At 34.9% G+C, this 72,089-nt stretch overlaps 2 protein-coding genes across 3 annotated transcripts; one reads left to right on the forward strand and one right to left on the reverse strand.

The window, feature by feature from the left end:
* Positions 1-1,424: 1,424 nt before the first annotated feature.
* Positions 1,425-10,706, reverse strand: LOC141720877 (uncharacterized). Of its 2 annotated transcripts, none has more exons than XM_074523528.1 (21): positions 10,482-10,705; positions 10,322-10,395; positions 10,144-10,221; positions 9,732-9,860; positions 9,116-9,166; positions 8,869-9,012; positions 8,647-8,769; positions 8,273-8,350; positions 6,519-6,611; positions 6,322-6,444; positions 5,762-5,845; positions 5,173-5,271; positions 4,879-5,097; positions 4,570-4,642; positions 3,933-4,036; positions 3,584-3,843; positions 3,411-3,497; positions 2,979-3,206; positions 2,236-2,314; positions 2,067-2,130; positions 1,425-1,852 (listed from the first exon to the last, which is right to left on the reverse strand). In XM_074523528.1, the coding sequence occupies exons 1-21, from the start codon at positions 10,573-10,575 to the stop codon at positions 1,740-1,742; spliced, it is 2,397 nt and encodes a 798-aa protein (XP_074379629.1). In that variant the 5' UTR covers positions 10,576-10,705; the 3' UTR covers positions 1,425-1,739. The 2 variants fall into 2 exon arrangements, with proteins under 2 accessions (XP_074379629.1, XP_074379630.1); XM_074523529.1 differs by having other exon boundaries at positions 1,730-1,866; positions 10,482-10,706.
* A 27,066-nt stretch (positions 10,707-37,772) lies between these two features.
* Positions 37,773-38,782, forward strand: LOC141717115 (uncharacterized). Its single transcript, XM_074519227.1, has 2 exons — positions 37,773-37,986; positions 38,085-38,782. Exons 1-2 carry the CDS (start codon positions 37,857-37,859, stop codon positions 38,582-38,584), a joined length of 630 nt encoding a protein of 209 aa, XP_074375328.1. The 5' UTR covers positions 37,773-37,856; the 3' UTR covers positions 38,585-38,782.
* Positions 38,783-72,089: the final 33,307 nt, after the last annotated feature.

Below are 72,089 nucleotides of genomic sequence, written 5' to 3' on the forward strand. Positions count from 1 at the left end.
AATAAATTCTAAATTATATATAATTATATATTTATATAATTTAAATATCATATATGTATTTAGTTTCGGATTCGAATACCCCGAATTCGGATACGGATAATATCCGCTTTTTCTCGAATACGGATAATATCCGCTTTTTCTCGGATACAGATACGAATTTTTCGGACGAATATCAGATTTTTCGAATTTTTTTGACAGCCGTACATAAAATGGGAATCTCATTCCCTCGAGGTCTTTAAATCATACCCCCATCTCTTGTTATTCTCATTCTTATTTATCTAATTCTCGTACTATTCATTTTCATTCCCAATTTCAATTATCAGCGGCAATTCAAACTTCCCTTAATGTAGTATTTAAGTATGCTATTGTGCTTGCACAAGCATTTTACTTTTTCTTGGTTTTTCGTATTACTGAGGAATTATTATTTAGAATGGGGTTTTCATTGTTATTGTGTTTCAAATGGCAAAATTCTAGTAAAAATAATGGGTTGTAATATTTGTGTGTATATTTTAACAGGAGACCAAACTTTAAAATGAAAGTTCCTGATAGAAGATAAATCCTGTAAAACACTAATTAACCAAAAAGGTTTATAAGAAATTCTATTCATCCTGTTTGCTAAGATTTGGAATTAGAATTAACTTTGTTTCAAGACATGTTTTAACTTTCAAGGAAACTTCGTATGCTTACTTCTAAAGATAAACCAAGGGTAAAGCTTCGATGCATACATGTTAAATATATGATCCTATTAGGGCCTTCCTCTAACACCTTAAAGTTTTAGATGAACTGGTTACTTGACATGGTATCAGAGCTCAGGCTGGCAGAGAACTCTCGTCACGAGCAATCGAATGAGTTTGGTCAAGGGATTCGGGGTAGAGGAGGTCGGAATAATATAAGATCCTGTAAAGGACTATTCTCTAACATCTTGAGATTTTAGGTTTTAGAGTAACTGGTTACTTAACAATATAATTTGCAGAAAGCGCTAATTAAGAAAGACTTGACAATACAATTTGCAGAAAGCGCTAATTAAGAAAGACCTCAAATTACATTTCTATGTTAATATCATTACTATTATTCTGAATGGGACGACAAAGAATAAGAGCATTTATGACACTATCCTATTCCAGTTAAAGCCCTTTTTTTAATAGTATTTATTGAAAAAAAAAATGTAATTTTTTTCCATTGTATTATTTTGTCAACCAGTGCAGAATGCAGAGGGGGAAGTCTTATGTACTTCCATTTCCCCGTGCCTTCTTCCATTATTACCAGACGATAAATGTAAAAACACAACAATACAATTAAAAAGGTTCTCTACTTCTAGGTATCGGACACATTAAAAATAAGTTCTTGTCACTAGGTTCTCTATATCTTCTAATTAGTTAAGCAGCAGATAATATTCCTGACGTTGCTAAGTTGGTTCAAGAGACTTGAATAATCAGGCATTGCAAATTTCATTGGCTTGCCACGGACAATATCAAACATTAAACGATTACATACTGAAATTATCCAACCGGAATATTATAAAGATAGTTATAATTTAACAGTAGAAAACTTTAAAACCTATAAACTTCCTGTTCCTTCTTTTTCTTACTAAGCAGCTCCAAAAATTTTACTTCAAAGAAGCTGGGAGCTATAAATATGTTAGGTTGGTGGCTAACACAACCAATTGAGTAGTGAATCTGAACCAAAGCTTCATTCCATCAGTAACCACACATTTGACAATGGTGATCATCCGATCAAGCTCAATGGAAGGGGAACCAGTGCTGTGGCCACTTGGGATATGTTCTTTTAAACAAATTCATACACACTGTATCACTCTGCTGCAGGACCCCATTCAAGAGACACTTCATTGCCCCTATAAAAGAAAAACTGTAAGACTTACTCAAATATTTTGTCTCAACTCTCAAGTAAGAAATACAAAGTGCCATAATACTTCCGAGCTACACTTGCAAAATTACATGCTAAAGCCGGTATTATAAGATGTTAAAAAGTACACAGTTTTCAGATGATAATACTAAAAAATATAAAATCCCTTTAATCTCAAAACGTTTGAGTTCAGAAAAACATACCATGTGTGCCAACAGGCTCTTTAATACGACCCCTGTGACCACATTTAGTCCATACTTCCACAGGCTGTAGAACAGTAATATTCACCATAAGTTGACAAAAGTGATACTTGTAATAAGATGTATTAAATTAAAATAATCAAAACTTAGATAAAACTCCAAAATGACTTACCTTGAACCATCTAACATCCTCAGGATTGTGAAACATGTATCTGACTGAGGCTTTCTTCTTGGAAACCCGTTGAGGATACCTACATCAATTATCTTTCTTAGTAACTTAAAACAAGAAACTGATTCCAGCAAGAAAATAACATATTAATTTTTATATATTGTATTTTATTTGATTAACTATAAACCATTAGGCTGTCCTGCATCAGGAACTACTTTAGCTTTTTTGAGTAGTTCTACAGTCAAAATACAGTCTCCTTTTGAGATAACACAGACACTCAAAGTTGAGAATCAATGAGATAGGACTTCACTCAAATTTAAGGATCAACTTATAATTCAATTATAAAAAAAATTGTCAAAAGAACAGTTTGCACAAGCTTAACCAGGTGTGTGAATCATGAATCAATCATCCACGGGATGCTTTAATTCCTAAAACATAATTTAGGAGTAGAATCGTCACAATTCCCATTTCCCACAGTAGAATGTGTTCTTACATTACGGAATTAGTACCTAGAAACTTGCCAAAACTAAATCGTAACATCAACCATGTCTCAGAGATGCGAGTCAAAATTTACATCACCCATTTGAAAGGTATATATTGTTTTGAAAACCCTCATACATATCAATCATAATTTATGCTAGAACTTTTCTCCAATACATTCCCCACTCCTTATTTGATAGTTAGGAGGTGGGAATAAATTTTAAAAAAGAATCCATTTTCCCTATTAAAAAAAGATACATGCTTACCCGGTTAGAATAATCTTCTTGAGAATAATCCGATCCGGGTCAATACTTCGCAATGAACCAACAGCAGCCACAGCAGGTGCAGCCATGTCTCCACCTTTGATGACCACTAGAGGAAGAGGAGGAAAAGAGATTGGAGCATATATCGAAGCTATGGAGAATCTCCCTGCATGAAGAAACCTTTCCATCTTGCTTTTGTCTGAATTAATACTGTCGGAAGAAAATATAGGCCTGCAAAATCATATACAATTTAAAAACTTATAGATTAGTACATATAAAAGGACGGAGAAGAACCAGATATCATTAGATGCCAAAAAAGTAGAGCATATCTGCTATGGTTCCACTTTGAGGACATGTGCACTCAGAAAGTCCATGGGTTTAGTGCACAAATGTACAATGACAATTATTATAGCACTTTACGAATTTTAATCTTACCTTGTGACAAACTGGCGAAAACCGACATGAAATATTAGTTCTTCTTTGGCCTTGATTGGAGCACTGTAAGTCTCATGCTTCTTCACACTGTACAGATGTAGAGCAATACAATTTTGTGAACACCAAAAAGGAGGGTCTAACTCAAAACTAAGAGGACAACATCAAATTCGTACCTGAAGTGAAGAACAGAAATTTTGGACTCATGCTGCAGGAGGCCACATGCTATGACAGGGGAAACTTTGGAACGGTCACATAATCTGGAAGCAACGCTAAATGGAACTTCTTTAATGTGCAATCTGACATAAGAGCTTGCAGGTATACATTCATCCTTGTCACCATGCTCTTTTTCCTGAGCTTTAGAAATGACGTGTTTTTGAGTTCTTGCAAAATTGTCAAATGTAAAAATCCTTGCATATTCTGGTGGTAAAGATTCCTGAAATTAAAATCAAAATATCACAAACTGTAAAGTTGATAGACAACATAATTGTTTCCAAAGGCAATACAAGACTGGATAAAAGATACCTTTGGATCCCATGAGGAGGTCCTGAAAGACTTCAGACCCCTGTACTTAGCAAATCGCTTTCGAGCAGGGACATCTAATGGGGTATCCACTTCATCTGGATATTCTGATGTAAAAGAGCCAGTGATAAGTAAACAGTTAACACAACAGTAGTTTGAACCTTATACTAAAATAAAAGAAACAACTCAAACTCAGTCATTACAATTGAACCCGACAGCCACCAAGCCCATAGTTGACTTGGTATTTACATTTGTATTTTTCCTTGGTATTTACATTTCCAATCACACTAAACTTCTAAATAAAGATATCTTCTTAAACTTTCACATCAATCGTAAAGTTTAATATGCAACTAATTTGTTAATGGAAGATAGAGATAGGAGCAATTCGGGAGAGGAGGGAGTATAAGATATGTCCTTTTAATCACACATATACCCTGCAAATGCAACTAAGCAAGACACGTAGTTGCAAAATGCACAGACTTAACTCTTAGATGCAATGCAAAATAAAGAGGAAACAACAGGTTTACTTTTTAACTATTCCTTTAATATAAAGTTGCTTTACTCGTACAAAGCTCTGCTGCCATGGAATTAATAATGATTCCAGATATATCAGACTGTACAATCAGGGAAGAAAAAGTACCCTCATCTTCAGCATGAGCATCCTTAATTCTACGAATCTCTTCCTCTATTTGCTCCTTTGTCATTTCACCTTCCTGAGAAAGAAGTGCCACGTAAGTATATGAATGCAAGATAAAGAGGAAAATTTTAATCAGAAACCAGAATGAAGTATTAAATTCAGGTAATCTTAAAAGGGAAAAGTCGGGATTGGGTGCAAACCTCCCAGTATGAAATCCATTAAAAAATGAAGTGGGGGTTTATATTGGTTAATAGCGGTTGGTAATATCTTCAATAAGACGGTAAGTGATCACTATAAATATTGAAGACTCACCATCATTACAGAATCAACTTCAGATTCTTGATCTGATTCTCTATCATTGAGTGAAACGAAAGTCTTGCTGTCATCATCATCATAATTTTCAAGCAAATCTAGGCCATGACTACTGGTATTTCTTTCATCAAGTACCATATCATCATCTGCATCAACATCGCTGTTTGAATTATCCAAATCTGAACTTTCTACATCCGAGTCATCGACAATCCATGCAGCCTGCAGATTAAAAATTTGTGAATACTGATAACTATTATCATAAAGTAAATTGTGGCAGTAGATACTATAACTCGCCTGATATTCAGAAGTTCCTCGAGGAAGAGTTCTCTTCTTCAGCTTCTTCTCCTTGTGATTTTTATCAGCTTCAGCCATTTCTGCCTCTGTTGGCCATGTCTAAAGAAGTACAATAGCATAATTGAGAATCACTAGGAAACATAGGAGGACTATTTCATGCAAACAAGAATAAAAGATCAACTATAAATTGAGATCTACTACATGCCTAGTTCAAAGACCACTTCTGTAAAAGATTAAAATACTAGATCAAAATATTAGAGCAGATTATACGTAGTACTTGACACACAAACTAAGTGATGCAGGACAAGATTCTGAAAGAGCGATTAGGAACAAAAAACAGGAATAACGACAAAACTCAGGTGAATTAACTGCAGAAAATTCACTACCCTTAGGGTCTCGCAACCGCAGAAGTGAGAAAGAATATGGATCACAACCCATGAAGAGACCCAATTTAATATTCTATAACATCTTAAAACTTATACGAGTAAACAAGAGCATCTCATAACCCAACATAACTGCTACAAAAAAAATCTCCAATGCACTTTGTAATTCATATTTGCAATAATGTACCACTCGTCAAGATCCTCACCTGTTCGCCTGCCAGTGGGTCGGGGAGGTTTTCAACCAGCAAAGGCTCTTGTTTCATAGGATCAGGGATCAAAGAGCTGATAACCTGCAAGAATTAAGAACAAGGCATCTAAACACGTAAAACAAATCACCACCAACATTCACAAACATCAATTATGCTGCAGCTGGAGAGAAGTAATAATATTTGATAAGCTTCCTATGCAAAAACTATTGTAAAAGTCTGCCAGCATTCTTCTAATAGGTTACAGATTTTAAATACGATAGTGGGAAAAATGATAGAGGCGTTTATAGAAAACCTCGAGCTCATTGCAATCAGCTCGCGCGTAAATTTTATAGTGTCCTCTAGTTCTGTGGAAAACAAGTCTTTTTAGATACTAGATTAGTAGATAAAAGTAAGAAGGTCAAGGGATTTTTGCAATATGCACATCTATCTGTAGAATTATGAACAACCCAGATCAACAAGTTAAAGAGACTAAGATAGTGCATTGATAGTTTCCTAGTAGCCAAGCGATTCCCGAAATTTGTATGGGAGACGGTCAAGCATCAAACAAGTAAGCATACCTGAACACTATGTGATTCATCGGAATCCATAACGTCTGCTTCTTTCCTTATATTTAGAGGGCATGGATCCTGAAGAAGGTCCACTTTGCACAACTGATAATCCCCGGCGCCTGAAATATGAACCTGCAAAATAAAGATTTAAGCTTAGCATATAATTTTTGACCCATCAGACTATCAGAAATGACTTGATAGATTACCAGCTGATTTACAGAAAGACTACGAGCACGCAGATAGCCAGTCAAAAGAAGAGAGCAATTATCGGCAATAGAATCCGCAGCTATGCAATCAACCTAGGGATGATATAAAATACAGAATTTAGCTGCCATATATCCAAGTGTAATATTTAAAATAAGGCACAAATGAGACATTTAAGATATTTTCAAAGAATTTCATACATCAAAAAACAAATTATAAACTGCAGATAAAAGAAACATTATAAGTGACTCATATAAAGTAAACATCCATAAACTAACTTATCCAAAAAATCTTTTCTACGTCCCTGGCTTGGGAACAGCCTAAAATATTAGGAAATTAACAAGTGATGCGATGAAATTTTAAGATGTCCCCTATGTAAATATATAGTCCTGACAGTTTTACATATTAATTGTTGCCCAAAATTTTACATGTGTGCATACTTTGGACAAACAGATATAAATTATGTTGCTGATTTCTCACATATTTCCTAAATCTACATAAACAAACTCACAGATGCAAATGACAATATTAATAATCAGAACCTATAGCATGATTGGAGTGTACGAATAGCACCATGCCAATTGCAAGTCCAATAAAAATTATATATAGCGTTGGTAGCAACTCATGATCCATATGAGGCACCTGACACCCATTTTTTTCACTTCTCTTCTAATTAATGTCTATCACTCAGAATAAAAAGTACTTGTTACTATAGGCACTAACCTTCAACTTAGATCAAAAGGTTTATGGAAGGAACAAGACTATTTTAGGAGTACAATAAAATGCCACTAGTCATATATTATGACATGTTCTAAATATTACCACCCAGGTGTAACTAAAAACCACATAGGAATCAGGCGTACAATCATGTATTTTTCTTGGCACCTAGGGCAGCTTCCTACAAAAAAAAATGATAATTATCACCTCCAATCCTCTATAATGCATGGAATGAATTCTTGGGCCTTGTTAAACTGTTCGCCCCGTATCAGGGGGGTAATCGACCCACGTCGAACACTGCCATGATCTGCTCGAGCTCAATTAAAAAGTTAAGGCTCGAGCTCGAGTTCGGCTGAGCTTTTAATTTCAAGCTCGAACCTCAAGCTCGGCTCGGTAAAGAATTCGAATAGCTCTAGCTCGAGCTCGATTATTATCGAGCTGAATTTGAATAATTTACGAGTCAAGCTCGAGTAGCTCACGAACAGTTTGGCTCGAGTAATATATATAACTAACAAATTTATCACACAACATATTTATAATTCACAATTTGATAAGAAATATATTTGCATATCATAAAACAATCTAAGAGCAAAATAGAAAATAATGCAACTAAGATTAGGAAGAATTTTAAGGGCCAGAACTTATGTGACCATGATGAAAAAATATCATTAATTTGTCAAGTTATCTATTGAGGTTCAACTTGCCATATCTAGATCAAGTATCTCATGACAACTATGCATACTCATCATGTTCCAATAGGCATAAATAGTTGTGCAACTCTGTGAGGTGAAATAGGAATGCAAAAAACAAGTAATCAAAACCACAAACATCCTTTTAAAAAAACCAAGAACATGTCCTCCATGCAACTTGTTACAGAAAAAACATTCAGTGCAAACCAACAAATCTGATTCACAATTTATATGCAGCAGACATGCAACATGAGTGTTGCTATTACGTTATTAAAATAAACTATTAATGGGAAAAAAGCTGTGCGAGGAATCTAGTAGACCATAAATATATTTGGCAATAATAATACCACCTTCTGTGCCATGAGGTACGGCCTCTGGTTGCGCCAGTGAGGAGCAGTTAGTCTTTGTTCCTTGAAAAGCCACATGAACTACATTCAACACAAGTGAAGAGTGTGAACAACATAATAGAACCGTGATCCAGGATGATAAAAAACCATTGCATTCGTTTAACATTCACCCTTTAGGTGCTTCGGATAAAACTTGCTAAATTCAATGTGCTATCACATAGAAGTTCTCTAATAAGTTTATATATGCAATCTAGAGAAATTATATAGCACCAGGATGATGTTTTGCCAGATTTTCACAAAAATAAGTGACCCGACATCAATATGTGCTTTAATATGCTATGACTGATCACTTTATTCCAAGTAGATCTACTAATTACCTTGTGCAAATCATCCTGTGTATCTGCTGGATAAAATTTGCAATCCTCAGGAAACTCCGAAGCAAGGGTAGAAGCACATATTTTCTTTAGTTCGTTTCTCTTTTTGACCTCAGATGGTAAACCCTAAAGGGGAAAATGATCATGTAATCAAATTACGAAACATTTTAATAGTGTCAAACAAAACATTGCAATCAATGTTCTGGACAACAATAGGGAACTTACCCGAATCAAAACAGCAGTGCTTGGTAAACCTAGAGATCTAAACACAGAGAGGCATTGGGCTCCGAATGAATCAATGTAATAACTAGAACTTTCTTCTTCAGATGAAGAGTGTGCAGATGCCACAAAGGCAATCAAATCGGCGACCTACCATGATATACATACAAGAGGTAAATTAAAAGATAAATGAAGCATTTATCAGATGGATATGCATCTTGCAACTAAACAAATTCAAATAAATGGTACACACCTTGGCCATTTCCATGCATGCTAACAAATCACCATGAGGTGCTATCAATACCTAGTATAGTCAAAATAAGTTAATTAGTTTTTAATTAATCTTATTCATATAAAGATGTTCCATTGAGACACCGATTAACAAAAGACTGCGGCGGTAACCCCGCATTAATGAAATTTATTGAATAATATTACACGGGCAATTAGTCATAAAAAATTGCCTAGTAAGTCCGAGTACGTTGGTTGCTTCTCAGAGTATCAGACACACAGTTGACCAAATTGTAGTTCCGTAGCATAAATAATATACTAGCAAACAGAAGATCACCACTAGCTTAAGATCACCACTAGCTTCGATTCCTAGCTTTCAAATACTTCTACCCGTGTTAAGTAACTTCTTAGCATACCCACTGTCCCAGGGAAACATGTCATTTCCACCTAACTCTCCTACGTTCTTATTAAGCACAAATCCCAGATCCAACAATTCAATAGAGCTGTTGGTAAATCAGTTAATGTGTCGAACAAACTCCAATGAAAGATAAATCGAACACCTTTCAAACATAAACACTTCTTCCTGGAATTCAAAGAAAAAACACTGTCATATGAAACAATTATATAATGGTGGAGCATACCGTAGTTCTCAGCTTGTACTCGGAAGAGGAAACTGTTAAATCTGCTCCAGTTGTACGAGTAGATAACAAATTCATGAAATCCTCTGCTAGTGAGCTAAGATTTGCTGAAGCTGAAAGACCGAACAGAACCTAGACAAAGAGAAGCTTTATTAAGTTACGCCCTTGGGATAAAACAGTAGTGTCAAGCTATAAGCATTGCCCGTGCTAAAGCCAAACTCAATATAACATTCACGGAAGTTGTAAAAGAGGAATAACGTTCATCTATCTTCTTACTCAATTCGTTTCTGTAATATAGACATCATATTAATGTTGGAGATGGAAATATAATTACATTCTAACACAAATTCACATATGTAATTAAAAAAAAATACATAATAAAAAACACGGAAATCATGAAAAAAACAACACTCACAACAATACGAGGAGGACTAGTGGATCCATTAACAGCGCGCTTCTCTTTCAAAACCGCAGCGCGTTTCTGCTCCCTCATCTACACAAACATCAAATCTTCAAATTTCAATCAAACAACTAACAAACACAAAATTCATATACAAACACATTTCGAAACATAAAGAGTAAAAGGAGATTACCATCTTATTACGCTGAAGTCGAGCAGCTTTAGCTCCTTTGGTAACATTACGGTCACCTTTCGAAATCTTCTTATCTGTGAAATAAAAAAATAAAAATTGAGTAAAGTTAATTGAACAAAATGAAAATAAAAAAATAGGGGGAGATAAAAGAGTAAAGGACCTTTAAGAGAAGTCTTGTGAACATTGCGAGTGGCTTTGGAAGCGAAGCGTGTTTTGTGAGGCTTGTTTAGTTGAGCGCGAGAGCCCCCCGCCATCGCTAATTACTCAGATGAATGTTTGATAAACCCTAAATTGCTATTGCGCGGCGGGGTTTTATCGGATAGATTCTTTTCTTTGTTTTTTCACTTCTTTTTAGTTTTCTTTTGCTAGAAGCCTAGAACCGGTGCGACCATTTTTTTTTGTCACGCTATTATAAATTTTTTTAAATATAAAGCGAATTGAAATTTGTAACATATCAAATTTATTTATTATTATTTTTTGGGTGATGATTAAAAATATCTTTTTTTAATACTTGGCGGCATATATAAAAATACCTCTATAATATATACTTTAAGATGGAGTATTATTATTCCGCATTTAAAAGTTGGATATCATGTACAAAAACAGTGTTCTAAAAATCGGTATAGGCGGCCGCCTAGACGTTAGGAGGTGGTAAAACGCCCCGACTCGGACCTAGACGATGATTTAGGCGTTTTTTTTTTTAAATCGGGTCAAAATCGGGAAAGACGGGCTGGGCGGTCAAAAATCGGTCATAGGCGGTCTAGGCGGGAAATAATTAAAAAATATTTTTTATGTTTTTATAATTTTAATTCATTAATTTCATAATTTCACATAATAGCATGTCAATTTCTAATATAACGTATTGGTAAGAAATAACAAGTAATCTAATATATTTATTTTCTCACTTAAAATATAAAAATGACATATTGTAATTAATTTAAAAGTGTGAATTAAAATATAGTTAATATTGTAAACTCAATAATTAGTACATAACGAATTTCAAATGTGTAGATATTGTTTAATACCATTCTAATTTCTTTTTTTAAACAAATATTTGACATATTGATCATTTTATAATTATAAAAATTAAAAATTATATTTATATTCTTCCGATTAATGTTCCTATTAATCGGTCCGATTAATCTCCGACTTGCCGATTAATCTCTCGAAGGTACCCTCACCGCCCTGGCACGCCTAGCGATTTCTGGAACACTGACAAAAAAGAGAAAAAATGAAGAAAAATTAAATAAAAAGTTAATGTTATAAACCTTGAATTGAAAATATTAGTTATATTTAATATAGAGAAAGTATAGGAGAATAGAAGATGGAGAGAAAGTTGTGTTTCATTTCATTAGCTAAATGAGATATTTATAGTAGTTGGTGTACAAGGCTTACTAAGTAAGCTATTCAAATATTCTTCATTAAGTATTACAAAACTTCCTCAATAAGCTTTACAAGTCTTCCTCGATAAATTTTACAAGTCTTCCTCGATAAGCTTTACAAGTCTTCCTCAGTAAGATTTGAGAGACTTTCTCGATACGCTTTGACAATCATTTTATATTTATTCAAATATTTTAACACCCCCCTTGATTGTCAAATGTGAGTTATTGCAAAGACTGACTGTCTCGTTAAAACCTTGCAAGGAAAAACCCAGTGGGATAAAAACCTTGACGAAAGAAAAAGAGTACAGCCTCCCCCTGAATAAAATGTCTCACATTTTGACATTTTGATGTAGCAAACTTTTTAACCTCCGCATACCCATATTATTTCTCAGCTTCTCAAATGTTGATGTAGGTAGTGACTTTGTAAGTATATCCGCCATATTATCGCATGAGTGAACTTGTTGAACATCAATATCACTATTTTCTTGAAGCTCATGAGTGTAGAAGAATTTTGGCAATATGTGTTTTGTTTGGTCCCCTTTAATATATCCTTCCTTAAGTTGTTTGATGCACGCCGAGTTATCCTCGAATAGAACTGTAGGACTGTCTAAAATACTTGATAATCCACATGATTCTTGAATATGTTGAATGACTGACATTAGCCAAATACATTCTCTGCTTGCTTCATGAATTGCTAGTAACTCTGCGTGGTTTGATGAAGTTGCAGCCATAGTCTGTTTTGTAGACTTCCAAGAGATAGAAGTATCACAATATGTAAATAGGTAACATGTTTATGATCGCCCAAAATGAGGATCTGATATGTATCCAGCATTTGCATATCCAACTAGCCGTGATCTTGAATTATTTGGGAAGAATAGTCCAAGATCGATTGTCCCTCGAAGATATCTGAATATATGTTTTATTCCATCCCAATGCCTTTTAGTAGGGTCAGAACTAAATCTTGCCAACAGGTTCACTGCAAATGCAATATCAGGCTGTGTGTTGTTTGCAAGATACATGACAGCGCCAATTGCAATGAGATATGGAACTTCAGGTCCAAGAGTCTCTTCATCTTGTTTTCTAGGACGAAAATGATCCTTTTCAACCTCGAGTGATCGAACAACCATTTGTGTGGTTAGTGGATGAGCTTTGTCCATTTAGAACCGATTAAGAATCTTTTCAGTGTAGTTTGATTGATGAACAAATATTCCTGAAGATAAGTGCTCCACCTGTATATCTAAACAAAATCTTGTCCTTCCAAGATCTTTCATTTCAAACTCATTTTTCAAATAGTTAGCAGCATTAGTAATATCTTCAATAGTACCGATAATATTCAAATCATCCACATACACAACAATAATAACAAAACAGTTGATGACCGTTTAATAAAAATGCAAGGACACACTTGATTATTAACATATCCATCATTCAATAAGTATTCACTAAGCCTGTTGTACCACATACGACCAGATTGTTTCAAACCATACAATGATCGTTGTAATTTAACAGAATATAAATGTCGAGGCTTAGTGTCCTCAATATTTAACCCTTCAGGAATTTTCATATAAATATCACTATCAAGTGATCCATATAGGTATGCTATCACAACGTCAATCAAACGTGTTTTCAGTTTTTCCATTCAAGCCATACCCATTAGAAAACGAAAAATAACTCCATCCATCACAGGAGAGTATGTTTCCTGGTAATTAAAACCAGGTCTTTGAGAGAATCCCTGGGCTACTAGACGGGCCTTATATCTCACAATTTCATTTCTCTCATCTCATTTTTGTACAAACACCCATATATTCCCGACAGGGACTACACCAGTTGGTGTTTGGACTGCAGGTCCAAATACATTTCTCTTGCGCAAGGATTGTAATTCTTCTTGAATTGTAATTTTCCATTTTGGCCAATCATCTCGGTGTCGACATTCTTTCACACTTTATGGTTCAGGATCGGAGTTCATAATAATATCAGATGCCACGGAAAAAGCATATACATCATCAACCTCAATACTCCCACGATCCAGTAATTTTGCTTTATGGACATAATTCATTGAGATCTCATAATTTTCAGGTACCTTTGCTTCTGTAGAAGCATTTGCCACTTCTAGGGCATGTGCCACTTCTGGGGCAACATTCTCTTCTGGAGGCAATCCCACGTCTGGGAGTTTTGTTACAGCCACTTCAGGGGCTTGAACCTCTTCAGGAGGTAATACCACTTCTGGGGTATCTTATGAAACTTTTGCCACTTCTGGGGCAATTCCAATCAATTTTCGTTTTCGTGGTACAATATATTTTGCACCAATAGGTCTACCACGCTTCTGGCGTGGCTTTGAATCACCAATCAATTCTTCAGGAATTGATTTCTTAGTAGGAATTTCAACTCGTGTCGGAGCATTAACAGCAGGTATATGTGACCTTATAATATGTCTAGAGTCGCTAAAGGCATCCGACATTTGATTAGCAATATTTTGCATATGAATAATTCTTTGAACTTTAGATTCATATTGATTAGTACGTGAATCAATAGAATTTAATCCTGATGCATTCCATGATATTTTGGAATTTAATTTATGCAAATCATTATCTTCCCCTAATTTAGGGAACATGGATTCATCAAAATGACAATCAGCATAGCGAGCAGTAAAAACATCACCAGTTAATGGTTCCAGATACCTTATAATAGACGGAGAATCAAAACCAACATATATACCAATTCTTCTTCGAGGTCCCATTTTATTTCTTTGTAGTGGTGATATAGGAACATACACAACACAACCAAATACTTTTAAATGAGATATATTAGGTACTTGACCAAGAACTAATTCTTGAGGGGATTGTTTGTGGTAAGCAGAAGGCCTTATTCTAATTATATTTGCAGCATGAAGTATTGCATGACCCCAAACAGATTAGGTAACTTTGCCCTTAGGAGTAAGGGACGGGCAATAAGTTGAAGTCTTTTAATTAAGGATTCTGCTTAACCATTTTGTGTATGTATGTGAGCCACTGGGTGTTCGACTGAGATTCCTACTGACATACAATAATCATTAAAAGTTGCAGATGTAAATTCAGCAGCATTATCTAGTCGGATTGATTTAATGGGATGGTCAGGAAATTGAGCTTGGAGTTTAATTATTTGGGCAAGTAATTTGGCAAAGGCTATATTTTGGGTTGTAAGTAGATATACATGAGACCATCTAGTTGACGCATCAATTAAAACCATAAAGTACCTAAATGGGCCAGAAGATGGATGAATAGGACCATAAATGTCACCTTAAATTCTTTCTAAGAATTTCGGGGACTCGGTTTGAAGCTTAACTGGGGATGGTCGGACAATCAGTTTTCCTAAGGAACATGCTGAACAATGAAGTTCATCTTGGGATATTATCATTTGAGTTTTAAGAGGATGTCCCCCAAAATTTTCAACGATACGACGCATCATAGATACTCCTGGATGACCGAGTCTTTCGTGCCAAAGGGAAAGTAGTTTTGGGTCTATGACTTTGGGGATGTTGACACTATGAGATTCAAGAACTCGTATGCTCGTAACATATAATCCTGAAGAAACCGAGTGGAATTTTTCTAGGACCCTTTTATTGTCAATGGTGTTTGAGGTGATGAGAAGGTATTCTTTTTCATTCTCATTAGTTGTTTCAACGTGAAACCCGTTAAGACGGATATCTTTAAAACTCGGTAGGTTTCTAGTTGACTTGCTAGAGTATAGAGCCTCTTGTATGTGTATGTGTGTCTTATTTGGTAGATAAAAACTAGCTTTACCAAAACCTTCTATTATATTTGATGTACTCGATACCGTCTAGACATGTGAGTTGGTTTTAGTTAACTGTGAGAAGTATTTCTGACTCTGTAAAATAGTGTGTGTGGTTGCGCAATCAACAATGCATATATCTACCATCTCTATACATATATAAACGAAAAAAATCTTTATTAAAAACACAACGAGTACATAGAACAACAACATGAAACAAGTACATAATGGAAATAAGTAAAACACAAAGGAAATAAGTTAAGCAAGACAATACATATGAAGTTTAGTCGTCTAAACCATAATAAAGATTAACACCAGTGTCTATTTTATTTGAGGCCTTATTGACTGGTTCATTAACTAGATTATAATTAGCGAAGTTGGTTTCTACTCTCTTTCCATTATTCCTTTTGGATGACTCGTAGAGATCAACAAGATGTTTGGGTGTGTGACAAGTATGTTGCCAGTGCCCCTCAGATCCGCACCTATGACAGATGCCTCGGTTCTTTCCTTCATGGGTGCCTGTCTTTTATTTGGCACTTCACGTTGTATTTCTGGTGGCCAGAGTTGTAGCCATCACGTTGCCACTTCAGGTGGCCAGAATGATATTGATTGTGAAACCGACCATGGAAATTTCCACGTCCACGGTTTCGTCCATAACCCCGTCATTCTCTATGCCCTTTCCCACGTTCATTCTTCAGGAATGATGTGTTATGTACTTCAGGTAACTGGGCAGAGCTTGTTGGACATATCTGATGATTTTTCAGTAGCAACTCATTATTCTTTTCAGCCACAAGAAGGAGAGATATCAGCTCGCCATATTTCTGAAAATTACGCTCCCTATATTGTTGAGCCAGGATCATAGTGTTGGGGTGAAAGGTTGAAAGGGTCTTTTCAATCATTTCAGCATCAGTAATATTTTCACCACATAAAATTAATTTTGAGCTTATCTTGAAAAGAGCAGAATTATATTTAGCTACAGATTTGAAATCTTGTAACCTCAAATTAATCCAGTCATATCGGGCATATGGCAAGTGAACAAGTTCCTGGTGGTCAAATCTATCCTTGAGATTATTTCAAAGGGTGAGTGGATTTTTGATAGTGAGGTATTCAAATTTTAGATTTTCGTGGATGTGATGCCTAAGAAAGATAATCATTTTTGCATTTTGTTCAACAGTTGAGATTTTTTCCGGGTCAATAGTATCTTTTAGGCCATTAGCACTAAGGTGTAATTCCGCATCAAGGACCCATGACAAATAATTATTCCCCGAAATATCCAATGCAACAAACTCTAATTTTACAAGATTCGCCATTCTGAATAGATTTTAAATAAGATATAATATGTCACATAATATTTAAATAGGCAAGTTGAAATAATAACTTTATACAAAAGTTACGACGGCATAACCGACCAGAAAACTTTTGATTATTACTTGACGACAGCGCCATCTTTATAGTAATATTACTTGACGGCAGAGCCATCTTTATAGTATTATTTGACGGCATAGCCATTTAGATTTTAATCAGTAACATAAATATGTAATGATATTTAAAATAAAATGAGGAAAAGAAAACATACCTCTTTTATGAAATAGTTTTAGTTGATAGGGACTCGTGGGTCAGAATAAGTCGTAGCTCTTTCGAGAATAAAGCTTTAGTTGGCAGAGACTCGTGCTGATAACGTGTTATAAACCTTTGTTATAAACCTTGAATTGAAAATATTAGTTATGTTTAATATAGAGGAAGTATAGGAGAATAGAAGATGGAGAGAAAGTTGTGTTTCATTTCATTAGCTAAATGATCTATTTATATTAGTTGGTGTACAAGGCTTACTAAGTAGCTATTCAAATCTTCTTCATTAAGTATTACAAAACTTCCTCAATAAACTTTACAAGTCTTCCTCGATAAACTTTACAAGTCTTCCTCGATAAGCTTTACAAGTCTTCCTCGGTAAGATTTGAGAGACTTTCTCGATATGCTTTGACCATCACTTTATATTTATTCAAATATTTTAACAGTTAAAGTATATTAGGCATTTACAAATTGCTTATTAACTGTTTCAGATCAAAGTGGTCTGCATCCTGCTAATGCATATCTTCACCGGCCCAATTTTTTCTTCTTTTTTTTTCATTTTTTAAACGAAATATTCGCTTTAAAAATGCATATTAGTATTATCCATTTTTCAAATGAGTATTAGAGTGATATTTTTGGACAAAAAATAAAAAGTAGTTTCTTGTTACTCATCCTAAAAATTGTGGCATTTTCGTCATTTTTTTCTTCTTTTTAGCCCAAAATTCAGATCAAATCCCAATAATTATACTTAATTTGATTTTAAATTTATTTTAATCTCGACCAATATATTATTTGGTCTTATTTTAAGGCCATTATATCGATAAACAAAATATCTTTATCAAGATTTTAAAAAAAGTAACATAAATAACATGGATACAAAAACAGTTCTGCATATTATATAAACCCAAATATGGTACAGCGTGACCAATTATCAAATTTTTTATGTTTCGGCGTGCAATGCATGATTTTTTTATTTTTTTATTTAACAAATATTTATTCATTTAAAATAGTTAAAAAATAATTAAATTAAAGTTTAAACAAATAAAAAAATAACTGAGTTTCAGTTAAAGTTTTAAAAATCAGATTTTGACAATTTTACAGCTCAAACGAAGCTCGCGAAATAATATTCAATTCAGTGATGGTTTAAAAAAAATCAACACATATTATTCAAATATTAAAAGAAAATTTTAATTACGAATTTTGCATTATTATTTTATTCAGTTTAGAATGCCTACTTCTTTCATTTTAAATCATTAAAAAGGTAGAATATTCTATTAATTTAGAATATAAATCAATTAATAATAGTGAAATCCCTTGCATTCCCATAAATCTCACCAATAACATCATCTCAAATTGTCAAGTAAGCAATGTCACGTCATTTGGAACCAAATTTTGGTACTTCTAGCGGTACTTATTTAGAAAACTACTTAATAAAAAATAAGAAAAAAAATACTCGATAGGTAGTCCGTATATGAATTTATGTTAGTTGCAAATCGAATAAACACGAAAGCAATAGAAAAGCTTTGACCCTAACCCCTTTGTATAAAATCTTGTACAAACATATCTCTGACTTACAACAAAGCAAAGATGGAATATATGTAGATAGAATGGAAATTGAATTTAGAGTTAAGGTTAGATACCAACCGTAAGTCAACCAAGATCTGGGAGAAGATAGAAATTCTGTGTGAAGGTACCGGGAAATTGAGGTCAAACCAGAGACGAATTCTGATCTCACAATATAAGGATTTCATGGCTAAACATAAAGAATGCACTACTGAGGTTTTTGAAAGTTTCAACAAATTAGTAAATGACTTGCAGCTGCATGACAAGTTCTATAAAGTTGAACACGTCAACCTAAAATTCTTGTTCACTCTTCCTGACTATTTGAAACAAAAGATATCTGCAATAAAAGAAGGGAGTGATCTAGGGAGAATAACGTTGGAGGTTTTATATGGTATATTATATGGTATTCTTAAAATATATAAGCTGGAGATGATGTAGAGAAAATCATTAAAGATGAGTCAAGAACATGTTGTGGATGTGTCAAGTGTCTTGATAGATAATGATAAGAAAATAATTAAAACCGAAACTGAATCTCGGACTCAAGTTATACAACATATTGAGCAGAAGAACAAGGAACTTTAAAAGTAAGTCATTCTCGAGTTGGAAGAGGATGAATATTACATTGTTGATGAGTTGGATGAAACAGACCAATCTATGGCCTACATAACAAGAAAGTTTTCAAACATAAGAGTTAAACGACCCAAGTATTTTAAGAGTAAAAGTCAAACATCCTACAATAACAACTGGAAGGAAAATATCCAAACAAGTGCGGCTGGAAAAGGTGGTTATAGATCATGATTTGTGGACAGATCTAAGATTAGGTGTTATAAATGTGATGAGTTTGGCCATTTTGCCACATAATGCCGAAAGCCAAAAATGACGAAGAAAGATAAGGCATACTTGGAGCTTAAGCCTAAGTATGAAGTACTTCTGAAGAAGCAACAAGGAAAAAAGAGTATATTGCTAAGGGAAAGAGTTGAAATGACACTGTTAGGTCACACACACACTGTAGAGGGGGTGAATACAGTGTAAAATATAATCAAATCGAACTTTAATAACTTAAGTAACAGAAAACAAACTTTATTGAAATAATAAACTCTGTTACAGTATGGAACTGTTACCTCTCAGTGATGAACAAATATCACGAGAGCTGCTAGGGTTACAATTAATAATCTTCTCGAATATGATAGCACTTATAGTGTAAACCCTATGTCTGTGTTTATATACTACACAATTACAAGATAATCGCTAATTGATATGGAATATAATTCTGCTTCCTAAAATATATCAATCAGATATCTTTTCTTCCAAGTATTCTATTCTTCATAGAATTCCTTCTTCATGCATATCTCTTCTTATGTTTATCTCGATCTTCTTTCCTTTAATCAGTTGTTGTCCTTATCTGAACATCCTTCAGTACTTAAGTTCTGATATCCATCTTCTGATGATTATCTCCTTATAATATAAGTACCGATATCCTTAAGTCCTGACTTCCAGTAAGTACTTATTTATCCTGTTTAAGTAAGATCTGAAAACTAAACATAAATCATATTAGCCATGACATTATCAAATATATCTAACAATCTCCCCCAACTTGTAAATTAGCATAATATACAAGTTTAACAGATATTTGATGATGTCAAAAACATTAAGTACAAATGCATGAGAATTAGACTAGATAACTACAACTTACATTCCTTAAAGCTTTACCAATATTTAACTTCTGATAACAGCTTCAGTCTGTACAAATATCAGAATTTAATCAGTTGTAGATCTTAACTTGACTTCATCTTCTGATCTCTCTGATGTCAGGAGTTGTTCTGAGATAGTTCTTCAACAAACATCTCTCAGCATATCTAAGTTCATCAATCATCCTCCTTTTAGCATCTTTAAGCTCTGCAGTATCTTCACCAATTTGAAAGATTGCAGCCCTGAGATCATTAATCTTAGCTTTTCTTATATCCTGATCCAGTCTGATCAAATAAGCTTTATCAGACTCAAGATTGAATTCCACAGCCCTGTAACCCAGAAAGGTAGTTATAATCTTAACAGTGTTGGGCTTCATTTCAACTATATCACCCTTGTGATCTCTGTACTTTGGAACATATGTGCTGTCAGACTTAACAGAATAAAGCCTTTTCTGTCTCTGAATCTGATCCTTCAAATAGTTTGCAGCACTTCCTGTCAATCTGTCATTCACTTGAAGTAAGAATAGTACATGCTCCAATTCTTCAAAATACTTCAATGGAATGGCATTTTGCCTTATATGATATACCCTACCATCTGTCATGAAGTACAACAAGATGTGTTCTTTCAAGTAGGCATGGTAAACCATTTGTACAGATTCCAGTTGATTCAATCTCTCAGGAGTTGCTCCAATACCTAGTTCACTCAAGGAAGTTGGATCATTGGTAGTGTTCTGTATTCTTCTTTCATCAGCACTTCCCAATCCAGTTTTATCTCTTGCTTCCTTTCCAGTAACTACTCTTGCTTCAAAACCACTTGCAGCAGTCTTCAAAGGTTGAGTCTGTTTTGCCTTAGTGAATCCTGGTAGGAGTTTCTTTGATTTATCTTCTGATATCTTGAGCTAAGTCAGAGGTTACTTGCTTCTTCAAAATATCAGAACTTATTGTCTCCTGATTCTGAACAACTTGAGCCATGTCAGAGGTTGTCTTAAGAACTTTTCTTGAAGTCAGAGCAAGATCAGCATCTTCATCAGTAATTTCTTCATTCTCAGGAGGCACATAAACCTTGATAGGTTCACCAACCTTTTCTTTACCCTTGGATCTTGGATCTATCTGCGGTTGTGATTTAGCCAATATTGCTTCAGTATTTGTCATTTCTTTTATCACAATGCCTTTGAGTTTTGGAAGTATCTTTTTACCAGAAGCTTCAGATTTAGACTTGACTTTTTCAGTTTTAAGTCTGGCTTCTTCTTCCATTAAACTCTCCAAGTCCATTCTTGGATTTTCCTGAAGAAATAACTGTCTTGACATTTCTTCATCAAGATCTAAAAGTTCATCAGAACTTATCCTTTTACCAGTAGCAAAACTAATTCTTTTCCCAGTATCAGAACTTGTCCTGTGACTTGTGATTTCAGCTTTTCTTGATGAGAAACCTCTACCTTGACTATGACCTCTACCCATTCCAGAGTTTCCTTGGTCATCCTTTTCTTCATCCTTCCCCTTCAGTGTCTTATCAGTCTTGCATTTGGACTTAATTACTTTCTCCCCCTTTTTGGCATCAGCAGGTAATAGAAGAGAGACAAGCAATTCCACGGAGGCTTGGATTTCATTAAGTTGAGATTGCTGAGAAACTTGATTTTTCAGAATATCATCAATCTGAGCTTGTTGTTTCTCTTGAGTCTTTTCAATATAAGCAACTCGGTCAAAGGTAGGTTGGAAGAATTTTTTCTTGTCAATTTTCTGAATTTGTTCCTGTTTGATGAATTCTTCCTGAATCTTGTGTAGCTCTGCATGAGTAGTTGAATGGAGACCTTGTAGATGTTTAGTACTCAATGCAGTGACTCTAAGCTGTGTTTTGAAATCATCAGTATTTAACATCTCATCAGCTTTTGTCAAGTGCTCAGCCAGATTCTTTGCAGATGGAACACAAGTAATTGAGTTCCATTCCTTAGTCCACTCCTGACCAGCAGGAGTTTCACCCCAAGGCACTGGTGCTTCTCTTGTAACAAACTTTCTAACAAGTTCAGATTTAAGAACAGTTTGTTGAGGGGCATGTCCTGAAGGACCTGCTTCATCAGCATCTGCATTTGGAGCAGCATCACCAGTATCTCCAGCAATTGCAGCATCAGAACTTACAGAATCAGTATCTTCTGATAAAACAACAGTATGAGTAGCAATGGAGGCTTCAGCAACATCCTCTAATTGCTGATCTGGTTCTAAGTTCTGATCAACAGCCATATCCTGATGCTCACCTATATTCTGATCATCAGCATCTAGATGCAGAGAAGGTGTAGTAGATAATTCTAGAGTTTGAGCAGCATCAGTAACATGTGTTGTTGATGGATTAGTTGTTGTTCGAGCTTCTAAGTAAAGAGTGTCAGGCACAACCAGGTTCTAAATATCAATATCAGCACTTGTGCCTGGGTCAACAGGAGATACAGACTTTTGAACAGGAGACACATATGGTGTGTTGGCCTTTTCAGTAACAACTTTTTGAGTTGGAGTTGATGAAGAAGTAGTGGCCTTAGCAGATTCTGGTTCTTGTGAGATCAGAGATTCCTGATCTCCTTCCTTAGTTGCTGCTTCCTCATCATCTGAAACTGGCCTTTTGCCCTCTGTTTCTTGTATCTCTTTGAAGATATGGATTCCTTGGGAGTTTCATCAACAGTCATTCTTCTAAGCCTTTTGAGAAGCTTAGATCCCCCAATTCCAGAATCCTTCTGAGAAATCTCTTTCTCAGCTTCTTTTATAACAAGTTCTGATGTAGGAACCTATTCCTCACTATCAGACTCATTCTCAAAGCAATCCTCCTTCTCTTCTGAGGTGTTTGAGAAACATTCTTTGTCCTCTTTGGCTTGGAGGATGAGGGCCTCACAGTAGGTCCTGAGGATGAAGGTTGGGCTATCTGTGAAGTTGAGAGATATGACTTGAGATATGTCATGAGTGTAGGTTGAGTAGTATGAGTAGTATGTTCTGATGAGTGTTGTGGTGTTTGGGAGGTGGTTGGTTGGACATCAGGATAAACAGATCTATAGGTATCAGGATCATCATTTACCAAGATCTGTTTTATAGACTGAGGAATCTGTAATGGTCTAACCACCTTTTTCTTAACATCGGCATTTACTAAATCAGTAAAGGCTCGTTGTGCAATTTTGAAAGATGGGGTGAAGTCAGTGGTAGGTTGGGGGTCATCAACACAACAATGGTTATAAATAAGCTGACAAAATCTAGCAAAGTGGACAACATTCCTATCTTCTGTCATCCTATCCCCAATAAAACTTATCACAGCATTTGCAAAATCAAAATGAGTTTGGTTAATGATAGCATACCCGATGTGCTGACTCATGATAGGGACAGCATCAAAGTTTGAACACTTATTCCCAAAAGCTTTAGTGATACAGTCAAAGAAGAAGCTCCACTCCTTTCTGAGATGAGCCCGTTTTAACTGCCCAAGCTTTGCCAAACTCTGCTCATACCCCAAACTAGCCATAAACTCTTTAAGAGCTAATTCCTCCGGGATTGAATAAGTACATCCTTCTGGTAGATGTAGGGCCTTGCGAATTGTACCAGGAGTTACCCCATATGTAGAATCACCCACTTCGAAAATAATACTAGGAGTACCATTTTGACCACCATTATCAAAGTTTCCAGTCCTCCAAAATGTCAGAACTTGTTGGCTTGAAAAGGTTGAAGGTTGGGTCAATGCATACCCGATTTCACCGTGTGCAAGAAGATCTTGCACAAAATGCAACTCAGACGGAGCTTCAGCATTATCAAGAATTGCAGCATAGTTATTTGGAACAAATTTAGCCCCATCAATGATCAAATCCTTAGGTGCCATGAAAATACTCGAGATTTAAGAGTGCCTGTTAGGTGTTTGATAAAATGTCTGTATAAAAAACCAACGTCAGGAGTAGAAAGAAAGTAAAAGCAAATAGAGAGATAAAGTATAAAAGTGAATAAAAGATTAAAAAATCCTCTCTCCGTCTTACTTATACTTTGAAAAAAAAATGTTACCGTTGGACACCTGTCAGACATGCATTAATAACGAATAGTTAATGGGCACGGGAAAACAGTAATCATTACTTACCCACTTGCAGTTTTTCAAGGAAAAACCGTTCCACTTACCCAGTAATTCCATTAATCAAGGTAAATCAGTTTTAATTCAAAATTGAAACTGTTCCCACTTATTCAATTATTTTTCACTGCAGCACCAATATTCTGAAAAAAATTCGAGTGAGAATGACCAAAATAAATCAAGGGTTCAAGTACTGATAACGTAAAATCAGAACTTAATTTACATTTGTTAGGTCATCAGAACATGAATATTTATCAGGATTTATCAATGCAGTTCAGAACATCTTAGAGACAAGAACTTGCAAAAAAAAGAAATTTCATTAATATATTAAGAGAATACATTCATGAAATTTAAATTACATCAGAACTTTTACAAGATTGTCCTAAGCTGCTATACCTAACATCAATAGCCTTAGTCCTCGCTCAATAAGCAGGGCAAGGCTGACGATGAAGAAAAACAGGAAGAAGAAAATAAATCATTTCTTCTTCCTACTCTCGACAAACAGAATAGCGAGTCGTATGATTCGCTCTTGCTAGCGGAGAGCTTCCACCCTTTCCTCCTCCAATCGCTCCAGATGGCGATGGTAGTCCATGTAGAAGAACAGGAGGTGGGTGAGTACCTCTTGGGGAACTGAGTCCCATATCTCATCAGAAATGGCAGTGACGTGTCATTCCTGCTGCCATGCTTCACAGTTCAGCTCCATGTTAAATGTTTCATAGTTCAAAAACATATTGTAATTGACCATGGTGTTTTTGATATAAAGATTATGAAGGTGAGTTTGTGATAAACGATTTGATGTGAAGGCTGATGTGAAGTGGTTGTTTATATAGGCAAGAGAATGCCAGGAGACGCAAAGAAATTTAATGCTGACAGGTAGAATTAATTCTACCTCGTCTCCCCAGACTTGGAAAAAGAAAAACAGTCATTGGAAAGGTAAAACATGGTTTAATGCGCACAAGTAGCAAGTAAAAAATGACTGTGCATGTACGAGTACCACTATCCCTAAATATAGTGACTGTTAATCTTCCACTTCAACATATTCTGGTTTAAATTGAGACTGTTTTTAAATTTTATCCACAAATAAGTCAAGTAAAGAATCAAAATTTAATATCAGAACTTAGACTTATATCATAACTTAACGGTCATCAGAACATGATTTCTTAACTTGAAAAATGAATGCCTATCTTAGTAAGTCCTCACACAAATTCTGATATAGATTCTTCAGAACTTAATCAGCAGAACGTGCAATCAGAACTTGTCCTCAGAATTTGTGCAATGTGACACAATAACTGTTCATCTAAAACAACATAGATCGCCACAGTAATTTTCATCATTCATATGGAGTGTTTAGTGTGTGCATTAAGCTAAATATCAGACAAAGAGTAAAGTCTGATTCACTTCAGTACATCTTAGAAATAAGGCATAACTAAAACTTTACTAAAAACCTGTCATTATTCTGAAACCTACTATTGAATGAGTTCATGCTTGAGTCCACCTCAACTATTTTGTGCTAATTTTGTGCATCTTTTTAAATTCCATTTTACAGTGGCTTCTCAGTGTAAGTGAGTCACGACTGCTTATCAGAATTTATGCTATTATCAGAGTATTTCTCCAGTAATCATAGAGTGTGAAAAGTCACCAAGAAAATATTTTGCTTTTCTGATGCATATTTACTTAATACCAGCAATGCACTTGGGTCGTTCCTTCCACATTTGTACTCTAGATCTCAAAGGAGTAACTGCATTTTATTCCTTGATTCTTTTTCTTTTGATAAGTGAGGTTTATCAGCACTTAGTACATCCAAACAGATTTACTAGCATCAGAACTCAACAGATGAGAAGCAATATTCTAGTTTGTGACTTAGTAATAAGATAGAAAAAGTAAACTCAACTAAGCTCAATATCAGAATTTGCTTGTGTTAATGGATTTCCACAGAAATAATTACTTCTAACATGGGATCCCTTGTTTATTGAAGACTACTAGGACAACATCTAGCACAGGTATCCTCATAGGATAGAATAGTTACATAAACAGACATATCATTTTCAGAGTTTAGAAAGTTACATCAGACGACAGTCAGTACTTAAGCAAATTTTCAATTAAGCACAAAATACACAAAGAGAGTAAATTCTGTAAATACTGATCATAAAGTCTGATGCATCAGATCAAAAACTAAGCAGATTTAGAGAAAGAACCTGAAACCATTCCAAGTTCATTTACCAATCTTGTAAAAGTAGCTTCACACAATGGTTTTGTGAAGATATCTGCTAGTTGTTGATCTGTTGGAACAAAGTGCAATTCCACTGTACCTTCATCCACATGTTCCCTGATGAAGTGGTACCTGATGCTGATGTGCTTTGTCATAGAGTGTTGAACTGGATTACCTGTCATAGTAATAACACTTTGACTATCACAGTAAATAGGGATTTTGAAATATGTTAACCCATAATCCAGTAACTGATTCTTCATCCAAAGAATCTGTGCACAACAGCTTCCTGCAGCAATATACTCTGCTTCTGCAGTTGATATGGAAATTGACTTTTGTTTCTTGCTAAACCAAGAAACCAATCTGCCTCCAAGAAATTGGCAGCTTCCACTTGTGCTTTTCCTGTCAATTTTGCAACCTGCAAAATCTGCATCTGAGTAACCTATTAGTTTAAAATCTGATTATCTGGGATACCACAATCCCAGATCAGCTGCTCCTTTAAGATACTTGAAAATTCTTTTCACAACTGTTAAGTGAGGTTCTCTTGGATCTGCTTGAAATCTTGCACAAAGACAGGTAGCATACATGATATCAGGTCTACTAGAAGTTAGATAGAGTAGAGAGCCAATCATACCTCTGTAATAAGTAATATCTACTGATTTACCAGTATCCTTGTCCAGTTTTGTTGCAGTGGCCATGGGAGTGGATGCACTTGAACAATATTGCATTCCAAATTTCTTCAGCAAGTTTCTGGTGTACTTAGTTTGACAAATAAAAGTGCCTTCTTCATTCTGCTTGACTTGCAGGCCCATAAAATAGCTAAGTTCCCCCATCAAACTCATCTGATACCTTGACTGCATCAGTTTGACAAACTTTTTTCAAAGTCTGTCATTTATAGATCCAAAAATGATATCATCAACATAAATCTGGACCAGAAATAAGTCCTTTTCATGGATGAGGTAGAACAGTGTTTTGTCTATTGTTCCTCTGTTAAATCCACTTTCCAGAAGAAACTGAGCTAAAGTCTCATACCATGCTCTAGGAGCTTGCTTAAGTCCATAAAGTGCTTTATCTAGCCTGTAGACATAATCTGGATATTTGGAATCAACAAAGCCTGGAGGTTGTTCAACATATATTTCCTCCTCCAATTCTCCATTGAGAAAAACACTTTTCATATCCATTTGAAAGACAGTAAACTTTTTGTGAGCAGCATAAGCCAAGAATATCCTTATGGCTTCTAACCAAGCAATTGGTGCAAATGTTTCATCATAATCAATTCCCTCCTGTTGAGAATATCCTTTTGCAACCAACCTTGCCTTATTCCTTATAATTATGCCATCACTGTCAGTTTTGTTTCTGAATACCCACTTTGTACCAACAACAGATCTATTCTTTGGTCTTGGTACTAGGGTCCAGACTTTGTTTCTTTCAAATTCATTTAACTCTTCCTGCATTGCTTGCACCCAATCAGCATCTTGAAGAGCTTCTTCCACTTTCTTTGGCTCAGTCTGAGAAAGAAAAGAATTATAAAGACATTCATTTGAAGTACCTGTTCTAGTTCTGACACCTGATCAGGATTTCCAATTATCAAATCAGGTGTATGTGATTTAGTCCACTTTCTTGCAGATGGAAGGTTTTCTCTAGAACTGGATGCTCCTCCATGATCCATGCTGTCTTCATTTTCATTTTCTGATGCTCCCCCTGAAACTATGCTCTCTGAGTTGGATTCTTCAGAATTTAGATTTTCAGTACTATCAGAACTTGGCTTATCAGAATTTGATGAATCAGAACTTGAAGAGCCAGATGTATGTTCTGATGCTTCTTGTGATGTGGTAAGATCTTGAGTATGCTCCCCCTGCATATGTGCATCTTCCTTTGGCTTAGTCACCACAGTTTCATTAACATCAGAGTTTAATCCATCAGAGTTTGCAGTATCAGGACTTAGATTGTCAGGATTTTCAGTATCAGAATTTGAGTCTTCATTTTCAAATCTCAGCTGATCATGATCAATAAAATCTTCTAGTCCAGTAATTTTCTTGTCATCAAAAGAGACATTGATAGATTCCATGACCACTCTTGTTCTCAAATTATAGACTCTGAAGGCTTTTGTGGAAAGTGGATATCCAACAAAGATTCCTTCATCAGCTTTTAGATCAAATTTGGATAGCTATTCAGGATGAGTCTTGAGAACAAAACACTTGCATCCAAATACATGAAAATACTTCAGATTTGGCTTCTTTTTCTTCACCATCTCATATGGTGTCTTTCCTTGCTTGTTAATGAGTGTTGCATTTTGTGTAAAATAAGCAGTCTGCACAACTTTAGCCCAGAAATAGGTTGGAAGCTTTGCTTCTTTAAGCATTGTACGTGCAGCTTCAATGAGAGTTCTATTCTTCCTTTCAACAACTCCATTTTGCTGTGGAGTTCCAGGAGCAGGGAATTCCTGCTTAATTTCATGGTTTTTGCAGAACTCTTCCATTATCAAATTCTTGAACTCAGTGCCATTATCACTCCTTATTGTCTTCACAGAATCTTTGACCAATTTTTAAGTTGTTTGACATGATCAATCAAGATAGATGCAGTTTCACTTTTTGTGTGCAAGAAATACACCCATGTGTATCTGGTGAACTCATCCACTATGACCATAGCATATTTCTTCTTTGCAATAGACATGACATTTACTGGACCAAATAGATCAACATGTAGAAGGTGATAAGGCTCAAGAATTGATGATTCAGTCTTGCTCTTGAATGAAGATTTTCTTTGTTTGGCCTTCTAACAAGAATCACAAAGGCCATCAGGAGCAAATACTGACTTTGGCAGTCCTCTCACAAGATCTTTCTTGACCAACTCATTTATATTGTTGAAATTTAAATGAGAGAGTTTCTTGTGCCAATTCCAGCTTTCTTCAATTGATGCTCTACTCATCAGACAGATTGCAGAACCATCAGTACTTGTTGAAAGCTTAGCTTCATAAATATTACCACGCCTGTATCCTTTCAGAACAACTTTGCCTTTAGATTTACTCACAACTTCACAGTGTTCTTCAAAGAAATCAACATGATAACCTTTGTCACAGATTTGACTTATACTCAACAGATTGTGTTTAAGTCCTGAGACCAGAGCTACTTCTTTATGATGACATTCCCAAGATTGATATTGCCATATCCCAAAGTTTTTCCAATGTTGCCATCTCCATAAGAAACACTTGGGCCAGCTTTCTCCACAAAGTCTGATAGCAGGGCTTTATTTCCAGTCATATGTCCTGAACATCCACTGTCCAAAACTAGGATATTTTTCCTGTTGTCCTGCAATCACAAAGACCACTAATGATTAGTTTTAAGGACCCAGACTTGCTTGGATCCTTTGGCCTGGTCAAGTTTGTTAACATTTGTAGCGCATTTAACATTAGAGTTTATGTTAACATTTTTCTTATCAGAACTTACACTATCAGACTTTGAATCAGAATTTACACTAGAAGGAACAATGGAAACTTTCTTTAAAGAAGGTTTTATTTGATAATAATCATAGTATAAACTATGATATTCCTTACAAGTATAAATGGAATGTCATAAACTACCACAATGAAAATAAGGATTTTGTGGCTTATATCTAAAAGACTGACTCTTAACTCCTGACTTTGAAGGTAAGGAGTTTATGTTCTTATTCTTCCTGCAAAAAGAGGCCAGATGATTAGAACTTCCACAGTTATGATACATTTTCCTAGGAGCTTTAGGAACAGGCTTATAATCATTGCTTTTATTCACACCTTCCTTTCCATTCCTATTTTTCCTAGGTGATTTTGCCTTGTTTGCGTTCTTAACATCTTTCAGCTTATGCTTAAGCTGCTTCTTAGTCATTAAACCTATGTTTACTTCAACTGTCTTTTCCTGTTTAAGTTTGTCAGAAGTTAATCCCTCTTTAACTTCTGATTTCTCATTATCAGACTTTACATTTACAAACTTAACAGGTTTTAACTTTGGCTTTTGCTTAACAACAGGCTTAATTTCTACAGTTAATTTATCATTCTTATCCTCTCCATAACCTAAGCCCTCTTTCCAATTTTCACTACTTAGCAAATTTTGAGTTGTTCTGCCAGAGTTAGTCCAAGTCCTGATAATCTCTCTTTCCTTTTCTAAGTCAGTTTTTAGAGATTCATTCATTTTTAGCACTTCATCCCTAACATAAAAAGCATCATCTCTATCCTTCTGAGTTTGATGGAACATAACTAACTCTGTTTCTAAGAAATCATTTCTTTTCTTAAAAGCAAGATTTTCAGAAGTTAATCTTTCACATGTTAAAGTTTGATCTCTATAACTAACAAACATGGTTTTAAGATATCTTCTCAACTCATTAATATCATCAGTATGAAAAGCATAAGTAGTCTGAGGTACCTTTGATTCAGCAGCTTCAAAACTGCTTTCAGCACTTGTTTTATCAGCATTTGCCATCAAAGCATAATTCTCCTCACTTTCAGAGTCTGAGGTGTCTGTCCAGCTTTTCTTCTTTGTGACAAGAGCCTTGCCTTTGTCACCCTTCACTTTCTTGCAATCAGGAGATATGTGGCCTTTCTCACCACAGTTATAGCATTTGACATTGGTATAATCTCCTCTATCAGATTTTCCTCCTCTGCCCTCAGATCTTCTGAAATTCTTCTTATCAGAACTTGTGCTTTTTCTGGAAAACTTCTTTCCCTTCCTGAACTTCCTGTATGCAATCTTTGTGATCCCTTTCACCATAAGAGCACACAGCTTCATCATCTCCTCATCAGCATCAGTCTCAGGCAAGCTTTCAGAATCCGAGTCATCATCACTTTCAGAACTTGATGACTCAGTATCAGACTTTGTGAAAAGAGCTTTATCCTTGTCTTTTCTTGAGGTAGCTGCCTTGGGGGATTCTTCTTCAGCCTTAAGAGCAACTGTCTTTGACTTTCCTCCTTTCCTCTTGCTTCTTTGTTCCATCTCAAGTTCATGAGTCTTGAACATTCCATAAATTTCATCAAGAGTTGTTTCATCAAGATTGTAGTTGTCTCTTATTGTTGTTGCCTTCAAATCCCAGCATTCAGGAAGAGCTAACATGAATTTAAGGTTTGAATCTTCAAGATCATACTCCTTATTAACCAGTGACAAATCATTCAAGAGTTTGACAAATCTATCATATAAATCAGTCAATGACTCATTAGCCTTTGAGTCAAAGTGTTCATACTCTTGAGTGAGTATTGTCTTCCTGTTCTTCTTAATTGTATCAGTTCCCTGACACCTTGTTTCCAGAGCATCCCATATCTCCTTTGCAGTCTTGCAGTTAATTACCCTGTTTGACATTACATTATCAATGGCACTATGCAGTAAGTGTCGTACCTTAGCATCCTTAGCAATTGATGCGATATCTTCAGCAGTATAATCACTCTTCTCCTTTGGTACAGTCTTTGCTACTTCACCTGCAACTGCAACAGCGAGCTTGGTTGGTTTGTGAGGTCCTTCCTTGATTCTATCAAGATATTCTGGATCTGTAGCTTCTAGAAACATGGTCATCCTCACCTTCCATATGGTATATTCAGATGGTCTCAGTATGGGAACTCTGATGGTCTCCTACCGACTTTGAATTTGTGTCTTTGGAGATTCTTCAGTTTTATTAGGCTTAGTTAGAGTTTCTGTGTCAGACATGATTGTGTTTGGATCTTAAACTATATGTGCGTTAACAGATAGGCTCTGATACCACTTGTTAGGTCACACACACACACTGTAGAGGGGGTGAATACAGTGTAAAGTACAATCAAATCGAACTTTAATAACTTAAGTAACAGAAAACAAACTTTATTGAAACAATAAACTCTGTTACAGTATGGAACTGTTACCTCTCAGTGATGAACAAATATCACGAGAGCTTCTAGGGTTACAATTAATAATCTTCTAGAATATGATAACACTTATAGTGTAAACCCTATGTATGTGTTTATATACTACACAGTTACAAGATAATCGCTAATTGATATGGAATATAATTCTGCTTCCTAAAATATATCAATCAGATATCTTTTCTTCCAAGTATTCTATTCTTCATAGAATTCCTTCTTCATGCATATCTCTTCTTATGTTTATCTCGATCTTCTTTCCTTTAATCAGCTATTGTCCTTATCTGAACATCCTTCAGTACTTAAGTTCTGATATCCATCTTCTGATGATTATCTCCTGATAATATAAGTACTGATATCCTTAAGTCCTGACTTCCAGTAAGTACTGATTTATCCTGTTTAAGTAAGATCTGAAAACTAAACATAAATCATATTAGCCATGACATTATCAAATATATCTAACAGACACAGATGATGAAGATGACAGTCAAAAATATGGAAACTATGCTCTCATGGCCTTGGAGAAAGAAAAAACATTTGTATCAAAGTCTGATGTACCTATTCTAACTACCATTAATTTGAATGCCTCACAATATAAGGAAAATGTTGAAAAGATGAGTATGAAAATATTTCACATTCACACAAGCATGGTGGTTGCAACTAAGGAAATGAATAGACTATCAAACGTGAATGAGAAACTGGAAATTGAGAAACAAAAACTAGAGTTGCAGCTTGTGAGCCTAAAATCAGTTAGGCAAGAAACTATATATCTTAAAAATAAGTTGAAATATGTAGAGGAGATAGAGGCTGTACCGAGAGATAAAATTGAGAAAAATGAAGTTAAACTTAAGTCATTTAAAAATGCTTCTCAACTAGTTGGCCAATATCATGAAAAAACAAACCCTGTGCTAACATTAGCAATTGGTCTGGACTATGAGGCTGGTTCATCTCAGAAGAAAAGTCAAGTTGACAAAGGCAAAAAAAGTTTGAACAAGGAGGTTCCTGATGTGCTTCAAAAGGTGAATGCACCCTTGTTCAAAGCCTGTGAGGTGAACTTCAGTGAAGAAGAGCTCATCATCAAGCAAGAAATCTTGTATTCTCTCAAGAGAAAAAGATAAATTCTTATTATTCTAGAACACAAATTTATAGCACAACCAATTTGATTTTAATATAAATCAAGTGAGTTTTGATAATTTTGTTTTTGTCTTTACAATTATTTAATTATCACTATAATTATTTAGTTTGTCGAGTTCAAGCAGTCAAACACTCAACTTGTTTATCTTGAAAACATTCAAACATAGTTTTTAAGTAAGTAAAATCAAGAAACACATTCACCCCCCCTCTGTGTATATTTCATACCTAATACTCATCTCACAAGAATAATAATTGTCCAATCAAGAAGAATGGTGCATCAGTTGATGAAAAAGTTGAATTGAGGAGAGTTGAGCAAGGAGATGCAACAATGCCCGACCAGAACACAACTTCTGCTGGTAATAAAAAAGCCCCAAAAGAGTTGAAAAGACAGAAGCTCCAGATTAGAAGGCAAAAAATAAGAAACCGTCCAAAAAACATTCAAGGTAATGGAAAAGTTATTGACAAAGAAGGACAACAAAATCTAGGGAATACCTAGATAATTTCAATGATAATGTAGGGGAATAAAAGGAAAAAGGGGTAGGTCAGAGGCCATTCAAGGTGCCTACAAAAAACATGTTTTTTGTTAATGAGGTAGGTGATGTTGTGGAAAAGGAAGGCAAATATCCAATTAATTTCCAAGAGAACCTATTGGGGCCAGTCTTTTACTTTAAGACTTGTCTATTCTGCTTACTTTTGTATGGCTACTATAATATTTGGACTTGACCTTATCCTTGTGGCATGGAATCTTGATGTTTTAATTTATTCTTATGTCATCTTTTATGTAAATATTCTTTACTTTGCGCATGTTTTACCTTGCTTGCGTACATGACAACTATATAGACACTCACACACTAAAAAACTCATAATACACAATGGTAATTCTCATTGAAGACACCTATCAACCAACTACATTTACATTAAAAAGAACCACCACCAACAATGCATTCATTCACTTCATCTTCCTATATACAACCAACTACATCAATATTACATTTATCTACCTAACAAACAACATTATAAAGATTGTTGCAACATCAACAAACACACACACTATTAAATTACTTCTAAGCCTTTTTATCTGAGCTTCGAGACCCTGTTTGTCTCATTTACTTATATCTTCTCACCATTGACCATTCTTTTTTTTTTCTACAGTTTCTTCCAGATTTTCTTCAACAAGCTTCAATTTTTCCTCCAAATATATCCTTTTGTGATTCAAATGAGTGACTACATCATAAGCCATACTATTAAATCCTTCATCAATCCACTCAAAGAAGTGGCAGCCTTGGACCTCCTAACTTAATAGCAACAAATCAAATATAGTACAAATTATTGAATATAATTTTATTAAACAAGACATAAACAAGAATATAGATACCTTAGGTTTTGAACATGTGTAAAACCTTCACTCTGAATTTTTTAGTCTCCAAGAAGTACTAACCCTTCCTAATCTCCCATAAAAACATAGTTTATAAGAGTTATTTTTCATTAATTAATTCGAGGTGCTACCACACATTTTTTGTGTTAAGGCTTTCACTCATCATTGGCAGCTTCTTAGCATTTAATGAATTATACTAATTCCACCTACTCCCACTATTTGATTTTTGGTGTAAAAACCCTAGATATTAGAGAGAGTAAAGTTTTGCGGTTGATTCTATTTATACACATGTGTATCATGTTATAGCCGTTACAATCCACGTAACACAACAAAGATCTCTTGTTTACACTGTGTCAAACATGTTATTACCACTTAGATTCGTGTGCAAGGTCAATTGGTTAATGTAACGACATTGTCATTATCTACTATTAGAATGGTACATTAGAGACCCTGATAAGAATAATCAAGATTTTGATACCAGACCCTCACTTTAGTAAACAAATCGATATTTAACCCGCGATATATATGTATATTAAAATTTTTAAAAATCAATTGTAAAAACTTTAAAAAAAATTTGTTAAAAAACGGTGCATCACACATGAGATAAATTAGTATTTAATAAGTGTGAGGGACTTCTTATTCAAAAATTTGGTCCCCTACGGCCAAAATAATCTAAATCGTTGATATGATTTTTTCAAAAATAGACAATCAAAATTATATCTTATTAGATAAATAACTTATTACTTCAAAGGTAGACCAATTAAAAAAAGGATACCAGTACGTCAAAAAAATTTCAACTGTTGATATGATATTTTAAAAAGAATAAATCTCAAATGTTATCATCAAAATAAAGTTTGACACTACTCAGCTGTATTAAAATAATATCTATTTTGTATTACAATACTATATTATTAGAATTATTAATAATTACAAAAATAAAAATAAGACCTCTAAATTTAATTGAAAAAATTCATAACACAATCATAAATAAAAAATAGTTGCAGTGTTCTACTACTTTTGAAACACCATAATAGAATACATCGTCGTAATACAATTATAAATAGAATATGATTAGAGGTTCAATCAATCATAAATATAAATAACTATCTATATTATTCTACTATTATTCAAATATAATAATATGCATGATACAGTGATACAAATTTAGATAGAATATGATTATAGAGAAGAGTTTTGTGAAATCACTATTTTATCAAAGACCTCGGAGACCACGTATGTTCTACAATCAAAACACTATAAAAATTATATTTTGTGAAGTATATTCTACGAATATCATTAATTCATGAAAATTGTTGAAGATCCTTTAAATTTAATAAGCAGGACGTGTATGTTATGCAAGTTGTACAAATGTTCTGCAAAGTAAGCATGTTTCGTAGAATAAAATATTTTGTAATGTTCTGCATGTATTACATTTATGAATATGATATTCAAGATTTTGAATAAAATAATGATCTTGTAGAGCATGATTCGCAAAGTAACACATTTTGCAATATTTTTTTTGCAATATTTTAATTATAGAACATAAGTGGTATCCAATGTGTAGAAGAAAAAGATGGTCTCCATGGAACTTAATAGATATTTTATTATATACATATAGCTATATAAAATATATCTATATTATATTATAATAATCGGAATGTGGTATAATTTGGTTCAACGGATATCCCTTAATTTTGGTTATTAAAATAAATAAATAAATAGTGTTATATATGGTTAAACTACGAAATTGTTAAACTATTAGATAAAGTCTACTTATCCTACTAAACTACAACTACAACATATCCTATTATTAAAAAAAATAAATAAATAGTGTTATATATATGTTAAACTACTAAATTGTTAAACCATTAGACAAAATCTATTTATTTTGCTAAAGTTATTCCATTATTTTTGTTATAAATTTATAATTATTATATATTTACAAAAATATTTTAAAAATTAGAATATAACGGGATAAATAAATTTTTTAAATATTAACGGAAACCGTGCATCGCGCAATATCTAAGCTAGTAATATACAAGCCATAAACGATTTACAAAATTTATGACCATAAATGTGAGTGACCCTGATTTTCCCTAGTTAATTTTGAGTAGTAAATATGATTTTGTACAAAAATATACTTCATGTTTAAGAGCTATTATTTTATTTAAATTTAATGGATATTTGGAAGTTTAAATAATTAAAAGTCCATTCATATTTAAAAAGGATAAGTTTAATCAAATTTCAATATATTAATTAAATTATTTTTAATAGGTGACCGGTAGCAAAATAACTCTTTTTTTTTATTCCTGGTAATCATTACCTAACACAACATAAATAATATTTAATGCAAACTCAAACTTCACAATTTTAAAAACATGCTCTCTGCTATTTATCACATGAGTTGGAATTTTATATTCCCTTTATTTTGATTTTATTTTTTCGGAGAAAATAAAACCTAAGAATATTTCTAACTCAACCACGGAGGAACCAGAGGGGACTGAACGGAGTCCTGATCCCAACCTACGGTAAAAAAATATCAAAAATTTTAGTGTAAAATTTTAAAAAAATAAAATATAATTTAATTCAGCTCACCCGAATATTATTAGACCCCCCTAAACTATATTTTTATTTCCGCTCCTAAGTCAATGTTTTTTTTTGAAAATATAGATATTGCACATATATTATTTACTTCAAATAAAAAAAAAATCCGAATATCCATCTTTTTGGCAAGAAATATTTGTAATCAATCAATTCCTTTATATAAAAACCCAATTAAAATCTAAACCGTTGGATCAAATAACATAGCCGTTAATACGCTCCTTTCTCTTCACATGTTTCAAATTTAAACGGCACTCTCACAATAAGACCCCTCAAAACCAAGCAAATAGACAAAGATTTTCTCTCTTTAATCAAACAAACTCATGTCGAGAATGATGAAATCTGATCGTAAGCCTCCTCTCGGAAGATCTCCGATACGCCTTCGCTCTCGTCGTAATCTCGGCCAATCCAGTTCAAACATTCCTCTCCCACCAGCAGCGCAAACTCCCACAGGTAAATCAATTTCTTGTACCCTTTCTTGAATTTTTTTTTTTCGAATTTTTTTTTTCTTGAATTTTTCTTCAATTGTTGAATGGTTTTATGTTGTGTAGTGAAACCCCAGTTAACGAAACGGACCTGGGATGCGGAAGAGCTGGAAGTTCGACCCGAGTACAACACGATTTCTTGCGAATTGAGGGCTTTAGCCAAGATGGTTCAAGGAGGATATAAAGATGCTGAGATGGAAGATTCTGCGAATGTTAAGAGGAGTCCAATTTTTGAAAGAGGGAGGTTTTATGAGGAGTATTCTGCAAGGAGAAACGAGAGGCTGAGGCGAAAGAAAGGGGGATTCGAAGAAAAGAAGGCTCCTGCTTATGATCTTGGTGTGAGGGTTAGTTCCGCCAAGAAGACGGATACTAAGAAAGTTGGGAGTGTCAGGAAAACAGTGCCTGCTACTCCGGTGACAGCAGCACGGGGCCAGATGTCGAGGTATTCGTTGAGAAGCAGTAGCTGTAAGGAGAACAATAAGCCTCCTGTGGTGCCTGTGAGGTACGATAAGTCTGTGGGCTTGAGTGAGAGGAAAGTTGGATTGAGAAGGGCTAGGATGATATGAAATGTTTGATTTTATTTGGGGGTAAATTGAAGTTTATTTTCCCAGGGGTAATGTAATATTTTAGTGGTTTGTTTGGTGGTTAATTGGTTGTGTTCTGTGGGAATATGAATGTTGGTAGAAAAGTTTATTAGAGTGAAGAACCATATTTTGTTTTTCTTGAACACTAATTTGGTCTTAAATTGAGGGTGATTGACAATCTCTTGTTGATTTTTTTCTTTACGCTCTTTATATCTTCTAACTTCGTGATTATCAGTTTGAGGATTGTGTGTTTTTGCTCATGGTGAAATGACAAGAACTATGGTTTCTGTAGGATGAATCTTCATGTTCTTACAGTTACAAGTATTGTAGTTTAAATTAATCAATTTTCTGATGTAGTAAAAAGTGGTATGTTACATGTAGTCTATCTGAAACATTTTTTCAGAAGTGTTTATCGAAATTCATTTACAAACCAAGCACGGCCGTATCTTTAGGTATGTCTTATGCTACTTAATTGATGTCACAATTTTCTTTTGCACCAGAACACAATTTCTAGCACCCTGCCTTTAGTCTCCTTCGGTGTTCTCCAAATGGTCGATGGAACAACTTTTATCTGCACCGGACAAAACCATAACTTTCAACAGACCCTCTCATTCTCAGGGTCTCCATCCAAGTATGTCTTCAAAATGATCAATGGAACAACTCCATTCACATATAACCATGATTTTCAGCACCTTCTTGAGTATTGTGGGTTCTCTCAGTGTATGTCCTGAATTGATAAATGAAACTGTGTTTTGCACCAGAGAACACCATAATATATAGAACCCCCTCAATCTCTCTAAGAATATATGTTTATAAGCAGTCAATTGAACAACTATGTGTCGCCCAAGAGAAAACCATATTTTCCAGTTCCCTGTCGTTAACATTAGTGACTTCACAACCTCATTCTCCTCATAATTATGGCTTTGGAAAATTTTGTGTATACACGGAGTTTAAATTACTGACAGTTATCTGAAACTTCAGTAGTTTCCACTGCAAGCTTGGTGCAGAACATAGTGTGATTGTTCCCTCTCTTTTATCTTAGATTGTGAGTCCCATATACCCATCTAATTCATCCTGAAATGAACTCTATAAACAACAAAAAAGAAATATATTGTCCTTTCATGTGTGTTATGAACCAAGCGTACGGTCATAGCATTACTAGGCACCTCCATCTGGACATTATTGATCCTAAGAGTAATAGTACAAACTGACAGTGACAACAAGTTTAAAATCAGACTTAAAAACTAAACTAAAGTATGTTAATTTAATTATACATAAATTACGAAAATACAAAATCTGCATAAAGAAACCTTAAATAATCATACAAGGTGATGGCAGCTGTTACGGTCAAATTTCTGATATATTTTCAATCCAAATGTAACTACATAGCTGCAAAGTAGAAAACACTGAAATATTAATTTGCACTTTGGCAATGTTTACAATAACTATTACAAAACATCTCAATCAAAAAGCTATTAGATCAATTTCACAAGGTTAACAATGCGATTTATTATCTCTGGATTAGGATGAGGGTGACAGATGAATATGATTGGAGGCTGGAGCAGTAGTTCTTGGTATATATTGTTGGAAACTTTCGAGCAGAAGTAAATGCTCACTCATTTCAAGTTGTAACCAAAAGATATTCGAAACACTTCAAATTCTACACTACTTCTGATACCTTAAGCTCTGGACAACCATACACTCTGTCAACAGAAGTGACAGTAAACCTAAATACTGAAATGTCATAAATCCATTGCAACAATTAATAAGCAAATAAACAACAAAAGAACATGTTCTTTTTTGAATATTTAGATATCATAATTATCTATTCAATATGGTACCCTTTCATTATCTTCATCTGGACAAGAATCCCTTACTAACACGAGCTTATAATGTCCTCAAGCACAAAGTTTTGGCATAAGAGTGCTAGGTAACAAAAAGTCAGTGTTATGGTTACTGTATCAAAACGAACCTGCTAGGTCTGAAACACCAGGCAAAAGCAGGGTATCTGCACCAGGTCAATTTGCACATAAGATACCATCCATGCTCAGTGCTCACCTACACCTTTAACCTGCCAATTTCCAGTAACAATACATGCCCTTGCCCCCATCAGATTTCTAATTTCAGAAAGCTATGGAGTTAAAAACATCTTATATAGGAGTTGTAGGCAGATTAGAGGTACATGCAAGAAAAATACAGTGAAGGAGAAGAAGGAAGAGTAAGGATCTCCTGCCAATGCCAAACCAGTAGATCAACCCGGAACTTTGTACTCAAATGTAAATTTTACTTCAATTTCTTTACAGCTATTGTAAAAACCTGTACAATAAAAAATTTGCCCACATTACAACTTCATTATGTCATTACAAACGGATAGGATAACTTAAAAGAAATATAAAATTAAAAAATGGTGCCACTTGGTGACTTATTAAATGCAAATTTTATATTTGATCATTCAAAGGCTAGGCCCAAATGATCTCATTGCCAAGTCCACAAATGGTGCCACACTTGGTGACTTATTAAATGCAATTTTTTTTAACGGATATCTAATATATATACCCATGAGGCCATGACCAAATCATACTACACTTGTTGAGTTGCAGCAACTAACATTAATTTCTGAGATTTTCTAGTTTCCGATAAAACTGAATTGATTGATTGATACAATTCTGCTACTGCAAATCACCATTCAATTGAAATTTAATTAGTTCCCAGGATCAACCATTTATCTTGGGCTAGAATTTTATGTAATATCCTTCCAGCTCCTCAAATTTTTTAGTTTGGAGGTTTGCAATTCGTGACAAACTTTCCCCTCACGCTAGGCTTGAATCCTGGATTTCAAGTTTGAATCCTGGATTTCAAGCCTGGACGCTTCATATCAACTTTGGCGCTTTATACATGAAAATGCCCAGGCTTTATACTGTTATAATGCACAACATAAAAATGTACCGTATGAAAAGACTGTATGAGAAATTGATGAATGATTCCATATACGCTAAGTATGTTCATTTAAAATAGTTTTTCTCGGTGATACACACCTTCTTTTGAAAACAATTCTTTTGTTGACTTATTATCCTGTAAATACTTTAATGGTATACCCAGCACCTAGGCTTGAGTTATGGTATTGCATCTCAATTCCAATTGGAAAAATTTAGGACATTCAATGGAGCCACCGCTTACGATGATCAGTCGTAAGACGGAAATTAGTAACATTTTCTACTAGTAGGAGGATGACTTCCAAACTCCTTCTTATCACCCTGGCCGCATACTGACTATGTGTCCCATATCGGGTATACACCCACTTCGCAGGTCCTTAGGTACACAAAGTACCGTCTCCCACGGTACTGACAGTCACCCCAATACACGAATTACTGGATCTCTACCCCTCCCTTGTCCTTTAAGAAATCCTACCATCTCTTAAGAACCCGAACCACATCGAAGTTCTCCAAGCGTTTTACTTGTTGATAGGCACATCTCATCTTATATATATATATATATATATATATATATACTTCCGAAAATTTTCGGAGGAAATACTAAGATAATGTGAGTTGACCGTTGTCAACAGATAAATAAATAAGGGGGAGTTTCTTTTGAAACTATTCTCAAATATTTAAAGTATGTCGAGATAATATTTTTCGACGGTCTGAAAATATTACTATGATTTTCTAGAAACTCTGAAAATATTTTAAATTAGGTTTTATGATTTTTAAATCGTATTAAATCATTTAATAAATATTTAATAATTAAATAATAATTATTAAATAATTAAACCTCAAATAATTATATTTTAAAAGATTAATTGAAATTATATTCCTCAACTAATTTATGTCTAAATAATTAAAATAATCTTTAATAATATAATGAATCGAGTTTGAAATAATAATCGTTGGAGAATACTTCTCCTATATTAAATGAATAATTGAAATAATATTCATTGTTCGAGTAATTAAATATAGTTAAGGGATTACAATCTTGAGAAATCGTTTCAAATAAATTTGAGGTATTCAATACTTCGCAAGTGGATATCGAGTCCCTTGGAATAAATATGTAATATCTGGGATATATCGTGTAGTTATTTTTGCTAATAAATAAATATTATGCATATTCAGTATTTATTCTGTGAATTATGTGTTAAGTGATATATGTATTTGGATGTTTAAAATTGATATAATTTGTGTATTTTAATTTTTATATTTCCAAAATAAAATATAGATAATTGTCATATCTTCCTAATTATTTTTATGTTGATTTGTGATTTTATAGGAAATTTATGGATTTAATAAATTCTTTTTCCGAGTATTTATAAACTATTTTATATAATCGGGAAGCAGCCGACTTCACCCGTTTTTACATTTTTATAACCTGAAATTCTTCCGAGAACTCCTTCTTAATCTAATTGCAATATTCCGAGCATTTTTCATGTTTTGACTTTTTCGATCCGAAGTACGGTTTGTCCTGTGCGGGTCCCAGCGTAATATTTTCGATACAAAATTCGTTTCGGTAAATCAATAAAACTCGTATTTTCGATAAACGAGATCTTTTTATTAAACTATTATAATTATCACCTCGTAATACGTGTAACCAGACGTTGATACCAAGACCGCAGTACAAATTGTACAGATTTGGATAATTATCCCGAAACCGGTACCGTTTTGGATCTGTTTTTATAAATAAACGTACTATTTTATATCCGGAATGATCCAACGGGATACTATTTTTCCGTAAATATTAATAGCCCTTACCGTAATTATTTCCGTACCGAAAATCATTTGCAAACCAGTAAAATCTTTATAAAACAGAGAAAATACTATATTTATATTTCGTTCTTTTGTAATCCAACTCAAATTCGGAGGTGTTATCGATATCGGATTTTGGCGTGCATATACTTAAAACCAAGTTATTGATTTGTACTTCCAGAATCATCCATCAGAATCACTGCAAAATCAAAGGTTAATTTCCCATAAACTGATTTATATTCGAATTTCTTGGAATTAAAATTTGGATTTTGAGTTCGAGCAACTGTTTGTATGATTTGATGATTGCATGTTATATCTCTTCTTTTCCTGATGATTTTGGTATGTCATATGATCAATTTGGAGTTCAATAACATGTTTAAATTAGGGTTTGATTCTCGAATTTTATAGTTAGGGTTTATACTCGTTTGAATGTTCTTGATTGAATTTGGGGGTATCTTATTTAGGGATTTGTAGACGTTCTAGAGGGGTGAGTTTTGTTCCCCTTAGAAATTTGCAATTGATTCATATATAGCTTGTTAATCAACGTTTCTCGTAGTGATCGTGGTTTTGATTTGAAAGTTCACCGGATTTTATATAAACTCGTTGGCGACGAGTTTTCCTCGGATTATTACGGTTGATTTATGGCTTGTTTGATGGATTTAATTGCATAAATAAGTTCCTGATGTCGTAATTTACAATTTCCCGTTATTCTTTCGTGTTTCTGGGCCGTTATTAAGTTTGCCGGAAAGCTTGAAGTCGCCGGCAATGGCGACGCCGACGACTGGTTGAAGATTGTGGTCAAACTACAGTTTGACCCCTGTAGTTTAATCAACCTTACAATTTAGTCCCTTTGCTTAAAAAAATTTTGAAAACGAGATTTCTATTTACAAAACTTTTGAAATTAGGATTTCTGTTTTAAATACTTTCAAAAATAGGATTTCTTTTTATAAAATGATTTTGAAAATAGTTTTAATTATTTTAAAATTTCAAAAATCATTTATTTTCATTCCAAAATTCGTTTTTAATTCAAAAATAAATCTAAATTACTTAATTAATTAATTTTAATTAATAATTATTAGATTAATTGATCAACTAATTTAAATATTAATTGATTAATTAGTTTAATTATTTATTAATTGACTTTAATTGATTATTTAATTTGATTTAATTATTTTAAATTGATTTAAAAATTTCAAAAAATAGTTTCGAGGTTTAAAATATTATTTTAAATTATTTTCAAGGCTGATAATTAATATAAAATTATTTTAGTGTCATATTTGAGTAATCAGACTCTGTTTATTACCCGAAATTGATCCAACGACCCGTTTTGACTCCGAAAAATGTTTTAAAAATCATATTAAATACCTGAAAGAGTGTTTATGACCCGAGACCTCTTTATAAATGGAATTTCATTAGTTTTTTGACGTGCTATGTGTTATACGTGACTTGTTTGTTGGACTATAGATCTATATGTTCGGTGTTTATTTGTTTTTAGCATAACTTTCAATACGTTAGTCGGATTTGGGTGAAACGAAGGGTAGATAGAAGTGTATATCGAATAGATACATATGAGTTGAGTATTGATAGATACTTATGATATGTGAGCAGGAGAGGCAAGGCTTAGGAAAGGGAAACAGGTAGTCGAGGAGTAGGAGATTGTGATTGAAAATTGGTAAAGTATAGCAAGCTAGTACCAGGCAAGTGTTCTGAACTTTCTCGAGATATATTGTGAATAGCTGATAGTTATATCTTATATTGCAAGTGCTTTTAAGCACCGAACCCTAAACCTTGATTCCAGTTATTGATCTTTGAACCGTAAACCTTATTCTTTCTGAACCATTGATTACTGAATACTCAAATACGAACCACAGTATATGAAACTACTCCACAAATACATACAAACTAAATACCGAACACTGAACCAAGATTTGCTTATATACTCAAACCATTATACCTTATACATTGAAAGACCAAATCCTTTTAACCTTGAAACTTTGATTATATTGTTATCCGATTCTTTCACCAGCTGATAGCCATTCTTTGGAATTGCTATTTTGTTTTTTTTGTGAAGATTAAAACCCATCTCATGATTGAAATATCCCATGTTAATTATGATTCTGTTTATTGCTTTACATTGTTTATTCTGTTACTGTGATATAAATGGATTGTTTTATAAAATTGTGGACCAGATTCGTGGTCAGACCAGATTGGTGGTCAAGTTAGGCCAATGTGTGCCTTGGATCCAATAATTAGAGCAAAGCTGTGTGCCTTGCTCGGGGTTAGTATAACGACCCGTATATTTTATTATTATTTAAATGTGTAATTTTGGAATAAATAATTAAATAAAATATTTGTGTGGGTTCAGTCAGTGGGTTATTACTCTGTCACTATGTGAATGTGATTACTAGTGCATGGAATTGAATTGTATGGTTAATTGATGAATTGTATGATTTTGGATCGTTGTTAAAAAAAGGGTATTATTGCAGTTTTATTTCCATAAATACTTGGATTATCTCTAAAATTATTTTTATGATTTTATAATTTCAATAATTATTTTTAGGACTTTATAAAATTGAGAAATCAATATTTCATTAATTATTTATTTTTAAATGATTTTCTGAGTGTGTATAATGGTAAAATCCATATTTAATTATGGAAATCTTCAAAAAAATTATAAAACTTATATTTTATTAAGTTCGTATTATTCTGAGAATTTTAAAATTATTTTGGGAATTTTCGGGATTCGTTTCACTCGCGCGTCGTTTCATTATTTGTTAAAAAGCGGGTATAAAGTGCATTTTAGAAATTGTTTTTAAATTTCAAAATTTATGTTTTTATGAACTTTGGGATATTTATAATAACTTAATACTGTTTCTATAATTTTCGGAAATCATTTTAAGTTCACCTCGGTCCGATAATTTCGAACACTGAAGCAAACCGAGACTTAAAACCCTCGTAATTATCTTAAAAGCCACGTGTCAGACTCTCGGAATTTAAGTTGTCACGTGTTGTAACCTGTGTGATTTAGCAAAGAAAAAAAATAGATAAACCAAAAACCCAACCCTGTTCCTCCCTATTTTTCCCTCATCTCTCTCTCTCTGTCACAAATCTCTCGGCAATCTCTCGATCTCTCTCGATCGTGCCCTGTTACTCTCCTTCTTTTCCTGTTTTCTCCTGTTGGGCTGCGTTTTCCACCACCCTGTCCACCATGTCTCCGGTAATTCGCCGCCGCCGTACTTCTTTCTCATTTTTCCGATGACTTCCTCTGCTCCGGCCGCCTGGCTTGGTCCAGTCGTGGCTGTTGCTTTAATAGATATATACACGCATGTGCACGTGTATATCTCAGTTGGGATAATTGTTTTATATTGTTATTGCTCCTATTTCTTGGCCACCGGCGCCCCTCACCGGAAATACCGAGGGTGGTGGCGCGTTCCTGCGGGTCATTGTGTGGTGTTCTGTTGCCTGTAGCCCGATTGCATGTTTTATTATTATTTCGATTTAAATCGAATGATTATTCTGAAAATATATCGAGTAATTGATTGTGACAAATGTACGACTCGAATGATTTTGTGATTATTACAAAATATACATTTGATTAAATTATTCGAATTTAAAACTATGGCAAAATTTCGACAGGAAACCCGTACGGGTACCGTCGAAGTTATGCCGCCGTCAGCGATGAACTCGTTGAGCTGACGGATAAATGGCAATGATGATTCTTGAGCCTAATAATAAATTATAAATTTTATTTTTAGAATATTCGAAATAAAATTAATTGTAAATAATTAGTTTCGAGATTGTTGGGTAGTGTGTTTGGTTGAGACTTGAATTGTATCAATTGTTTGGTTGTGTTATCGGTTGGATTATTGATTTGTATGGTAGTGTTGTGTATTGACGTCGAGTTGTTCGACGGGTAGACCGATAAGCAGAGGAGGTGCTGCCGGAATTTCGGAAATTAAATTCAGAAATTCGGGACATACCCTGTAACTATCGGAACGTTGAACGAGTATAAATAAGTATATACATATATTCTGTGCGGAAAGTGATTGTATATTGTGGTGAGTATTTTGTTAAAACTCAATAACTCTAATTTTTGTAAAATAATTAGTATACGTATTTTCTGGAAACAACACCAACCCGATTTCTAAGAACATGAACCCTGATTGTTGTGTATGTTATTATGATGTTATTAAGTGCGAGTCGGGTTTGAATATCGTTGGGTATAATTGGTGTCGAGGATATGTCAAGCATACCTAGACGTCTAACGTAGGGTATTTCGGCTCTGTAGGTTCTAGTCGAAGGACTCAAGAATTGAAGTCGAATTAAAGATAACTTAGTGATCAATCGACAAGCGCAGCGAGGTTCCTAAGCGAAGGACCTGAGCGTTGAGGTCGGATCCAGAATAGTCAAATAGTAAAGCGATAAAGCCTGAGCGTCCGAGTCAGCTCAGAGTCAATTAATATCAATTGTAAAGATCTGCAAGGCAAGTACCCCTGACCATTCTTTTATGGTTCAGTACGTATGAATAGCTAAATGTTTTATTCTCGTAATGGAACAGAAACGTTTTAAGTTACGTATCCCCTGTATTTGAAAATGTGTTTAAAATTATGTTTTAGGGAAAAGTAACTTCTGAAAATACCTATCTCTAAATGTGATTAAAACGAAAAGAGGTTTTGCATAGTGTGCTGTGACAGAATTGATTTTAACAAGAGATAGGTAAAAGTGATTTTGAAAATGGATAAAATGAATCAGATATTGGATAACGTTGCATAAGTGGCTAATTCGGTTGCGCGCAATACTTAAACGATTAGTCCAGCATAGATAATAAGAGACCTAGCTAGTCTCTGCGGATCCAGTGATTTTGTGTGAAAGCCCGATCAGCTTTCCTAGACATTTTGTGTGATAGCCCGGCCAACTATCCTAGATAATTTGTGTGGAGGCCTGATCAGCCATCCCTAGATAACATCCAATATATATCTGATTATGATTTAGTAGTTCCCGTAACGGAACAGATAATTTGTGGTTCCAGTAATGGAATAAATGGTTTTGAGGTTCCCGGAGAGGAACAAGTTTTTATAGGTCTTGTGATGGGACAAGTTTTATGGTTCCTGTAACGGAACAAATGGTTTTGGGTCCCCGTAATGGGACAAATGGTTTTATGGTTCCGGTAATGGAACAGAAGGTTTGAAAATAGAAATAGCATGCTAAAATTGAACTCTGGTATTTATACACAGCACACGACTATTGATCTTGTTTTACAGAGCATGCTAGTTTTGATATCCAGTTTATATCTGTTTTACACGTTTCTGTCAAGATATGACTTCTGTTCCTGTAACTGCTTTACTTTAAACTGTTTTACTTGTTATTCATATAGTGGTGCTGCTGAGCAAGCAATTGCTCACCTTTGCAGAATATTTTATATGTATTGCAGATGCCTAGGAGATTCTTGCGCGGTAGTCAGGGCAGAGTTCCTGCTCCTTTCATGTCAGGTTCCTCTGAGGTAGTTGTGTTCAGACCAGATGAGGTCTGTTGAGTTGCTGCATCGAATTAGTGGTTAGGATTGTGTAAGGTAATTTGAGTTGTGTTAGTTGATTAACCTGAATCATACTTAAACCTGGAAAAAGGTCTTGGTAAAGGGGTCGTAGTTATGTCTTAGATTGATTTATAATTGTTGTTATTGTTGTTGATGACATCAACTCCTGACCCCGGGGTTGAGGCCGTCACAGTTAGTGCGTGACTGATCAGCAGCCTAACCTTGGTTTTTAAAATGAAAATTTAATATCCAATTATGAATCATTATCCATTGCTCTCTTGACACCTCAAATCATTTCACTTGATCATTGTTTATTCTCAGTATTGTCAATGAGACTTGCTGAGCTAGTTAGCTCATTTGTGCGATTTTTTTAATGTTCTTTTCCAGTTAAGAAGGAACCTGTTGGTAGCGAGGATCCCCAATCCAGTGCGAGAGCTAGGGGTCCAGGTTGATCGAGTCAAGCTAGCTGACAACTTTTGAGATAGTTTAAGTTTGTAAAGTTTTTAATGATATTTAATATTCAGTTGTAAGTTTGAATAGTTTGGATTTGGGCATTTGTAATATAAGTGTGTGTGTGTGGCTTGTGTACATACTTTAACCTGTTGCGGTCCGTGGTAGTTGGTAAGTAGCGTCACTGCATATTATTATTATCTTTATTATTGTTATAAGCAGGTTATCAATAAGGTGTGTGTGTGTGGACCCCAAACTTCTGACCCGGGTTTGGAAGGCGCCACAAGTTTGGTATTAGAGCTACAAGTTATAAGTCACTGACACAAGCCTAGATTGACGGGAATGGGTAGGGGGTTAGGATTAGAAGTAAGAAATAGAAAGATAGAACGTCAAGAGGTTGAGTGTGATGGTATAGCAGGTATTAGTATAATTCGCTTTGTGGTTCAAGATTCTTATTTTTGTGACATGATTTCAGATAGCAGCGATAGCCGACTCTTTCATTCCAGCACCAGCTGATCACTTAGAGCCCTCGGTTGGAGGACCATCTTCGGATCCACGTCCTGTCATCCCACCAGTGTTGGCTATTTTACCTCCACCTGTGTTGCAGCCCGTACCACTGCAGGCTATTCCACCCCCAGGCATGAGGCCGCCTATCAGAGGACCCCCACCTGCTGATTCAGGTTATACTGGCCACTCAGTTACACGTGTACCTTTTTAGTTCTCTTTATATCCTGTTCCATATCATCAGTTTGAGGCTTGCCTTATGGAGTAGCGATTCTTACAGGGTCAGATTCAGGAGTTATTATATATCATGCGTACCAGAGATGTCGGGAGTGGTGAGAGGCGACTCAGAGAGAGGCTCTAAGTGTTTCGGAGAGCAGCTGCTGTGAGGATTTCTGAGGCTACACATGAGGATATCACCCCTGATTTTCTTGTGGAGTGGGCTAAGTGGGTTTTAGGGGAGCTTGAGGAGATTGGAGGTCCAGACTTGCCATGAGCCAGAGATACAGAGATGGAGATGCTGATCAGTGTGTTGTGGTTGTTTATTATGTATAGTAGTGTGTAGTGTATATCAGTAGAATTTTGGGTTGTATTTACAGACTAGATCTGCTGACTAGTGAGTAGGTTTGTTGTACCCTTTTGCTTTTTCTTTTGAAGCGTTTTTACGCTTGTACTACCCAAAACTTATGATCTATATATATCAGTACCTTTTCCTTTCCAGCATTGTCATTTACATTACTGTACCTATTTTACTTTACTTTACTTGTTGCACCAGATATACCTCTTGTGATACCATGTACCCTATCCCTTAACTGTTCACATTCTGTAAAGAGGCATGCAATTTACTTAGTTCAACTGTTACAACTATTTTCAAAAAGAGATATTTTTGTTTTACAAAACTTTTCTTTTATGCAAAGGAGTTGATTTCAAGGCTAAATAAGTTGTTATCATTCCTATTAGCTAGGTTACTATTTGGTTACTAACCATGATTAGTTTCTTACTCTAGTTAGCTTGTATGGTTATCTTGGCTTGATACGTTTATTTATTCATTTACGCGTTCGCTCGGTCGCTTATTTGTTTTCGTAATAAACCCTCGTAAGCGGTTCGCTGTGTAAATCCTTTCTTATACGTTCTTTACATTTTAAAGTCTCGTACTTAGATTTGAATTTTTAGGATTTTAAATTTGTGATTATATTTTGATTCTTGTAATCCTTGGTAGTTCGTAGATACGGTCGTTTTTTAAAGTTCATTTTCTTCGAAAAGTAATAGCGTTTACATACACTTATTTGGTACGTATAATCATGTTATCGACTCGGAACCTAAATTTCTCATGCACAACATAGTGTGGGCTAAACATTTTCCTCGATTGTCAGGGTTACTATTCATCAAGCGTTTTACAAAGTCTAAAAAATTCAAGTTGTTACAGTCTTCCCCTCTAAAAAGGATTCCGTCCCGGAATCACATAGAAAACAGGTGGGGATATCTTTCTTTCATCGCGTCTTCTAGTTCCCAAGTTGACTCTTCAACATTCTGATTTCTCCACAAGATTCTGACCATATTCACAGTCTTGTTCCTCAACACTTGTTCTTTCTAGTCCATCACTCTTACTGGTTGCTCAACGTAGGTCAGGTCTGGTTGTAAGTCTACTACTCATACTCTATCACATGTCGCGCATCGGCATGGTATTTCCTTAGCATCGACACATGGAACACGTTATGCACTTGTTGCAGATTAGGAGTCAAGGCGAGCTCATAAGCTATAGGTCCTATTCTCCTCAAGATCTCAAAGGGTCCTATGAATCTGGGACTCGGTTTCCCTTTATTTCCAAATCTCATCACTCTTTTCCATGGTGACACCTTCAACAATACTGAATCTCCTACTTCATATTCTTTATATTTCCTAGTCTGGTCGGCGTACTTCTTCTGTCTGTCTTGAGCCGCTACCAGCCTTTTTTTGATGAGTCCCACAATTTCTCTGGTTTGCTGGACTAACTCTGGTCCTATTATTTTATGTTCTCCAACCTCATCCCAACATAAGGGAGAATGACATTTTCTTCCGTAAAGAGCTTCATACGGAGGCATCCATATGCTAGCATGATAGCTATTGTTGTAGGAAAATTCGATCAGGGGTAAATGGTCATTCCATTTTCCTCCAAAGTCAATGGCACATACTCGCAACATATCATCTAGGGTATGGATGGTCCTTTCGCTTTTCCCATCTGTTTTGGGGTGGTAAGTGGTACTCATATTCAGTCAGGTGCCTACACACTCTTGGAAGCTTCTCCAAAATCGGGAGTTAAACCTTGGGTCTCTATCTGACACGATGGCAACGGGAACGCCGTGCCTTACCATGATTTCTCTCAGGTAAATATCCACTAACTTGTCTACGGTGTACCTTTCGTTGATTGGCAGGAAGTGCGGGACTTGGTCAGTCTATCTATGATAACCCATATGGCATCATGATTGGTTTTAGTCCTTGGTAGGCCTGTCACAAAATCCATGGCTATATGCTCCCATTTCCATTCCGGAATCTCCAGGTGCCGTAATAGTCCACTCGGTCGCTGATGTTCAGCCTTCACTCTCTAGCATGTCAAGCATTTGTTGACCCACTCTATTACTTCTCTTTTCATGTTAGGCCACCAATAATATTCCTTAAGGTCATAATATATTTTCGTACTTCTTGGGTGGATTGAATACCTGGAACTGTGCCCTTCGTGTAACAACTCGTCTCTTAGTTCTTGCACATTTGGGACCCAAATCTGGGATGCATACCTCATGATCCCTCTCTCATCTTTCTCGCATTTGATCTCCTCACCGGTCAATGTTTATCTTTCTTTATTTTCGTACTTCCTGAGTGACAGTGATGATGGGGAATGCTAGTGCTGCATAAGTGCTTAGAATAGGAAACGTGGACCTGAAGTTTGCTTCTGGGCGGATTCTATCTCTCACTCGAGTGCATCATGTTCCCTCTATTCGTAGAGATATAATAAGTGGAAATTGTTTAGTTAAAAACGACTTTGAACTTTCTTTGAAATGTAATAAAGTAGCTATTACTCATACTGGTACATTTTTTGGAAAGGGTTACTTGTCTGATGGTTTGTTTTTAAATAAATGTTGAACCCGTTTTGGGTGATTTTATTAATGATAGTGTTGCACCTTCTGTTAATTGTGTTGAATCATCTGATTTGTGGCACTTAGGACTTGGTCATTTAAATTTTGGTGCTCTAAAGAATATGATGAATTTAGAGTTGATTCCAAAGCATGCCATTGATAAGAAATCTAAGTATCAAGTGTGTGTAACTGCTAAACAAATAAGGATACCTTTTCATAATGTTGTTAGGGATTCAGACTTGTTAGATTTAGTTCAATCTGACATATGTGAATTTGATGGTGTGTTGACTAAAGATCATTGTAGATATTTCATTACTTTTATAGATGATTGTAGTAGATATTTGTAATAACCCCAATTTTTGGAATTTTTATAACCCTTATGAATAGTGTTTTGCCTGATTATTCTGAATAAGAAAACTTTTCATGCCACACTATGTAGGGGTTCTTCTATTGTCATTCTGAGATCTTATTAGTACTCTATATGGGATATAAGTGTATGTAAAGATCGTCAGAATCCAAATTTGAACACTTTGATTTTTCCCAAAAATCCACCAGATACCGAAAGAATTGAGTATAAGGTAACAGGATAAAAATGATTTAAATTCAAGAATTATAAGAGAGGATCATAAAAGGAATATAATGTATTGAGAAAGGTTAAGGAAACCCAGGTAATAAGATCCCGGGTATGATCCCTCAAACGATAAACAAGAACGAAAGTTAAGCGAACCGTATAACAGATCAGCGGCCATTAGCCAAGTATTAGGAGCTAATCAAAGAGGTTAGGGATGATGATGTCACCACACCAACAAGAAGAGGACAAGTGTGGGAAGATGACATAGGAGAGTGACATAAGCATGACAAAAAGAAGTGTGTTGTTGGTTGATTCTAAGCCACACAAAATTTAACATGGTTAAAAGGTTAATTATCAAACAAAACAACATCAACCAAGCCAAAACAAAATCATAACACAAAAATAGAAGTTGACATTTCTTTTTCAAGAACAAAATCTCTCGGCTCCTTTCTTAAGAAATGGGAAGTCCAAGCTCCTCCACTTGCTAATTTACAAGGTAATTATCCTAGCTTCTCCTAGTTAAGTTACATACTTTCTAGGAATCTTAGCTTCAAAATCCTTTCCTAGCATTTCCTATAAATATTTCAAGAAGATGGTGAATAGTACTTTCTTGAAATTAATTTTTGTGTTCTTGATTTCTTTGAAAGATCAAGCTTGTAGGAGGTTAGATCAAGGCTCCTTAAGGCTTCCTAGCTACTTAACACTCACCAAGGAAGGTAAAACCTCATACCCTAGCTTTACTTTTGAGTATTTAGGAGTGGTTTTGATTGTTATAGTTTATGAGAAGCATGATTCTTGGTTGTTTAAAGTTTGGTTGAGTTTGTAGAGAGTTTGATGGTTAAATCTTGATTAAATAATTAATGAACTTAAGTAAGCTCTTAGTTCATGATTGAGAAGTAGGATAAAGTGGAAATCTTGAGTTGTTGGGGCTGCTGTAGTAGTGTATGGATGAATTTTGGTTGTAACAATGATTGTGGGTTGATTTGTGGTTAATTGTGGATTGATTTGGAGTTGTACAAATTTGGTAATCGCGTAAATATAGCCGTCGTAATGCCCGATTTACCTTAGACTGCTTTTGTTCTTAACATCAGGACCCGTGAAATCACTGTTAGGTTTTGACCATTGCCATGATTAGATAGTACATGTTACGAGCTTCGTTTTGATATGTGGTTCGCTTAAATCCGATGTACAGTTTAGGAGAAACAACCGTTTTAAGTAACGGTGTTTTGTGACCGAACCCTTACCCCTCGCCTTACTTTGAAACCTTGATTAAGACCCTTAAATGACTAATTGGAGTATGAAACAATTATGTAAAGTGGGTTAGACAGTTGGTAGGGTATTCGCGAAAGAATCGCCTTAAAATTCTTAATGGTTAATTTATTAAAAATGGTGGAGCCGAGGGTACTCGAATGACTTACGTGATTCGTTAAGCGTAGAAGTGACCATAAGCGAACGTTAGGGTTCAATTGGTTAAAGTCTAGTTTCTTAGCGACCGGGGTTTAATTCCGACTTATGTTGTTGTTCATTGGTTATCAGACCCACTTTAAGCTTAAGTCTATCCGGGAACACTTAGGCAAGTTTTCTACCCGTTATACTGTTGTTGTGATGTATATATGTATATGCACATCTTGTGATATATGCATGTTGGTTAATTAGCAAATTTTGCGATATATTGAAGCATGCTGATATGGTATATATATGCATGTCTGTTTCGTAATCTGGTTATCTATCTGTTGATTTCAATGCTTATAGTTGCATAGTACCTATGCTAGAGATAAGCAGTAGTTGCGTATACCCTTAGTATAGGGGATCCAAAGGTGAACATTTTCTAAAACCGGGAGTCGATGTTCCCGAGTATATTATATATATATATTTATATATAGATATAGTTTTCAAAACTATTAATTGAATAAGGTTTATTCGATAACTTTATTTTATTTAATGAATATTACTTGAATATTAATTCGAGGACTTATGACTCAGTTTATATTATTTAATGAATATTACTTGAATATTCATTCGAGGACTTATGACTCAGTTTATATTATTTAATGAATATTATTTGAATATTCATTTGAGGACTTATGACTCCGATTATTTACTAAATAATATTCTTTATTTTATTAAAGAATAATGTTTCGATAATCAAACTTATTTTCGATTATTCAAATAAAGATAGTACTTTCGTATAAGTATATCTTTGGTTATTTAATATTCATTTCAAGTATGAGTTTAAAAATTCTACTTTAAGTTATTTATATAGAGATTATCCTTATGGGAATATTATTTAAATAATAATATTCAGATATTTTCTAATATATCGGGACTGATTTATTTCATTAAATCAGCATTACTCCAAACATTCTTAAAAATGTTTTCGAGTCTTCAAAATGATTTTAAAAGTTAGAGTGGATCCCAAAACTCATTTTTATATTTAAGATATTCCTTTCAAAGGAGATTTAAATACTCGCTCAAAATCTGAGGGGTCCGGATCTGTGGTTTATTTTATATTCGCAATGAGGTTGCTGTTTTGATAAATGAATTGATTACTTACCCAATGTTCGGGAAGTAAGTCCATCTATTGAGTCGGCATAAGCAACATGGGCTCAGTGGGCGTCCATGAAAGTGTAAGTGGCTCAGTGGGAGTCCATCAAATGCGTAAGTGGCTGAGTGGCAGTCCAGCATAAGTTCCTATTGCGGCCAGGGTGATGACCAGTGGGGAATTCGTCCATCTACTAGTAGAAAAGGTTACTTATTGGTATCTTTGCCTGATCAGCAAGATATCAGGTTTATGCCAAGGTTTTCTCCTTTCCAAATTCATTGGATATTACAACTTTGTTTATAATTTTCATAACAGAGGTTTTCAAGGAGTGTATGAAATGTATATATATAGGTGTATATATATATCGGGACTTAATGTAGTATCTCGTAACTTCATTAATTATAATGATATTTCAATGATTGAATCTATTCAAACCTTATCTTGTAGTCTCATCTATGTGATGAACTTTTGAAACGGATTATACCTTGAACGGTGGTAGTTCAAGTAGTATTCAGAAAAGATATAAGTATATTAGAGTATCTTGTAACTTCATCTTTTGAACTTATATCTAGTAAATGAATATCTTGTGCATGTCAAAGATTTTCAGAAAAAGGTTGAGACAAGGTTAGATATATGAGATCACCTTGCAATAATATTTTTATACAGTTATAAACTGGAACTTTGTGTATATTATACATGTCAGAGGATTTCAAAGATTGTGAAAAGTATATATGTATATATATACTGAATATTTTGCGACTTGGTCGCGTTAAGATATCAGCTTGGTTCAGTTCTTCTTGACCAAGAATTTCATGAGTACTATGAGAATGCTCATATATTGTTAATTATTATACATATTATTTTGGTGGGCTTGTTGCTCACCCTTGCTTTTTTCTTTCATCACACAACATCAGATAGACAAGATGAACAGGACCAAGCTCCCAATTCGCGAGCGGATAGGAAAGGTTCCTCAGTTTCCTATAGGCGTTGATGCCGCTGTAGCTGAGGTAGGAATTACCAATAGGCTAGGCTTTCAACTTTTGATGTACCAGACTTATGTATCTTTATGAATTGTAATAATGGCAAAGAAATGTAAATTTATTCAGAAACCCTTTTTATGGTGAAGTGGTTTATAATTGTGGAATAAAATGACTTGTGTTATTTTTGGATATTCATCTCTGAGACTATAACTTGTGGTGTGTGTGTGTATATTGTGGGGTCACAGTACGCAGTAGTTGGTTGACTGTTAAGATTAAGTATTGATAAGGGAAATGGAACTCGTGACAACTCGAATCCCCGACCCCGGATTTGGGGGTGTTACAGAAATGGTATCAGAGCTAAGCGTTATAAACCTCAGAGATGATATGACGTTAAAATAATAAGTTCACTAAGATAATAAGAACTCTTGCCAAGTTCATAGTCGGACTACCTAACGTAGTACTGATAGTTAAAACCCTTATGAGAACCCTTATAAATATCGTGATAGAAGCGTAGTTCATTTTTGTATATGGTGGCGGGACTCCGAACCCTGAGGATGAGGAGCAACAACACGATGATGTTTTATTACTTATTGGAGATCAGATTATGGATCCGATAGAGCGTCCTAACGCAAGACCGGATGATGTTCATATTGAGGATGTTGTCCTAGAAGGGATTGTTGCTGAGAAGAATTCCGTGGAGGATCCTGACAAGAATGAATAAAGGACCAATGAGGAATTGATGACTATGGTTAGGGCGACTACCAGAGGTAGGATTGACCGGTTACTATCGGAGGTTTGTTCAAGTTCGTAAAGATAGTAGCTCCTTTAATGCGCTTACTCGTAAGACTGAGAAGTTCGAATGGATAGAGAAATACGAGAACAACTTTCAAGAACTGAAGCAAAGATTGGCGACGACCCCTATGATGGCGTTGTCAGATGGAAAAGGAGATTTTGTGATGTGTAGTGACGCTTCGCATAAGGAATTAGGGTGCTTCTTATACAGCACAACAAGGTTATCGCGTACGCGTCAAGATAATTAAGGGAATATAAAATTCGATATCCCCACCCATGAGCTTGGGCTCGTGGTAATAGTTTTGCCCTAAAGATTGGAGGCACTACTTGTATGGAGAGAAGTGCGAGATTTACACAAGCCATAAGTGCTCTAGTGCATTTTTACGCCGAAAGAGCTCAACATGCGCCAGAGGAAGTGGATAGAGCTAATCGAGGATAACGATTATGAGATTCTTTATCATCCAGGGAAAGCCAAAATGGCGGCTAATGCCCTTAGTATAAAAGAGAGACTCAAGATGAAACTGTCTTTGGGAGAGTTGATAAGAGATTTTGAGAAAATGGAAATAGAAGTGAAGGTAACCGGAGCCGGTACCGAAAAGCTGTTTGAGATTGTAATACAACCCGAATTATTGGAGAAGATCATATTGTGCCAAGAAAAAGTGATGAATGAAGGCAGGGAGACAACAAATAGAGAAGATATTAATATCGAGAAATATGATAATGGAATAATGAGGTGTTCCTACAGAATTTTGGTTCCAAACGTTCAAGAGCTTAAGGACGGGATCTTAGATGAAAGTCATAGTTCGAGGAATAAGATTTAGGGCAAACCCTGAATGTGATAGTCAGGAAGTCGTCATCAAGATAGAAGGAACCATAACATAATGAAGTGGAAAACAAGGATTTTAACGTATAAGATAACCCCAAGTATGGGAGAAGGATGAAACATTGCATACTAAGGAAACAGAAAGTCGAGTAAGGAAAGGATACCCGAGACGGTACTCCTATACGACAATTCATGGACCTGTCTAAAAAGAACTTAGACTATTATCCCCAACCACCACCCTGAGGAGACAGTGCAGTGGGAAATTCTTTCAGGACCTTTAAGTCGCTAAGCTCTCAGAGTTCCAAGGAACAACCGAACCCAGTCGAGGTAAGAGCCTGGCTAAAGGAAATATAGGAATCATTTGAGATTCTAAATGATTGACGAAGTGCAAAAGACTGTTTTTGTCACTTACCTTCCTAAGAAAGAGGCCACCCGCTGGTGAAAGGCCAAGGAAGGCACGGAGCCAGAGATTATGATAAACTGATTAAAGTTCAGTCAATTGTTTTCGAGAAAGTAATTCCCAAGGTTATGGAGATAGTGTAAAAGCTTTAGAGCCAGAGCAAAGGCGGACGAGTATGATAAATTATGAATCTAAGATTGTAAAAATTGTCAAGATTTGTTCTAAGGACTAGAATCCCAGAACGACGTGATGTTTGAAGTCAATAATTAGTGGGTTCATGAAATGATTGTAAGCGAAAGGAAAATAAAGAGAAACTGAAGTGGAAAGAAATAAAAAGGCAATACAGTTTGAGGAATGATAAGGGAGTTGGGTATGAGGAAACCCTAAAGACTCGTAGTAATAGAAATAGAAAAGTATGTAATCGTCAGGAAGAAGGTGATTCACTATGAGTTAAAGTTGATGGTTAAAGGCATAATAGATATATATATTTTATCCCCTGTAAGTTGGGAGGATTCGAGGAAACCTTGAGATAGTTCGAAGGATAAATAATGAGACACAGATAGACTGAGGAGACAAGAAAGTAAGAAATTAGGAAAATTGGATGAAGGAAGTGACCTTCAAGAATGTGAAGTGTAAGACCGGTGGCATGATACCCAGAAAGGGAGACGCCAGGTATGAAAGACATCCCAACATTGAGATGACTGTTGAGATAAACAACAAAAGTAAATGAGGAATTATTAAGAAGAAGTTCACGTTGAGCACGACCAATATCTTCCAGAACATCCCTGTTGTCATTACCAAATTAGGAAAGAAAAGCGGGTAACCATTGTTATCTTTTGAAGGCCATATGGGCTGACCTCAGTTTGAATAAAGATGCTATTGTGAAATTGGTATAGACTATCTGGGTGAGAATGATTGCATAAGATAATCTATCAAGGACATATGACTTGATTTATCCATGGAAGGATGCAAGTACCTTTTAAAGGTGGAATTAAGGATATAACTTCGATAACTTGAGATGAACCATAGGGGAATGCATGAAGGTTGGCATTTCACCCTTAATAGGGACAATATGAGTTTTGACAGTATGGATGAGAAAGGATTAAGGTAACAACAACCTTTAAGGATCAGTGGAGAAACTTTTCAGAAGTATATAGACGATGATTCTGGTATTAATAAATGGTGTCTTGATATGCCCTGTGCCTAGGGTGTACCTGATGAAGGATTTAAGGATAACCTTAGAGGTTTTACAAGGAGAAAGGTAATATTCAAAGTTCTCAAGAATAGAAATTTTGATGAAGGAAATATGGCGTAATTATAATAATGCCAGGTGGGCACGTGTTAAACCATAAGAAGTATAGATTGAACCAATGAAGGTCAGAATTGTTAAAGCAAGAAGGGCCCAAGATAAAAGACGTCCTAAGTATGATTGAGAGTCAGCCATGATAATATTTACATTTAAAGACTAAGGCAATGACTTATGGAAAAATGGTGATTTTTTTTCTCACCAGGGCTTAAGAGAAGCATTTTTACATAAGCAGTGATTGAAATGAGGTAGAAAATTTAGTTGGAGGTGGTTAAAATGACATTGATTGTAAGGAAATTTTACTATCAGGAAAGGCCAAAGAGGTGGCCAACACTTTAAGTGTAAGAGGACAATTATCGACGCTCGTGCCAGAGGAATATAGTGATAATGGTTAATTCCGTGAAGGTTGTATTATGGTGTGAAAGATTGACATTCCTTCTGATGACTGTGTGATACTCAACCGTAATAGTAGTTTGGTAAAGATTTAATTCATGTAATCGCTGTGAGCGGGCTTTCTATCTTAGAAGGTCCTATCTTGAGATAAGCCAGGAGCATGTTATGAAAGGACTAAACAAACCTTTGAGTTAAGTCTTCTATTGAAGGCATATGATTAAGAATGGTATTAACCTGCTATCGTTGCTTTGATTGAAACTCTTCTGCAATTTTATATGCTTCATGTCATATATGTACATCAGGATCTAGAGTGTTCTTCATGAATCATGAATGGTAATTATGTTACCTCCTCAGAAGAATCCGATACGGCAGGTATGAACTCCGTATGGTTAGCTATTAAGATTTCATGGAAAACGAACGACTACAGTAGGTCAACGGTGGACCATAGTAATGCAGGAATGATTTTATGAGTAATGAGCCAATTACTTACAACCGTGAGAGTTGTATTGGAATGAATGTTGAGAGTGAGTACCACTAATCAGGTCGTGGTGGTGTATAAGTTATCATTGATAGACTAATTAAGTCGATTATCTACCTATTGAATACTTATTCCTTCTTATCAATAGAGAGTCATATTACTATACGAGGAAGGTTGCGGTGCAATCATAGAATTCTAGTAACGATGACGTCTAGAATGAAATCCCAGATTCGATTTTTGATGTCGAGGGAGTTTCAAAGGTGATTGTGTATAAGCTCGAGGAAGAGTATGGGTCCATAGAATGATAGACGGAATAGTAAATATTCAGACACGTGAAATATGATGCTATAATACTTGATGTTGATATATATACGTATATGTTTTGTTCTCCTATGATAAACCTCTATAGTTCAGAGGTAGATTCCAAGCCAGATATTTTGTGGCAGTATATTATATATATACAATTCTCTTCAATTCGTTCTTTTCTCTTCTTTTCATTTCATGTAAGCTGAGAAGAACAACCCTTCCAGAGGGGGAGGTATTACCGAATGACTATCTATCTGTGTGATAGAAGCCTAGTAGGATACCACATGTTGTTTAATTGCTTGTCAAGTACTAAAGGGTGGCCACCTTCTGTACTAACTATGCGATATAACAAGTGTTCATGATCATAGTGATCTCTCAATAAATTCTTTTACTTCTATATGATTGATCAAACTTTGGAAAATAGAAACAACTGAAAAAGGAGTAGTAAAGTTATGGTGGTATTCGGAATGGAAATACATTCGTGATACTAAGGTTGACGCGTGTATTAAAAGGTTATAGAACACTAACGAGCAAAAGTGTAATCAGTATAAAATATTGGTACGGAAGATAGTAACGATTACGAACTGGAAAAGAGTGGGTATTGAGAAGCAAAAGCTGTAGATCTAGATGAGATAATGAGAGTCTGTACAATAGACTTGAAAGAAATTTGGAATGATCACTTAACGTGGATTGAGTTTTCTTACGATAATCGATCGTATGTCAGTATCGAGATATCGCCTTATGAGATCCTTGAGGGAAGACAATGTCGATCTCCTTTATGTTAGGATGAAGTTGTAGAGCGCAAGATGCTCAGACCCGCAGTAGTCCAAAGGACCAAGGATATAATAGATCTAATCAGCGGACGACATGTAGTAGCCCAAGATGGACATAAGAAGTATGTTGATTTGACACGAAAGGACAAAGAATAGGAAGTAGGGGACCTAGTGCTGTTATAGGTATTCCCTTGTAAATGATAGATGTGGTTCGGAAAGAAAGGAAAGCTAATCCCACGAATTGTTGGACCCTTGGATATATTAAGTCGTATTGGGATGTTAACATAAGAGCTAGCCTTACCCCGAACCTTAGCAAGTTCATATCGTGTTCCATGTATCAATGTTAAGGAAGTGTAATCCGGATGCCAGACGAATAGCGGCATATGAGCGCATAGACATGCAACCAGACGTAACCTATATGGAGCAACCAGGAAGGGTTATAGATCAAAAATGGACAAGTGCTTAGAAGAAGGGTTATCATGCTAGTCAGGGTTTGTGGCAGAACCATAATGTGGGAAAATTGACTTGAGAGTTAGAAAGTGCAATGCTAAGAAAGTATCCCTATTCATTTTCTATCTGATTCCGGGACGAAATCCTTTTAAGGAGGGGAGACTGTAATAACCCCAATTTTTGGAATTTTTGTAACCCTTATGAATAGTGTTTTGGCTGATTATTCTGAATAAGAAAACTTTTCATGCTACACTATGTAGGGGTTCTTCTATTGTTATTCTGAGATCTTATTAGTACTCTATATGGGATATACGTGTATTTAAAGATCGTCAGAATCCAAATTCGAACACTTTGATTTTTCCCGAAAATCCACCAGATACCGAAAGAATTGAGTATAAGGTAACAGGATAAAAAGGATTTAAATTCAATAATTATAAGAGAGGATCATAAAAGGAATATAATGTATTGAGAAAGGTTAAGAAAACCCAAGTAATAAGATCCCGGGTATGATCCCTCAAACGATAAACAAGAACGAAAGTTAAGCGAACCGTATAACAGATCAGCGGTCATTAGCCAAGTAATTAGGAGCTAATCAAAGAGGTTAGGGATGATGATGTCACCACACCAACAAGAAGAGGACAAGTGTGGGAAGATGACATAGGAGAGTGACATAAGCATGACAAAAAGAAGTGTGTTGTTGGTTGATTCTAAGCCACACAAAATTTACCATGGTTAAAAGGTTAATTATCAAACAAAACAACATCAACCAAGCCAAAACAAAATCATAACACAAAAATAGAAGTTGAAATTTCTTTTTCAAGAACAAAAGCTCTCGGCTCCTTTCTTAAGAAATGGGAAGTCCAAGCTCCTCCACTTGCTAATTTACAAGGTAATTATCCTAGCTTCTCCTAGTTAAGTTACATACTTTCTAGGAATCTTAGCTTCAAAATCCTTTCCTAGCATTTCCTATAAATCTTTCAAGAAGATGGTGAATAGTACTTTCTTGAAATTAATTTTTGTGTTCTTGATTTCTTTGAAAGATCAAGCTTGTAGGAGGTTAGATCAAGGCTCCTTAAGGCTTCCTAGCTACTTAACACTCACCAAGGAAGGTAAAACCTCATACCCTAGCTTTACTTTTGAGTATTTAGAAGTGGTTTTGATTGTTATAGTTTATGAGAAGCATGATTCTTGGTTGTTTAAAGTTTGGTTGAGTTTGTAGAGAGTTTGATGGTTAAATCTTGATTAAATAGTTAATGAACTTAAGTAAGCTCTTAGTTCATGATTGAGAAGTAGTATAAAGTTAAAATCTTGAGTTGTTGGGGCTGTTGTAGTAGTGTATGGATAAAGTTTGGTTGTAACAATGATTGTGGGTTGATTTGTGGTTGATTGTGGATTGATTTGGAGTTGTACAAATTTGGTAATCGCGTAAATATAGCCGTCATAATGCCCGATTTACCTTAGACTGTTTTGTTCTTAACATCAGGACCTGTGAACTCACTGTTAGGTTTTGACCATTGCCATGATTAGATAGTTCATGTTACGAGCTTCGTTTTGATATATGGTTCGCTTGAATCCGATGTACGATTTAGGAGAAACGACCGTTTTAAGTAACGACGTTTTGCGATCGAACCTTTACCCCTCGCCTTACTTTGAAACCTTGGTTAAGACCCTTAAATGACTAATTGGAGTATGAAACAATTATGTAAAGTGGGTTAGACAGTTGGTAGGGTACTCGCAAAAGAATCACCTTAAAACTCTTAATGGTTAATTTATTAAAAATGGTGGAGCCGAGGGTACTCGAACGACTTACGTGATTCATTAAGCGTAGAAGTGACCATAAGCGAACGTTAGGGTTCAATTGGTTGAAGTCTAGTTTCTTAAGCGACCGGGGTTTAATTCCGACTTATGTTGTTGTTCATAGGTTATCGGATCCACTCTAAGCTTAAGTCTATCCGGGAACACTCAGGCAAGTTTTCTACCCGTTATACTGTTGTTGTGATGTATATATGTATATGCATTATCTTGTGATAGAGGCATGTTGGTTAATTAGCAAATTTTGCGATATATTGAAGCATGCTGATATGGTATATATATGCATGTTTGTTTCGTAATCTGGTTATCTATCTGTTGATTTCAATGCTTATAGTTGCATAATACCTATGCTAAAGATAAGCAGTAGTTGCGTATACCCTTAGTATAGGGGGCCCAAAGGTGAACATTTTCTAAAACCGGGAGTCGATGTTCCCGAGTATATTATATATATTTTTATATATATATATATAGATATAGTTTTCAAAACTATTAATTGAATAAGGTTTATTCGATAACTTTATTTTATTTAATGAATATTACTTGAATATTCATTCGAGGACTTATGACTCAGTTTATATTATTTAATGAATATTACTTGAATATTCATTCGAGGACTTATGACTCAGTTTATATTATTTAATGAATATTATTTGAATATTCTTTTGAGGACTTATGACTCCGATTATTTACTAAATAATATTCTTTATTTATTAAAGAATAATGTCTCGATAATCAAACTTATTTTCGATTATTCAAATAAAGATAGTACTTTCGTATAAGTATATCTTTGGTTATTTAATATTCATTTCAAGTATGAGTTTGAAACTTCTACTTCAAGTTATTTATATAGAGATTATCCTTATGAGAATATTATTTAAATAATAATATTCAGATATTTTTTAATATACCGGGACTGATTTATTTCATTAAATCAGCATTACTCCAAACATTCTTAAAAATGTTTTCGAGTCTTCAAAATGATTTTAAAAGTTAGAGCGGATCCCAAAACTCATTTTTATATTTAAGATCTTCCTTTCAAAGGGGGTTTAAATACTCGCTCAAAACCTGAGGGGTCCGACTCTGTGGTGTATTTTATATTCACAACGAGGTTGCTGTTTTGATAAATGAATTGATTACTTACCCAACGTTCGGGAAGTAAGTCCATCTATTGAGTCGGCATAAGCAACATGGGCTCAGTGGGCGTCCATGAAAGTGTAAGTGGCTCAGTGGGAGTCTATCAAATGCGTAAGTGGCTGAGTGGCAGTCCAGCATAAGGTCCTATTGCGGCCAGGGTGATGACCAGTGGGGAATTCGTCCATCTACTAGTAGAAAAGGTTATTTATTGGTATCTTTGCCTGATCAGCAAGATATCAGGTTTATGCCAAGGTTTTCTCCTTTCCAAATTCATTGGATATTACAACTCTGTTTATAATTTTCATAACAGAGGTTTTCAAGGAGTGTATGAAATATATATATATATATATAGGTGTATATATATATCGGGACTTAATGAAGTATCTCGTAACTTCATTAATTATAATGATATTTCAAGGATTGAATCTATTCAAATCTTATCTTGTAGTCTCATCTATGTGATGAACTTTTGAAACGGATTATACCTTGAACGGTGGTAGTTCAAGTAGTATTCGGAAAAGATATAAGTATATTGGAGTATCTTGTAACTTCATCTTTTAAACTTATATCTAGTAAATAATTATCTTGTGCATGTCAAAGATTTTCAGAAAAACGTTGAGACAAGGTTAGATATATGAGATCACCTTGCAACGATATTTTTATACAGTTATAAACTGGAACTCTGTGTATATTATACATGTCAGAGGATTTCAAAGATTGTGAAAAGTATATATGTATATATATACTGAATATTTTGTGACTTGGTCACGTTAAGATATCAGCTTGGTTCATTTCTTCTTGACCAAGACTTTCATGAGTACTATGAGAATGCTCATATGTTGTTAATTATTATACATATTATTTTGGTGGGCTTGCTGCTCACCCTTGCTTTCTTCTTTCATTACACAACATCAGATAGACAAGATGAACAGGACCAAGCTCCCAATTCGTGAGCGGATAGGAAACGTTCCGCAGTTTCCTATAGGCGTTGATGCCGCTGTAGCCGAGGTAGGAACTACCAATAGGCTAGGCTTTCAACTTTTGATGTACCGGACTTATGTATCTTTATGAATTGTAATAATGGCAAAAAAATGTAAATTTATTCAGAAACCCTTTTTATGGTGAAATCGTTTATAATTGTGGAATAAAATGACTTGTGTTATTTTTGGATATTCATCTCTGAGACTATAACTTGTGGTGTGTGTGTATATATTGTGGGGTCACAGTACGCAGTAGTTGGTTGAGTGTTAAGATTAAGTATTGATAAGGGAAATGGAACTCGTGACAACCCGAATCCCCGACCCCGGATTTGGGGGTGTTACAATATTGTTATGTTTATTTAATTAAACATAAGGATGAAGCACTAGATAAATTCATTATGCATAAAAATAAAGCTGAAACACAAACATGCAAAGTACTTAAATGTTGACATGTGATAGAGGCGGTGAGTATACGAGTGCCTTGTTTAATGAATTTTGCACGAGCAATGGTATAGTTCATGAGGTTACTCCTCCATCCACACCTGAGTCTAATGGGGTGACAGAGCGAAATAACAAAATTTAGAAAGACATGATTAATTGTATGCTGATTAATTATGGCCTGCCTAAGTACATGTGGGGAGAGGCTCTGAATATGGCTTGTCATATTTTGGATAGAGTCCCTATGAAACATATTGACAATACATATGAATTATGGATAAAGCGTAAGACAAGTCTGAGTTATCTTAATGTGTGGGGGTGCCTTGCTAATGTGCTTGTCCATGTTCACAAGAGAAAGAACTAGATCCGAAAACCGTTGATTGTATCTTTCTGGGCTATCTTGAAACCACTACTACTATGAGTTTTTAGTATTAAAATCTGACATAGATGGTATTATGGTGAATATGATAGTTGAGTTTCGTGATGCAACTTTCTTTGAGGAAGTGTTCCTTATGAAGACTGGTATAACTTTGGGTAATTCGGAGGATGATCCCACTCACATATCGAGTTCTTTTCCTGATTATTTGGAAAAGATGACAAATATGGGGGCGGATCCTGGTAGTAGCTCTACTCCTAATGAAGTAGAGGAACCTAGAAGGAGTAAGCGTGCAAAGGTAGTCAAGGACTTTAGAAGTGAGTTTATCACTTACAATGTCGAGGATGAGCCTTTAAATTTCCGTCAAGCCATGGATTCTTCGGTGTCAAGGCATTGGAAAGGTGATATAAAGAGTGAAATTGACTCAATTATTTCTATCGGAATATGGGAGTTAGTTGAGCTCCTTCCCGGGTGTTCTACTATTGGATGTAAATGGATCTTTAAGAGGAAACTAAACCCTGATGGCTCAATAAATAAGTACAAGGCTAGGCTAGTTGCTAAGGGCTTTAGGCAAAGGGAAGGCATTGACTATTCTGATACATACTCTCATGTTGCTCGAATGACAACAATCAAAATGCTTATTGCATTGGCTTCCATACATGGTCTTATCATCCATCAAATGAATGTAAGGACAACTTTTCTTCATGGTGACCTTGAAGAAGAGATTTATCACAAGGATCGATAATAGATTTATCACAAGGATCAATAATAATATTACGAAGATTCTTTACTCCATCAGTGCATAACATCAATAATCTTTCTATAATCAATTCACAATAGAAGCCAGAGTTACTTGCCTCAAAAAGCTTTCCAGTTTAACGGAATTCGGGTTACTGCCACTTAAGACCTCTTTTCCTTTTCTAGCCTGAATGCCTCCGCATTCCAAATCTACAATCATAAAGTAAACCCTAATCAGAACCTCATAAAGACTTGACATTTCTCAGAATGTTGAACTTTCTACCCCAATCACGATATTGCTTATCGATCATACATATATCACACGTAACATATAATAAGTAAATACCTTTATACGCTTTATATCCTCTATTAACTCGATACTTCACACATAGCAAGTAAGCACATATTCACATAATCTAACATCACATCTCATTAATTCATATCGACTATATTCCTTATACCTATCTATATACTTTCTTTTAAAAAATCGGGCATGATGTATTCGTAATTATGCTTACCCTTATCATATCAATCAACCACAACAATCAATCATAATCGAGTATACATAATCGCTTTTAACACTTAACTATTAACACAAATCAAGCATCTCAACTATAAACGATTAACAACTAATGACTTGACATAACAATTCAAAACTACAATACAAGACTCGAATCCTTATTTCTTTCAAAACCAAATACAAATCCTTGTTATCATCTTAATGATAAACCCATATCACTTTGCATGCAAATTGAAATTAGCCTAATTATCTCATATATCACAAGATCTCTTAAAACACTTATCATGCAATCCAGATTCTTAAAATTATATAAACTACAATGCAAATTTTATTAACGATCCAAAACATGTGTAATGCTAACCATCCTTAAAACCATATTTTTTCACCATTTTGTTTATAAAAAATCGAACCAAAATGGTTCCCTAATTCGACAAAACTCAAAATTTTAACATACAAAAAGTTCCTAGCTTCTACACAATTTTTAATCCATTGATATAAGACTTCTCAAGCATCAATCACCCTTAGTAATCATCTCCTTACATTTTTATCAAAAATTCGAACCAAAACATGATAAAACCGAATGAAACTTTAGAAAATCAACATGCATTCATATTTAATAACATGCATCAAGATTTAGTGACATGCATTAACACTTTATTCAACTATTTACATAAACAACTACCACTAAACATTATATCCAAACTTTTAAGCATAAAACTTGATTTATACACCAAAAATCCAAATAGCACAAATCAAGTAGCATGCACTTTACATTACTTTCTCTTTATACTAAAGAAAATTGAGAATCAAGCTTAAACAGACCCACCGACTCCCATTTGGTCATGGCCGATGGTGGTCGAACTCGAGGGTGCCCATGCAAGGGTCTCCCTTCGAATTTTGAACTTCTAAATCTTGTAAAACCAATATACTATTTACCCTTACGAACATACATCAAGAAATTGTACTTTTCCTGAATATATTCTAAGAGAGGGTTTTGTAAAACTTACTCAAGAACTTACATGCAAAGGGTGTAGCGATAAAAGATTAGAAAAGATTAAGATTGGTGGTAAAATCTTTGAAAACTAACTAGGTTTTGATCTTGCATGTAAGAGATAGAGAGAGAGAAGGGCTCAGGAGAGAGAAGAGAGAAAAGAGAGAGTGAGTCGGAGGAGAAAAGAAGAAGGAGGAGGAGGAAAGAAAGTGGGAGTACATATAGTGGGGTAGAGGGGAAAAAAGTAATTGCCACTTGTTTTCTCTTTTCTTTTTATATCAAATTACTATAACATGTTTTAATAATATAAAAACAACTTTATAAAACCCGTAAATGCCACAAATCCATTTTTAATATAAAAATTATTAAATTAACTCTCTCCCCGTATTTCAGAATAATTTTTGAGTGAACGGATTAATTTATGTTATGGATCAAAAACTAAGGTGTAATAATTGCTGTATTTATTACTAGGGAACATGAGCTTCGAGGCTCGATTTGACTGCTCTTGTGTTTCGTGACTCGATCTACCTTAACAAGATGCATATGAACCTTGCTGTATGCCAAGGATCAAGTCAAAAAATGTAGTTCTGATCTGTGGGGTAAGGCCCCTTATATAGACGTTGGGAGTCCTTGAATTGGACTTGGGTTAGGAGACTTGGTGGGCAAGTCTCAGAATTAGAATAGACTTTGGAGTCCTAGGAAGTAGGAAGCTGATTTCTTATCCCACGAGGTTCCTTGGAGGTTAATCTACAATGATTTATTTCCCCACCAAGACTCATCTTGTCAGCTGACTTATCCCTTATTAATTAATTACGAAATTAATTAATATTCAGGGTTTTGGGCCCTCTCAAATGGGCCTGACTTTCAGCCCAATTCTGTTATAACTAATGCAACATTAATTACATACTCAGGCCTTATTTTATTCCCTATCATTTGCCCCCCAACTTCGGGGAAACCGTGAAAAGGTTTTGCAGAAGTTAAGCTCATTCGTTCTCTTACAGGGTATTTTTTTTGCGTAAACTGTGGAACGACCTACACATTTACAACGATTTGCCTTTATTCCCATTATTTTAGGAGTTACTTTAATTTCCAGGAATTTTCCCTTAATTTTGGTATTTTTCCTTAATTTCCAGGAAATTTCCCTTAATTCTGGGATTTTTTCTAATTTCCAGGAATTTTCCCTTAATTCTGGGATTTTTTTCCTAATTTGTTGGAAATTTCCCTTAATTCTGGGATTTTTCCTTAATTTCCAGGAATTTTCCCTTAATTCTGGGTTTTTTCCTAATTTCCAGGAATTTTCCCTTAATTCTGGATTTTTTTTCCTAATTTTCTGGAATTTTCCCTTAATTATGGGATTTTTCCTTAATTTTCTAAAATTTCCCCTAATTTTCCAAAAATATTCATATTTTTCAGAAAATTTCTTAAGGAATTTCCTTAATTTCTGCAATTTTTCTGGATTTTTCTCCTTATATATATAAATATATATCGACCAAGAATCCTATTCGACCAGGATCCTGGTCGAATTAGGCTCCATATTGCCCAGGTCAACAGCTACTTCGAGCAGGATTTTTCGAGCAGGAATCCTGGTCGATTTTCGGCCATGATTTTATCCCTTATATATATATATTTCGACCAAGTTTTTAAACTTTTTGGTCAGGATTCCTCATTTTTGACCGAAATATGCCTCTTCCTTGCCTTGGTCGAATAGTCTTCGAGGAGAACCTTTCGACCAGGAACCTGGGCCTTCTCCTGGTCGAATTTCCTTTAGGGTTAAGATTTTCGACCAGAATCCTGATCTTTTCGGTCAGGATTTTTCTTGACAAACCAATTGCTGACCGAATTAAACAACTAACGTTTTGCTGGTCGAAGAGTTTTTTCGACCTCAATCATTCGACCAGAAAATCAATAGGAATTATGATCGAATTGGGTCAGGATTTTTATTATATAATAATAATATTTTTTTGGCCCATCCACTTTCTGTGCTTTTCTCTTGATTTTGGGCTTCCTTGGGCCCATTCTTTTTCAACTGGGCTTTTTCTTAGCCAAACGGGCCTCCATTTTGCAGGGCCTTTAATTTCAAACATTTGGGCCCTTATCTGGGCTTAAGTTGGGCATTGATCATGGGCCCGAAATTTGGGCTTGATCCATTCCCAAGTCCAATAAAATTTGATTTTATTATATTTTCTAACCTGGACCTTTTCATTGGGCTCCAATACTCCCAGGCCCTGTAAGATTTGGGCTGGGCCTTCATTCTTAAGCCCCAATTCCAGAATTTTCTAGAATTTCTGAGGTTTTTTCTGGATTCTTCTAGAATTTCCAAAAATATTTATTTAATTTAAGTTTTTTACTTAAAG

The sequence above is a fragment of the Apium graveolens genome, chromosome 4 (genome assembly GCF_009905375.1).
Source record: "Apium graveolens cultivar Ventura chromosome 4, ASM990537v1, whole genome shotgun sequence".
Lineage (NCBI taxonomy): Eukaryota > Viridiplantae > Streptophyta > Magnoliopsida > Apiales > Apiaceae > Apium > Apium graveolens.

Excerpts from the sequence above, each read along its gene's own strand:
- LOC141720877 (XM_074523528.1), bottom strand. The coding sequence starts at position 10,575 with ATGGCGGGGGGCTCTCGCGCTCAACTAAACAAGCCTCACAAAACACGC. Across the intron at positions 9,013-9,115 it reads CATGCATGGAAATGGCCAAG|GTCGCCGATTTGATTGCCTT; the intron begins GTGTGTACCATT and ends ATATCATGGTAG. Across the intron at positions 2,315-2,978 it reads AAGAAGATTATTCTAACCGG|GTATCCTCAACGGGTTTCCA; the intron begins GTAAGCATGTAT and ends TAATTGATGTAG.
- LOC141717115 (XM_074519227.1), top strand. The coding sequence starts at position 37,857 with ATGTCGAGAATGATGAAATCTGATCGTAAGCCTCCTCTCGGAAGATCT. Across the intron at positions 37,987-38,084 it reads AGCAGCGCAAACTCCCACAG|TGAAACCCCAGTTAACGAAA; the intron begins GTAAATCAATTT and ends TATGTTGTGTAG.